Raw genomic sequence first — 72,089 nt, forward strand, 5'->3', positions numbered from 1 at the left:
ATATCCTTTGGTTCTCAACTCTACCCAGCGATGGGAACTGGTCTGCTCTGTGCTCTGTGTGGCCCGCTCTTGATTTGGACATTTCTACCTCATTCCCAGCCAAATGTCTCTCCTCAGAGGTGAACTATGCCAGCCTATGCACAAAATTGAAATCTCTCTGCCCAGGAATATGATAAGCTGCACCTCCTGTCAAGTTTTGGTAGGATTCCTGCGGTGAAGTTCCAGAATTTGTCAGAAAACCTCAGTGGAGATTGAACAAGTGTTTAACCGTTGTTCATTGTGACTTTCTTGTTTTCAGTCTCTGGCTGTTGTGGCTTCACTAGGGCTCAGCACGTTAACAACTACGCGATTGGTTCCTGACAAGGTGGCTACACTTTAGGTGTGGACAATATGGATAAAGCATCCAGTCTGCCTCACTCTCACTCTCTCCAGTTAGCTCAGTTGGCCAGAAAGTTGGTTTGCGTCACAAAGTGAAACCAACAGAATGGTTTTAATTCCCAGACCAGCTGAGGTTACCAAGAAGGACTATCCTGCTCAATCTCTCCTGAAAACTGAAGCACAGTGGCTCTGAGGTGAAACCACCACCAGCCAAGATAGAGCCAGCTATGGCCCAGTCAGACTGAGGTGACTTTAGTTAACACACATTGTTGAACATAACGTATAAAATAAGCCTTCATAAAATGCTCCCCAAATAACAAACATTTTCTCCTGTTGCAGAGTAAAATTCCTGAGGCTGAATAAATTTCAGGAAAATCAGAATGCTTCCTTTTCCTATGCTAACTCCCTTAATCACGTCACTCCCACCCTAAGTTACATGTCTGAACTCAGGAATAGTAGTGTTTTGTCATATTTAAACTGCTCAGTTTTCCTGCAGTTCTGCACAATGTCATTTGCTACCAATGACTGGTTGAAATCACATGTTAGCCCTTGTCTGAATTGATCTCATAGGGAGAATGCCAGTCTACAGTCTGGCCAGATTAAACTGTTCCCAGGGGGTTCTCGGGTGGACTCAATTCAGTTAAACCTGAGTCTTGCCAGTTGCATGTATTCACCAATTGTACTGGTGTCAAAAACAGTCTTTTTTTAATGTTCTGTGCATTTGTCCATATCATGTTAGGACACTAGATTTTAAAGCAATCCAGACAGTTTATTGGGCACAGACAAATTTGTTTCTTTGGAACAAACACACTCTCGAAGTGATTGCTGGCAGTGTTTATTATATCGCTCAACATCAGCAGTACATTCAGGTTATTGTCTCTCCACAAGCTGGAGAATGTAGACACTCAGATGTTACTGTGGTTACATGCATCAAACACAGAATGATATTAACCTTTTATGTGAAGCTATAGAAATGTGCAGAAGCTGATATTATCCCACTTTTCAAATTGCAGCAGGCAGCTAAAGCAATGGCATCGAATGAGTCGACATCAGCAGAAATGGTTGCCTCATTCTTTCAGGTGGGGTTCAATGAAGCTTTGGTTTCACACATGGCTCCTTACACGATGGGATAGAACATATAGCTGGCAATCCCACAGTTATTCCCTTTGTCCTTAGACATTCTGATGTATCCTTTTTCACCCCAGGATGTTCCCCAACTGAAAAATAAGAAGATAAATTGATGTCGGAATCAAACTTCTGTTGTAGAGGCATATGTGGAGAGCCAGCTGCTTTAACACTGGGATCCGATTGAGATGATTTTAGGGGCTGGATTCTTTCCTAGCACCTGGAATTATCTGAGCCAGATAATGAGTTGTGAAGATTACTGTACATTAGCCTGGAAGGATTCAATTTTGCTATTTTGCACAAGTTGCTAATCTGTACAGTGAGTTTAGACTCACTACAAACTTTAACATGGCATGAGGGTAACCTCTGTAAAAAGAATCAGGCCCAGCTGAAGCAGGTGTGTGGGAAATAGGGTCGAGTGAGATCACTGACTGTTGTCTCCTGGAGATTGCCTGCATGCCTTTTGGAGGAGAAGAATTTCTCAGTGATTTTTACCATCATCTTCTGAGATTGCCTGCCACAGGAGACTGTCTGAGTGGAAAATGATTCGATGGTGCAGGTTACCCAGTGTCTCCTGGTACTACAAGCACTAAAAAAAAACCCAGACTCACCAAGCTATTCTACTTCTCACCTATCCCTTCCTCCCACCTCAAGCTGCACCTCCAATTCCTACCTACTAACCTCATCCCACCCCCTTGACCTGTCTGTCTTCCCTGGACTGACCTATCCCCTCCCTACCTCCCCACCTATACTCTCCTCTCCACCTATCTTCTTTTCTCTCCATCCACGGTCCGCCTCCCCCTCTCTCCCTATTTATTCCAGAACCCTCTCCCCAACCCCCTCCGTGATGAAGGGTCTAAGCCCGAAACGTCAGCTTTTGTGCTCCTGAGATGCAGCTGGGCCTGTTGTGTTCATCCAGCTCCACACTTTGTTATCTCTACCACCCATTACATCCTGGCACTATCCACCTTATCAAAGCATAATGTGTTTTGTTTTAAGCTACACATGTGCTATTTCCTCTGGGCCTCTAGGAAATGTAGAAATGTAGAAATGCGTGTGTGTGTGTGTGTGTGTGTGTGTGTGTGTGTGTGTGTGTGTGTGTGTGTGTGTGTGTGTGTGTGTGTGTCTACTCACTGCGCCACAGGACATCTTTCTTCAAGCGTTCTGTATCCAATCTGACTTGAAAATTTTCGCCAGCCCTGTGAATACCTCTTCCAATCCTAATTTTAATGATTGTAATGCTGTCAGCCAGCTGGCCCTCATAGAATATGAGTTCCCTGATTGGGGCTTGTTAACCTGGTCCAATCAGGGAGTCCTGACTGCCATATTAAAAGCGTGAGCCTCAGAGATACTGACACTTTGGTGCCAGACTATGTGCGAGGCAGTACTTCAGTCAAGGACTATGCAGGTGTAAAGAAAGGGTCACTTAGTGGCCGGATGCCAGCTTCTGGAGTTATTTCAGATATCATTTCAGATGGCACTACAATTCACCCTTCACATCCAGGTAAACACAGTGTGCTGTGTTGGTTAAACATATACACAGGCTGCAGCACAGAGACAGGAAATTCACTCTGTGTCAGTGTTCATACTCCACATAACTCCCCTCCCATACACCTTCCTCTAACCCTGTCACCACCTCCTTCTGTTCCTTCACCACCCCCCCCCGCCTTTCACCTCCTCCTTCCTCTTTAATATATCTGTGTCATTCAACTCAACCACTTCTCATGGTAATAGTTTCCCCATTGCCAGACCACTCTGGGTAAGGAAGTTCCTCCTGAGGTTCTGATTGGATTCGTTAATGGCTACTTTAAATGAGCTTTGAGAGTAAACCCAGTGCTCATGTCGCTGCCTCAGATCTGTTCAGTTGTTTGTTGCTTATAGAGTATATACCTGTTTTTAACCAGCCAATAGTTCATTCCATTCTCAGTTCCAAATCCAACCGTCAGCACTGCATGGTTTGCGGGGTGTTTGCAGTCTTGATCATAGTAAACTCCTGTATGGAGACGCACATTGCACATGCTTAATTGTAAAATGTTTAATTAATTTTACTTTACCTTTGATTATTGAACACTGTCACGTTTTCTTCATCAACGATCTTCCAGTTGACAATCCTCACTCCTTGACATTGCTTTCATTCAATTTTATCAATGTTTCCCAATGCCCTCAACTCTGCCACTCACACCTCCTCGTGACATAGCTCTTAGATTCCAAGTTATATAGCACAGAAACAGATCCCTCAGTCCAACTTGTCCATGTCAACCAGATATCTTAAATGAATCTAGTTCCACTTGCCAGCATTTGGCACTTATCCCTCGAAAGCCTTCCTATTCATGTATATATCTAGATGCCTTTTAAATGTTGTAATTGTACCAGCCTCCACCACCTCCTCTGGAAGCTCATTCCATACATGCACCACCCTCTCCATTGAAAAAGTTACTCTTTAGGTCCCTTTTCACCTGCAGTTTTGGGCTCCCCATGGATCAGAAATTGGCTAGCTGGAAGAAGACTGAGAGTGGTGGTTGATGGGAAATTTTGGGGCCACTGCTGTTTGTCATTTTTATAAATGACCTGGATAAGGGCGTAGAAGGATGGGTTAGTAAATTTGCGGATGACACTAAAGTCGGTGGAGTTGTAGATAGTGCGGAAGAATGTTGCAGGTTACAGAGGGGCATAGATAAGCTGCAGAGCTGGGCTGAGAGGTGGTAAATGGAGTTTAACGCAGAAAAGTGTGAGGTGATTCACTTTGGAAGGAGTTGCAGGAATACAGAGTACTGGGCTAATGGTAAGATTCTTGGTAGTGTGGACGAGCAGAGAGATCTCAGTGTCCATGTACATAGATCCCTGAAAGTTGCCACCCAGGTTGATGGGGTTGTTAAGAAGGTGTACAGTGTGTTAGGTTTTATTGGTAGAGAGATTGAGTTTCAGAGCCACAAGGTCACTTTGCAGCTGTACAAAACTCTGGTGCGGCCACACTTGGAGTATTGCATACAGTTCTGGTCATCGCATTATAAGAAGGATGTGGAAGCATTGGAAAGGGTGCAGAGGAGATTTACCAAGATGCTGCCTGGTCTGGAGGGAAGGTCTTATGAGGAAAGGCTGAGGGACTTGAGGCTGTTTTCATTAGAGAGACAAAGGTTAAGAGACGACTTAATAGAGACATTCAAGATGGTCAGAGATTTAGATAGGGTGGACAGTGAAAGCCTTTTTCCTCGGGTGGAGATGGCTAGCGCGAGGAGACATAGCTTTAAATTCAGGGGTAATAGATATAGGACAAATGTCAGTGGGAGATTCTTTACTCAGAGAGTAGTAAGGGCGTGGAATACCCTGCCTGCAACAGTAGTGGACTCGCCAACTTTAAGGGCATTTAAATGGACATTGGATAAACATATGGATGATAATGGAATAGTGTAGGTTAGATGGGCTTCAGATCGGTTTCTCAGGTCGGCGCAACATTGAGGGCTGAAGGGCCTGTACTGCGCTGTAATGCTCTATGTTCTACCCTGGGGAAAAGACCTTGGCTATTCACCCTATCCATGCCCCTCATGATTTTATAAACATCTATCAGGTCACCCCTCAGCCTCCGACGCTCCAGGGAAAACAGCCCCAACCTACTCAGCCTCTCCCTGGAGCTCAAAACATCCAATACCAACAACGTCCTTTTTAAATATTTTCCAAGTTCTTTCATGTTTAACTACATCTTTCCTATAGCAGCGAAGACAGAATTAAACACTGTATTTCAAAAGTGGCCCCACCAATGTCCTGTATGGACACAACATGACCTCCCAACTCCTTTACTCAATGTTATGATCAATGAGGGCAAGCATGCCAAATGCCACCTTCACTGTCTTATCTGCCTGTAAATCCACTTTGAAGGAACTATGCACCTGCGCCCCTCACCTTCTTTGTTTGGCAACACTCTCTAAGGCCCTACCATTAACTGTATGTGTTTCTTTACTTTCTTTACTTTTCTCATTTTCACTCCTTTTGGCATTGCACCACGAACCCTGTTCACATTTCATCTCCTTTGTTCCACCCTATCACAGACCTTCCCTTTTCTCTTTTCCAACTGGAAGTCCTGTCTTGATTACATTCTTCCAATTCCTACAACTTTTGCTGATGTCTTTGTGTCAATGATCGCCATTGCCTGCATTCCCATTTGGTTTTGCTGCCATACATCAGAATATTGCAGCAGCTCTGGGCTCTGATCACTGTGTTTCTGGGGTGTAACTTGCTGAACCTCTCACTTCCACCACATACATTGTACCAATCAACTGAGCGCAGACAGCACTGGGGTGCAATCTACTAAAATCTGTGACAAGCCTTGCACCCAGCTCACACTTCCTGCAAGTGCAAAAGGAAAGGAACACTTGCACTTATATCGCACTTTACCCAGCACCAGATGTCTCGATGTGCTTTGGAGCCAGTGAACTGCTTTGAAATATAAGCACTGCTGTGATATAGGAAATGGAGCAAACAATATGTGCATAGCAAGCCCTGACAGTGAACATGGGGAGAGGGCTGTGGGCCACAGATTTGGTTCCATAGCATCCTCGGTTTTTGGAGCTTGGTTTGGTCTCCGACTGTGTGTAACACCAATTGGATGCTATCTGTGCTAACAGGTTCTCTTAACCACACACACACACACACACACACACACACACACACACACACACACACACACACACACACACACACACACAAACTCTCTCTCTCACTCATTCACACACACACACACACACACTTGCACTCACTCACTCACACGCGCGCGCACACACACACACACACACTCTCACTTATTCACACGCACGCACTTGCACTCATTCACACACATTCACCAAACTCTCACACACAGTCTCACACTCTCACACACACAAACACTCACTCACACACTTTCACTCAGACTCACACTCTCACTCATTCATACATAACTCACTCACACACACACACTCACACACATACTCTCACACACAAACTCACACTCACTCTCACTCACACACACTCTCACTCATTCACACACACACACACACACACACACACACACACACACACACAATTTAACTTATTCACACACACACACAGACTCTCACTCATTCACATACGCACACACTCACACACTCTTACTCATTCACATTCACCCGCACTTACACTCATTCACACACACTCACTCTCACATGCACACACACTCAATCAGACACACACACAGTCTGACTCACTCTCTCTCACACACACACACATGCTCCCTCACAAACACACAGAGTCACACACACTCACGCACACACACACACACACACACATGCACACACACACGCACACACACGCACACACACAGTCACACTCACTCATTCTTACTCTCACGTACTGTCTCTCGTGTGCTGCCACCATCTCTCACTCTCCCGGGATTAGGAAGGACCTCCACATCGCACTATTTAACACAATCATTAAGTATTTTCCAGTTTGTTGCTGGTTAATCTCCTCTGGCTCTGGGTTGTGCTGTGGCAGTGCTGAAGTGAGCAGGCTCCTTGAGCAGGTAACCATCCCCCATTGGCCACGGTTGTTGCAATTCCTGTCGAAGTGCCACATGAGAGGAGATTGAGAGAGGCCGAGAAACCCCTGCTGATGGTGCAGGGTGGGGTAGGAGGGGGTCTCTCAGCAGGAGGTCCAGGGATTTCTGCTTTCCTCCTAACCCAGGAACAATGAGTGTGCCATCTTCACTTTGCAAGGATGCCACTCATATTACTCGAACACCTCTGGTAAACAGCCCTGTAAATTTCATAGCAGGCCACGGATGGCATTGCCAGGGGCTGTGGAGCTGACTGTGGCCCGAATATTATTTTCACCACAGGGTTGTCTTTTAGTCGTGTGGACTGCTTTAAGTGGTGCCAGCCTCACACGTCCTTGTGCCCCAGTGCCAAGGTGTGCGTTCACCCAGCAGCATATCACCACTGAGGTGCACCTCACAGTCAGTTACATTAGTGACAGCACAAAATTTCCGAGCTGCCTTCACTGCAAAAAGGAGCGGGTAAATTTCCCATCGCCATTCCTGAGCTCAGTTTCCAATCTGATTGAAATTTATCCCCGTGGTGCCTGACAGCACTGGGCTGCCTGGAGCACGGGGTGGGGGGAAGGAGGGAAAAGCATGAACAAAGGGGAGAGGTGTGGTCCATTGTAAACATCGAGACATTAATAACAAATTAGTTGTCAGGAAGTGTGTCTGTGGATTAATGATTTTTGGTATCTTTTCTTGAATTGTTAATAACCTGACTGATAAACATCATCCAGAATGCTGGGTCTTACCTTGTTCATAAAACTGGAAGGTCTTTAGGCCTGAATAAATCACAACAGAGATTGGTCCTACGTCTCTCACTGCTTTTGCCAAATTAATTTCGCCTTCTCTTATACGTTTACAGTTAATGATTCTGGCAACAATTTTAGTTCTGTGATGTCTGCAGAATCCAACCTAAATGTTAAAAATAAATGTTCATTCAGATCATGTTTAAGTTGTTTCCACTTCTGTTGACTCTTCTCTGCTTTCAGATTTTGGCTGCCACTTCCTTTCTCCAAAATCGGAAGGGTCCTTGCTAAATGTTGAAGAAAAGTTCAAAGTTAATGTTCACTAATACTTTGCAATACTTGTCTAGGTTTAAAATTGAGTCATAGAGCATGGAAACAGAATCCTCCTCCAACTCGTCCATGCTGACTAGATAACCTAATGTGACCTATTCCCATTTGCCAGCCTTTGGCCCTAAACCTTTCCTATTCACATAGCCATCCAAATGCCTTTTAAATGTTGTAATTGTACCAGCCTCCACCACCTCCTCTGGCAGCTCATTCCATACATGCACCACCCTCAGTGTGAAAATAGTTACCCCTCAGATCGTTTTTAGTATTGTTTTGTATCGATCATAATATTTATCAATCAATGCATTTGACACATTCTACATTGAGGTTAAACGAAGGGATTCAAAATAAATAGAAAAGTGGGGACTTGGAGAACATCATACTCAGCCTCGACAACTCGATTTGCCAATCAAACTTTCCCTCTGGCTAACTCATTCTGAAACTGCTTTGGAAAGTATTGAGCCCGTTTGGAATTTTCAGTCACCTCAAATGAAAAATGTTCTCACACTTCCAAAAATTAAGTCATTCAGATAAATCTTTCTCAAACAGTCCACAGTTTACAAAATTGAAGAATCTTTGGATTACAACTCATTCTTTTTCGGCCTCTTCTCGGGTCCCTTTAAATCCTTCCCCTCTCGTCTCAAACCTATGCCCTCTACTTTTAGACTCCCCTACCCGAGGAAAAAGACCTTGGCTGTTCACCCTATCCGTGCCCTTCACTATTTTATGAACGTTGATAAGGTCACCCCTCAGCCTCTGCTGCTCCAGGGCGATAAAAGCCCCATGCCATTCGACTTCTCCGTATAAATAAAACCCAGTCCCCAGCAACATGCTTGTAAATCTTTGCTGCATCCGCTCAAATTTAACACATCCTCCCTATAGCAGCACAACCAAAACTGTATGAAGTGTTCCAAAAATGGCCTCACCAACGTCCGCTCAAATTTAACACATCCTCCCTATAGCAGCACAACCAAAACTGTATGAAGTGTTCCAAAAATGGCCTCACCAACGTCCTGCTGAGACTAGTCCTATGATGTCCCGAGTCCTACATTCAATGTTCTGAGCAATCATGGCAACTGTGTCCCCAGCACCTTCCTCTCCATCCTATCTCTCTGCAATTCCACTTCCAAGGAACTATGCACCTGCTCCCCTCGGTCTCTTTGTAGCATCTTGCACCTTGGAAATGATGGAGTATTTTGATTTCATTTCCCGTTTCTGTGTTTCAATGAAAACTGGACAATCGTAAATGTGGCAGCTATTGCAGAATGTTCCTCTTGTCTGATGGAGTGAAAATTTTGGTCCGTGACTTCTCACCAATACTGCAGTTTAGTGCAGCTTTAGAAACACAGGGCAGGATTTAATGCCTCTCCTGGGGTGAGGCTGCTGCTGGGAGGATGTACTTACATTGGTGGGGGCACATGGCAGGAGGGAATTCTACCTTCACCCTGATTAAATCCAAGCTGGATTAGAATGTGAATGGCCTTCCTGTCACATTGCTAATTTCATCATGCATCAGTTCACAGCATGTAGCTATGACTGACTGTATCAGCATTTATTGCCGTTTTAGACTTGTTTTGGAGAAGGTGGAGATGAGCTGCCCTCCGGAACCATTGCGGAATATTTGATAGGTGCACTCACCATGCTTTTAGAGAGGGAGTTCAAGGGTTTTGCCCCAGGAGCAGTGAAGGAATGACAATGCATTCCCAAGCCAGAATGGTGCTTGGTGTGAGGGCAATTTGTGGTGGCGGTGTTCCCAAGTATTTGCTGCCCTTGTCCTTCTTGATGGAAGTGGTCATGATTTGGAAGGTACTGCCTCCAGCCCGGAGGTACATTTCTGCAGTGCACCTTGTAGAGAGTACATACTGCTGCCACTTTATGATGGTAGTGGAGAGAGTGAATATTTGTGGGTGCAGTGCTAGTCAGGTAGCCTGGATTGGGTCCGGCTTCTTCAGTGCTGCTGGAGCTGCACCTGTTGAGGTGTGTGAAAGTGTTCCATCACTCCTATGACTTGTGTTTAGTTGATGGAAAGGCTTCGGGGATGTTGATAGTGGGAGGCTCAGTGATGCTGGTATTATTGGATGGCAAGGAATGATGGTTAGGTTCTCTCTTGTTGGAGTTGGTCATTACCTAGCTCTTGTGTTGTGAGAGTGCGTCCCCCCGCACCCCCTAACCCTCCATCAGGACCAATACATGCCCTCGGGTTGGTGTTGTAAGGACAGTCACTGTCTCCCTGTTAAACAGGACCGCTGGCCTCAGGCTGGTAATGGCCGCTCCTTGGGCCTTTCATCTGGGAGGAGCACTGCTGGTGTGCCGGTCAGTGCCTGAGTGACAATAAATCCTTTGGGACCTTCATGAAAAGAGGGGACTCTGGTTCTTGTTGACTCTCCAACCGGTGGGCGGGAGATCAGCATCTCAGTTAAACATGGCCATAGGGTTGGCTCAGAGTAAAGTGATGCCAAGTCACCACATCATTGACCCCTGTCATATGGAGAGAGTGCTACTTTTATCCAGTTGTTTCTTTTGCCAATGAGTGGCCGGCCCTGTGGAGAGCACAGTGCGAGGTCACATAGTGACCTCAGACTCTGCCTCACCTGTGACCTCAGGTTGTCTCAGGGAAAATAGAACAATGTTGAGCCAATTCCAAAAATAATCACAGCTCTGCTGGATAATAACACATGTATGGGTCATCTACAAGGAGCTCCAACATGAGGGTCTGGAGGAGCTGGGTGAAACATTTGAAGGGTGAACTGAAGAATCAGCTGAAGCTGTGTGATACTGAGACAAGCAGCTGGGAAATGCTTGCAAAAGGCAGATCACAATGACACCCAATACAGAGGGACAAATGTGATGTGAAGAAATATCAACAGAATACAACAGTGGCTTCTGGTGAAACAACATCTGCACAAAAAGCAAGCTACAAAAATATTCACCCAAGGGCAGGCTCGAGCCATGTTGTGTCTTCATTCCACCCCAGTATTTACAGACTGGCCATAGACGGAGCCAAATAGTTTGCACATCAAATGAGCCTTCTCACCAAACATTAATAACTGTGCACAGGTCACACTTTAAACTTAATTGCTTCATTTTTATGTAAATTGCAGCTTAGGTTGGAGTCACTGACTGGCTTGATTGGACACATGGGAGAAGCAGACAGAGTAAAATAATTTCCTCTAGTCTTAACACTTTAGTCTTTCTGCAGTAACTGTTGTACTAGATGGTGTGTATTCCCAGATCAAGTACAGAACTTGCTGAATGATCTAGAGATAACACAGCGTGGAGCTGAAGGAACACAACAGGCCAGGCAGCATCAGATGAGCAGGAAAGCTGACGTTTCACGAAGAAGGGTCCAGATCCGAAACATCAGCTTTCCATCTCCTCTGATACTACCTGGCCTCTACCCCCACACTGCGTTATCTCTGCCTCCAGCATTGGCAGTTCTGAATATTTCATGCTGAATGATCTGATGATTCGGCTGACTGCCACATCAACATACTGGCTCACAGAATTGTGAGCAGCAAGACCCAGGAATGGAAATACCCTTAACTCCTCATTCACATTGCCTGAGAGCAGGAGGTGTCGAGTGAGGATTTAGGAGATCATTACAAGATAAGGGAGAAATGAGAGGGAGAGCTGGCCTTGTCCTGAAAGGTGATATTCAGACTGCTTTCACAGTGCCACTGGCAGAAACCTGGGAGCAGATTCTCAAGGACGGATTGATCCAGAGTAGGGTGCCAGCTTCCATTCAATTAGCACTGGGTTACACTGCTAACCATGAATGCTGAAAACAGACTGTACCTGGTGAATTTGAAAGACATTTAAAAGAAATTTACCTGTCCTGTGTAAGGGTAGGCCTCAGCAGAGTTCATGCCTTTTCTTCTAATCATATATCGAAAGGCTCTCGCAAGCAATCCACCACGACATCCACCATTTCCTTTGTCACAATCAATCAGGCTCTGTTCACTCAGAGAAACCAGTCTTCCATACGTCTTTGCCCACTGTCCTTCAACAGCACCAAGTGCACTGAAAGCCCAGGAAGCACGACATTGTTGCTGGTAATGAGAGAAATACAACAATATTAAAACATTCTGATGTAAAAATAATATCCACTTTCCATCTCCTCTCAGGTGGCGTACAGTCTCACACTGATGCTATGAGTCATTCTGTTTGATGAGGTCTTTCAGAATCACACGGGATGAGTGGGTGCCTGTGTACCAGGGTTCAGGGGGCATTGCTCTTTGGAGAAGCAGCATCATTGACAGCAGAATAACTTTGGAAGAGATTAGGGATGGAGTCAGGAATACAGTAATTCACCACTGCCTGTGATCCAGGGTTAAATTCAGTTTGGATAATAGTCTCTCTGGGGGCTGTAAGAATCATTTGCGAATTTTGACAACTTCAACCAACTTCCTGTTAAGCCTCACATCAAGGGGAAAGAAATGGACAAACGTTGACATGAAATTAACAATCTGACTCTGAGACATAAGGATGCTGCAGTGGAAGATGGAAATGTTGGACTGGTGCAGGATTCAATGTTTTTTTGAGAGGGAATTTAAACCACATTGTTGGTGAGGAATAAAGGGGAACACCACAGAGCCAGCTGTGTACAGTCAATGGCGCCCAGCACCACAGGCCATCCCTCTAACCTGGCAAATCCCTATCCTTCTCTGAGCCATGGTGAGTTGCTCTTTCAATGGAGCCATGTAAGAACCAACTTGCTTTTCTGCACTTGTGCATTCTTGGAGTAATTTACCACAAATTGATTAATTAAAACCTGTATTCTCCAAGATTGCAATGCTGACCGAACTAAACAGACAAGTATATTTGGCTTCTGAATAGCATCTCACTCTACATTTTCTGTTTTTGATGAGTGGTGAGATGATTTTCTCTCTTGGCAGTGCTGCGTTGTAAATTAAGAGGGGTTATCGATTGTGAAATGCCTTGTTAAATGTTCAACTTGTCGCCTGATGAAGGGTCTAGGCCCGAAACGTCAGCTTTTGTGCTCCTAAGACGCTGCTTGGCCTGTTGTGTTCATCAAGCCCCATACTTTGTTATCTTGGATTCTCCAGCATCTGCAGTTCCCATTATCTCTCATCATTCAGTTTCCTCTCTTACCAAATGAGTTCGATAGCAAGGAAACATGACATGGCATTCAGAGAGGGGACCTGATGGATGCAGTTCCCAGATTGTTCCAAAGGTCCTCATTGCTCCATCAGATCAAACAGCATCGCAAGGTACTATGTACAGGCTCCAGCTGCAGATGCCCCACACTGATGGACATTGGCGTCTCGTATTTGCGAGCCACTGAATACCATGATGGCACCTCCCTGTTGCACTTGCTGGCAGCTGTGGGAGCACAAATGTGGAGTGAAGGGTGTACTTGCAACTGGCTTAGGAAAGGTGCTGCAGGTCAAGACACCCAGCTCACAGACTGGACCAAGGTACATCGCAGGTACGCCAAGGGCAGCCTCTGATACCAGTCCAGAGGACTGGCCACAGCCAGGGGGTGTCCCTGCCTTTGTGGTCCATAGACTGGGCCACACAGGTCCTGTGGCTCCATCGTGACCAGTCTGTGTGGGAAGCGGGGTGGGGGACTAACACGGTCAGGGAGATGTACAGCTAATCAGCCAGGGGTCAGGGCGTTTCTAGTCTGGGACTGTTCAGTTAGTTTGTGGAAGGGAGTCAGGCACAGGCAATCTGTTACGTCCGTCCAGAGATGAACTGAGGAGGAAATGGGTGCTGCGGTTCAGGGACAAGGGGTCTGCTGCCATGAGAAGAAGACTTTGTAATTCTTCAGGACTGGGGGCTATAGGTTGGGTGTGGGGGATAACAGTTGTGAAGGGAGCGTGGGTGGTAACTATCTGCAATAGTCGATACAATAAATCTTGAATGGGAAGGGAGTCATGTGATGGAGGCTTCGATCATAGGAGCAGACTGGCTTCTTTAAGGCCCTTTAAAGGAGACAACATTTCACATGGAGCCATGATCTGTAGAAGACACGGGTCTGTGCGGTTTGTAATCCCCAGCCATTCAGATTCATTGGCCCCGTGTGTGTTGCACTCCTCCCTGTCCAGAGATCGCTGACCAACTCCGTGGCACCAAAACTGTTGGACACAAAGGCCGGGGAAAGCAATAAGGAAGTTGTAGGATGAGGGACGATGGTTTGGAGCAGCACACACACTGACCTCTGTACACATTGTTCTTCTTGCTTCCCCATTTTGCACAGGCTCTCGACACAGACATTGATCTCGTGTGATCATGAAGTTGGGCTTCATGCTGGTTACAGTTACATTCAGACCTCCCTCCACAGAGTGAGAAACAGCCAAATGTGAGGTCAAAAAGGTGCCATTGATAGAAAAGTACAAAACCAGGTACTGTGCATCGTCACCCTTGCCACCGAGGGTCCTTTATCTTCTCTGTCCCCCAGTCACTCTGACGTAGTGTACTCCTGGTCCCTGAGTGTGCTCATTGGCACAAGCTGTTAGCCCTGGAGGTACACTCACTCAACCTCAGGGCAGTTATGCCTGGGGGGTTTGGACAATGCTGAGCAGAATGGGGCAAACAAGATGGAGGTGGAGGGCGCAACCATCTCTGAGACACCCTCTGTGTGGTCTTTGGGGAGACCTCTATGTGCTTCTTCCTCCAGCTGAGCACTGCCCTTATTTCCTGTGAGGAGGAACGGGCACTTCAACTGCATGCCTGAGGACCAGTGGGCAATGGGCATTTCGACTGTGTGCCTGAGGACCAGTGGGCAATGGGCATTTCCACTGTGTGCCTGAGGACCAGTGGGCAATGGGCATTTTCACTGTGTGCCTGAAGACCAGTGGGCAATGGGCATTTTGACTATGTGCCTCAGGACCAGTGGGCAATGGGCATTTTGACTGTGTGCCTGAGGACCAGTGGGCAATGGGCATTTCCACTGTGTGCATCAGGACCAGCGGGCAATGGTGTGTGCCCCTGTAGAGCCAACAGTGAGTGTGCTGGGCACTGGTTCTCCATGGTGACTACCAACTGGTCCCTGGAGGGTGTGGAGATCACTACCTTGGGCATCTGGGCTCACAGAGAGTATCCGCACTCCTGCAGCCTCTGCCTCTCACATCCCTGCCTGCTGCTCCTGCCCCTCCATGTGGATGATTGCTGACACCACTGGCTCCTCTCCTGTCGCTGCCTGGTCTCAGGGGGCTGAAGGAGCTGTCTCAGTGAGGTGCTCACCAGATTGTGCTCCCACACCCTCTGATGCTTACATCCTCATGAAGCTGGGGGAGAGTGCTGGAGGGGGCCTTGCTGATGTTTTCTCTCAGACCTCTACTTTCCTCCTTAGAAATCAAGGAGGTGTCTCCTTTCCCTATGGAGCTGTGGAGATACTGACGGTATCCACAAATCCTGAGGGAGAAGGTGCTGTGACCAGTGGATAGACATAGTGTGCAGTGAATGAGACTGACAGAGGGTTTAACAGGAGAGCTGGACTGGAGCGAAGAGTGATATTTACTCAGTTGATGGGATCTGGATGTTTCATGATCTCAGTCTCCTCCTGTGATGGGCAGGAGTCACTCCTGGTAGGAGCTGAGGAATCTAATGACAGGTACCTCTACACCAATCCAGGAGCTGCCTGTCCTGGTAGTGGCCTGTTACCTCCTGGAATGAGAGAAAGGGTGAGACTGAGTGAGATGATTATGGGTGGCATGGATGTTGGTACAGGTCAGGAGGTGTTTCTGAGGTGTTGAGGAACTAGTGCAGTTGCCACATTGGTTTGTGAGATGGCAAAGATGTTAGTGGCAGTGCATGAGTCTGGGTGGGAGGTGGGTGCAGTGGCGGGGGTAGAGTGAGTGGGAGGTCGCAGAGATTGTGGCACACCCCATTCTTATGGCACTGTGGCTGTTCCACTGAACCACTGAGATGGTCCTACTGGAGTGGCGATCTTGGACCAGGCTGCCAACATCTGCCAAAATGGCCTCCTCTGGGAACAGGACAGAACTCCTTCTCACTGACCCCTTGACCGGGATATGCTCCCTGTCAGAGAATTCCAAGGCCATCTTCCCTTCTCTGGCACCTTCAGAACATATTCCTGGCTGACCAGGGAAACTTTGGGATTCTAGTCCTAATGTGGCTACATAGCAGCCTCGTCTTGATGGCTCCAGTCCCAGGATTCTGGTCTTTCAGCAGATACCTATTGACTTGCTCCAGGAAAAATGTGTGGGAAGATGGGGCTAGAATTGGACATGAGGAATGTCATAGCTGTGATGATGCAGTTAACACGGTGGCTTTGATAAGATACGGTGAGAAATCTCACTGAGCCTTGTGGTGGTATCCCTCCTGAACATTCGATGTCACTCACACTTTGTGAAAAAAAGTATGATCTGGTCTTATGTAGCTCCCATACGTACACAACACTTCACACTCTAACCAGCAGATTCTGCCCTCCTGTGGACTGTATAGAAAACAGCTTTGTCTGCTTGGAGAGAATGATTGGCACAGGTTCAAGGTGCAGCGCACTGAAGTGTGACTGTGGGTTTACAAGCTGACTTGTAGAGCACATGTTCAAATATTGTCTGCAGGAGACTGGACAGGGTCTCACAGGGAAGCTTGAGAGTGCAGCTTGGAACCTTGTCGTTGTTGAGTTGTGTTAAATGGGATCCGAACTTTTATCATGTTAGAATTGTACTAGTAGACGTGAATTTTAAAAGTTATCCTAACATCCTAATTTGTTTTTGAAATAAAACATTTCTAGTCTCTTCGAGTAAAAGAATGAACATTAACATCACTTACACACACCATGCTCCTATGCCTGACCACAACCAATGCCCAGAAACAACTGCAACAAGGAACAGGGGAATCATTTACAGGCAAATAAGATCTAAAATTCAAACTGAGCCTTTCTTAATTGTTTCTACAAGCACACCATAACTCCCAAAATTTTCAGAAATTAGTGTATACAGTTAATAATCAGGAGGAGGATTTATTCTGATTTTTACCTGTTTTTTTTTACTGGAGTAACTAAACCTTTTTTACGCCAGTCAACAGCTTCACCTTCATTAATTTCATCTCTTTCATTAACTTCCGGTGCAGTCAGGTTATCAGCATCAATTTGGACCATTCCACTCACGAGTTCATTAAACTCTTCATTGGTCTAGAAAGTCAAGCAGATTCATGAAATGGAGGTAGTGTAGGAGGAGGGTCAATAACCTCACAGAGCTACATTCCACACATTCACTGAGTTTAACACAAAGTGAGATGAAAGCAGTGCTGGCACTCCTTCCTCGTGTTTAATGTTTGACTGAATGAAAAAGAAGGGGCCATCTATTTCTTTCCAGTCCTGTATAAACATGGGTGGGGAGCCTGAGGGTGGCTCGAGTATCTCTGATTGGTGGCCCATCGACCAAAACAGCAGCAGTTTTTATATCTTTGTGAAGGTTCATGAGAATAATCCCTGGGAAGAAGGGAGTTATCACCAGAGAAAATGTCAAACAGGCTGGAGCCTTGAATCACTGAAGATGAGGAGAATAAGTGCTGGTCTTACAGAAACATATCAGATCCTGAGGAGATTGACAGGGTGGTGGTGAGAGGATGTTTTCCTTGATGGGGGGAGTTTCAAACCAGGGGCTGGGGTGTACAATGCAGATTGTAACTCAGACACCCAGCCATTGTGATGGGCAGAATCCATGAGGACTCAATAACACGAGTTGTTTGTATTCATAGCGTGAGTGTGTCCCATAAAGACAGCTCACACCAACGAGCACTGTTTAGTGCAATTTAATAATACAGAATCTGAACATGGAGATGAGGAGGAATTGCATTATTCAGAGGATTGTTAGTTTTTGGAATTCTCTTCCCCAGAGAGACATGGAGGCTGGAGTCACTGAATATATTCGAGTTGGAGAGAGATGGATTTTTGATTTACAGTGAAGTTCCGGGTAATGGAAGCATGGAGTGGCGAAGAAGGGATATGGAGCTGTTGAATCCCATGCCTGGATTGTGATCACAATCCAGTCAGTCACTGAGTATACTGAATGGTAGATTCAGCGTGAGGGACTAAGTGGCCAACTCCTGCTTCAGCTTCTTGTTATAACCTTACACCAGTTTCACAATTTCACAATGACTGGCATTGAACAGATCTCAGATGAAACGTCTTGTACACACCAGATCTCCAAACTGGTTCATTCCCACAGTAAATGTGTGTTTCCCCATCGAGTACTCCAGGTTATGTTGTTCGATGTATCTCATATTGTTCTCCCAGACCATTCTCCTGTAGGTCTCTTCATCCTGAATAAAGACATTAAGCCAATCAGGCTCCAGCATCTTTCATTCATAAAATTAAACAGTAGCTTTAAAAATCCCTGTGTGAAACCTGAAATAACATTTTGCAATTGGGTTTCTATCCTCCCAACCAGATCTGAAAAGTATCAGTCAGGTTCGCCCCACACTGCTCCCCACCCGCCAAAAAATAAATGCACACACAGCAAAACTTGTTTAGCTGCCAGTCTGAGAGATTGGTACTGAAAGTGAAGCAGAATAAAAAAAGCTGAACGGGAGGCTGGTTTGATACCCCCTCAGTGACGAGATTGAAAATGGACACACTCTACATCTCGCCACCTGCCCCCGTCCCAAGTGAAAGTAGTGTAGCAGCAGGCATGGGATTCAACAGCTCCATATCCCTGTGAACCTACTGAGGCCATTACATGGGCAATTACTACCCACTCAGGAACCTCGTCACCCTGTCGTGGGAGAGGCTTGCATCAAGCAGCCAGCTCAGTAGGTGAGGTTGGGCAGAGAGAGGGATGTATCTTTGAATGGGCCTCTGGGGCTGATCAGAAAGCTTCCCCTATGCCTCAACCTCCAGGGTGCCTTCCCACGATTAAAACCAAAAGAACTGTGGATGCTGTAAGTCAGGAATAAAAACAAGTTGCTGGAAAAGCTGGAGAAAAAATCAGAGTTAATGTTTCGGGTTTGGTGCTCTGCGGAAGGGTCACTGGACCTGAAACATTAACACTGAGTTTTTCTTCATGAATGCTGCCAGACCTGCTGAGTTTTTCCAGCAAATTCTGCTTTTCTGCCTTTCCACAATTGTCTCTTCAACACCAGGAATGGATTTGAATCTTCTCAAGCCATATCTGTGGTTTCTGTTGTGACTCCAGTGAAATGAGTTACACCAGGTCCTTGCTGTTTCACTATGAGTTTCATCAATCCCCTCCTGGAATTAGAGACTGAGAGAATGCTGGTGGAGTTTCAGGATCTCAATTTCACTTCACATATCCATTCCACCAACAGGTATCTCTTATATACTGCAATTAAGAATTGTCAATATCTGTCATGTGTGTGCAATCCTTTCCTCTTTCTGAGTGAGCTGAGCATTTGGAATACACTTTCTCCCAGAGCACGTTCCCCTTTTACCTCAGTGTACTGTTTCTCATGCTGTGATTTCCAGTTCTTCCAGCCTTCATCCAGTGTTGAGGCCACAGCCAGGATAGACACGAGTCCACAGCCCAGAAACAGAGAGAACTTCATGATGGACAATCTAACAGAGCAAAACCAGTGGGTTTTAGACAGAAACTGGACAATATTCCAATTAGCTGTTTGGCAAAGTTACTCTGAGAGAGGAACAATACAAATAGTATCCTCGTCCATCAAATGCTGAAACTTTTATGCATCCCAATGATACGCTCAATGGTACAATGATACAATGATATACAATGATATGCAATGATAGAGAGAACTGCGATGACCAGTGAAGAAACAATTACTCAGAGAGCAATGAGATTAAAGGCTTATAGTATCCTGGATCTGATTGATTGTATCTGAAGGTTTTAGATGTAGCTACTGCAGAGACAGTGGATACAATGGCTGCGATCTTATTTAGCTTCAGGAATTGTCTCTGTGGATTGAAAACTGTAAACGTAACAATTCCCAAAAAAGAAGGGAAAAGAAATTCGGAAGTTTTCGGCCAGTTAGGGAAGCATGATGTCATTGGGTAAAATCGAACAAAGACAACAAAGAGCAACACAGTGCGGGAATGGGCCCTTCGGCCCTCCAAGTCTGTGCCAACAAATTCTGCCCTTCCATACTAAAACTGTCTTCGTTTACAGGATCCATTTCCCTTTATTCACTTCCTACTCACGGATTTGCCCAGGTGTTTCTTGAATGTTGCTGTTGTGTCTGCTTCCACCAGCTCCACTAGCAGCACGTTCCAGGCACTCACTGCCCTGAGTGTGAAAAGCTTGCCTTGCATGTTTATTTTAAATATTTCCTTCCCCCCCGGCCCCAACAACCCTGCACCTTGAACCTGTGTCCCCTAGTAACTGACTCTTCCGGCCTGGGAAAAGGCCTCGTACTTTCCACTCTTTCAATGTCATTCACAATCTTACAGACTTCTATCAGGTTGCCCCCTCAACCTCCTGTTGGCAGGGTGGCGCTGCTGTAGTTAGCTGCAGGAAAGTTAGATGTGTTGGGTTGGGTGAGTTAGTAAGTTTGCAGATGACCCCAAAAATAGATGATGCGGTGGACAGTGAAGAAGATTATCTCATAGTACAATGGATGTGACAATGGGCCAAGGAATGGCAGATGGAGTTTAATATAGATAAATGTAAGGGGATGCATTTTAGTAAGGCAAACAAGGACAGGACTTGCACAGTAAATGATAGGGCCCTGGGAGTGTTACTTAGCAAAGAGACCCAGGAGTGCAGGTGCATAGTTCTTTGAAAGTGGAGTCACAGGTAAACAGTGAGGTGAAAAGGCATTTGTCTTCATTGATCAGAACATTGAGTATAGAAGTTGGGACATCATGTTGTGTCTCCAAAGGACATTGGTGAGGCGGCCTTTAGAATATTGCTTCCAATTCTGGCCACTCTTCTATCAGAAAGATGTTGTTGAACTTGAACAGATGCAGAAAGGATTTAAGAGAATTTGCCGGGACTGGAAGGTTTGGCTGATAGGGATAGGCTGAATGAACCATTGGAGGATGACTATAAGGGTGACTTTATAGATGTTTATAAAATCATGAGGGACATGGACGGGGTAAATAGCTAAGGTCTTTTTTCCAAGGCAGGGATGTAGAAAACTAAAAGGCATTGGTGTAAGGTAAGAGAGGTGAGTGCGTGGAACAAACTGGCAGAGGAGATGGTTAAGGTCAGTACAATTGCAACATTTAAAAGGCATCTGGATGGGTGCATGACTCGGGGGGTTTCGGAGGATATGGACCAAATGCTGGCAAATGGCACTAGGTCAGGCTGGAATATCTGATCCACAGTGATGAGTTGGTCCAAAGTGTCTGTTTCCATGTTGTATAACTCTATGACTCAATGACAATGGGATTGGGGAGAAGGTGAAGGATGTAGACGGTCAGATCACTTGATTATCAGATGTTGACTGGTAGGTAGTGGGTGCTGGCCGTGTTGTTGGGTCAGGATGGCCAGGAGGTAGATAGGGGATCTTGGAGCTTAGGAGTAGTTGGGTGATGGGTGGTAATAGGGGTTTAGGGTATAATTAAATGGTGCAAAGGTCGTCAGTTCAGTTCATGGGGGTGTTGAAAGGGGTGCCTAACATCTCCTTGGTAACCATCCAGTCCAGTGAGTTAGAAAACTCTGAATTCTCTAACTCCAACTCAGAGCTGAAGGTTTTTTCAGCAATTCTAGATACAAGATGCCCATTGGAAATGTAAGAATTCTGAGCAGTTCTCACATAGAATTTCCATCGCAGCCCCTTAGCGGCTCCAAAAGATCAGGCTGTAACGTCTGGGCCGTGAATGCAAATTGTGAATCGCAATGTTTCCAGCACTGGTTTGTGTGGTTCGCCACTAACCACACACTGCCTGTATGAATAGCTATCGTTACTCTCAGTTTCTGCTTTCAGTCATGAAGCCAGTTAACAATTCATTCTTCCACTTATCCCCAACTTCACATTTTCTAGGCTTGTTTGTAATGATGAAAACTTTCAAAAGCCTTTTGAAATTCTAGATAAATCATACCCTCTCCATTACCATTGTCTACTTTCTCTATTACACAGCCAAAAATTCAACAAGATTGGTTAGGTAAGATTCCCACTTTGACATTCATGCTGAATAATCATTGTTATAGTTGTATTTATTTCTAGATATCGATTCTCTTCCTTAAAAGGATACAATACTTTTCCTGTCACAATTATAAGTCAAGATAACAAAGTGTTTTTGTGCTCCTCAGATGCTGCTTGGCCTGCTGTGTTCATCCAGCTCCACACTTTGTTACCTCGGATTCTCCAGCATCGGCAGTTCCCATTATCTCTGATACAACGATAAGTCAAATGGTTTGTAATTCACGGTCTGCCCCTTTTTAATGGGTTAATGGGTTAACACCAGACCTCAGATGTTATGCTCTTTTGTAACAGATTAGTAACTACTGCTGGACTACTTTTGCAATCTTTTCCATTGTTTTATCATGCAGGAGTGGAATTCATCCAGACCACGGCTGTATATTTAATGCATATTTTTATTTTATGTTAAATTCCCTTATTTCAATACTCATCTTATTACCCGATTTCAAAGACTTCTCTTCCATCTCGCTCATAACTATCAACACAAAATAATGTTTCTGTTATCTCTCCATCATTATCTGTGATATAACACTGTTTATCCTCCAATGACCTCTGTTTCCAATCCAAGCATTCTCTTCCACTGAATCTGTCCGTGAAACATTTATATCATTGTATATTCACTACTCATGGAATTTCATAGTTGCTCTTTGCCTTTTTAATGTTCTATGACATGTCTCCCGATCGGTTCTTATCTATTAATTAATGTATTCTACATTTTATCTTCACCCTCAATTCTTCCCTTACATCTTTATTCATCTGTCGAGTTTCACTGGTGTTCAGCTTGTTCTTTCCTTTCAGTGAATCTATTTTTCCTGCACTCTGCACAAATATAAGAGCAAGGAACAAGGATAGGCCCCTCAGCCCTGCTCTGTCGGTCATGGTTTTGACCTCAATTCTACATTCCTGCATATTCCTGATGACTTTCCATCCCCTTGGTCATCAAGATTGCATCTTCCTCTTAAAAAATATTTGAATACTCTGCATCTTCTTCCTTTTGAGGAAACAAATTTCATGGTGTTTAACCCTGTGTGAGGTGATTCATTTTGAAAGGACAAATTTGAAAGCAGCATACAGGGTTAACAGAAAGATCCCTGGCAGTGTGGAGGAGCAGAGGGATCTTGGCGTTCATGTTCACAGTTCCCTGAGAGCTGCCACCCAGGTGGATGGTGTTGTGAAGAAGGCGTGTGGTGTGTTAGCTTTCATTAATAGAGGGATTGAGTTCGAGAGCTGTGAAGTATTTTTCCACCTCTACAAAACCCTGGTTCGGCCACATCTGGAGTATTGTGTCCAGCTCTGGTCACCTCATTACAGGAAAGATATGGAAGTGTTGGAAAAGGTGCAAAGGAGATCTCAACCTTTCCTCGTAAGACCTTCCGTTCATTCCATGTTGCCTGGAATGAAGGGAAGGTCTTATGAGGAAAGGTTGAGATCGCTAGAGCTTTTCTCTTCAGAACAGCGAAGGATGAGAGGTGACTTGATAGAGGTGTACAAAACGGTCAGAGGTGTAGTTAGAATAGATAGCCAGAGACTTTTTCCGAGGGTGGAGGTAGCTAATACAAGGGGGCATAGTTTTAAATTGAATGGAGATAAGATACAGGGGAGATGTCAGAGGTAGGTTCTTTGCTCAAAGAGTGGTCGGGGAGTGGACAATGCGTTGCCAGAGAGGGTAGTGGAGTTGGCCTCAATTGGGGCATTGAAGCGGCTATGAGACAGGCATATGGATGATAGTATAAGGTAGAGGTGGAGGTTAGATAGACCTTAGGATTAGGGAAAAAGTTCAGCACAACATCGAGGGCCGAAGGGCCTGTGCTGTGCTGTACTGTTCTATGTTCTATGTTTCTAAGGCCTCACAACCCACTGACCAGAAGCTGGACTGGTGCAGCCAGACTAACACTATTGTGAGAGACACAGGGCAGAAGCTGTGCATTCTGAGACAAGTGCCTCATCTCCTGACCCTTCACAGCCTCCCCAAAACTGACAAGCTTCAGGTCAGGAGTACAATGGAATAATCACTGCTCACCTGGAAGGAGCAGCTACAACACTGTCCAGCACAGAGCAATTCACTCGATTGAGGTTCCTGCTACTAGACTCCATTTCTCCTGCAGCACCTACTGCTCTGCAGTTGCAGAATGTACTGCCTACAGAATGAACTGTAACAAATCACTAAGGTTACTCCTTCCCTTACAACCTCTACCACTGAGGGGACCAGGGCAGATGTGTCTTGTGAACAACATCCACCTTCACACTCCCTTCCAGTCCCACAGCATCCTGGCCTGCACACATGTGGCTGCGGTCTTGTCAGTGTCATTGCCTTGGGACCGCTAAGAACATTGTGGGAGCACCTCCACTACCAGGACTGCAGCCATTTCAATAGAAGGTCCTGCACCACCTTCTCAAGGCAGCTAGGGCCATCCTGAGCACAAACTTTAAAACAATGCCCAAAAGTGAGGAAGCTCATTAAGCTGGTGATTGGAAAAATGTTAAATAATTTCCCCAAAATACTGGAACTGAAGAATTTATGTCCCATTAAATCTGGACATACACACAGATGGCCACAGAACCCACCCATTTCATCCAAACAATCAATGAAGACCAGAAGGAATGAGTTACAAACCTCATTTCAGCAAACTCACCGTGGAGTGATCTTCTGAGTGCGGCTTCACCAAACACCGGGTGAACTCTCACATTATATAGGCACAATCTTCAGGGGGAAGGTCCCCTCAGACCTTTGGTAAGATCGCTGATTGGGAAATGATAAACAAGTGAATGACTATTTCATGATGTTGCTGAAGTACTAAATTCCTCTTTTGCAAGAATACACAGAAACAATTCTTTAGAATGCAATATGCTTGTTACCTCCTCGTTTATGATTAATTTGTTGCTTAACTCAATGTCACCACACCTAGGTGACTGTAAAGCTGCATATAGTCACCATTAAACCCATTAGCATCTACTGATCAGGATAACATGTTTACTGACCTCGCTGTAGTCCCAATAGATTATGCAGAGCAAGGCAGATGCCTCTAGCCTGAGATTCTCCAAGTACCGGGAACAGTTTCCCTGTATTGACCCTATCTGTTCCTAAACATCTTCAACAGTTGATAGAGCCCAACATCATCTTGTAAATAAAAACTGAAAGAACTGCAGATGCAGTAAATCAGGAACAAAAACAAAGTTGCTGGAGAAGCTCAGCAGGCCTGGAGGCATCTGTGAATTTTAAAAACAGAACTTGTAAATTTCAGCAGATCAGCTCTAATGAACTAATCTGTCCCGTAAATTAACCCATAAAGTCCACGTTTCGTTCCTGTAAATTATTCTCTGTCCAAGGTGCCTCTGCCCTTTCTGAGATGCAGTGCCTATTCTGCTCCCAGTGGGTGTGATTTTGGAGTGGGGTTTGGAAGAGCAGGGTCATAGTGGCTGGGGAGACTGAGTTAGGTAGGAGCCAAAATGTTGGTTTCTCAGTGGTGGGTAAAGATTCCGAGATGAAGTTGGTGGCGTAGCAGTGGTGGTTTGGATCTCTCTGTTTATAAAGCATTTGTTCATGAATATTCATTACATCCCAGGGAAATGGTGGCTTTCACTGAGGTTTGGAACTCTAGTATGAATCAGGGTTGAGAGGATGGAGGAGAAGGTGCTGTGGAATGGAATAAGGTCAGAGGGTGGAGGTTAGGAGGAGGATGTATGGGAGGACAGTGGCTGGATTTGGTTTGGATTTGGGGGGGAATGAAGGGCTGGAAGAGTGAAGTAGGAACACACAGGCATCCTGAAGGTGACAGAGAAGGTGTTGGAGTTCTCAGTGTGAGGGAGTGAGGAGCCGAATGAGCAGGGCCAGTGCTGCCCAGCACAGTGTGGATCTTGATGTTTGCTGGCAGAGGGTGATGCTCACAGTCGCTGAAGTTGATTTGTTCAGGGGAGGGTGGGAAGGTTCAGTCTGAGATTGGAATAATTTATTGTCAGGTAGGATCAAACAAAATCTCTAAGGTCTGGATGAGAGGGTGTTATTGATAGCGACTGATTTGGCTCAGGAGAGAGAAATAGCATTTTCAAATTGGCAGGTTACCTAATCCAGGTTGGATTATAGACTGTAAGCAATAAAGGTGCCAATCTCTCCAATCCCTCATATATAATATTCACCTTAGAGCCCCTACAGTGTGGAAACAGGCCCTTCAGCCCAACAAGCCCACACCAACCCTCAGAGCATCCCACCTAGAGCCTTCCCCTTAATTTACACATCCATGAACACTACAGGCAATTTAGTAGACATTCCAGCTGGCCTGCACATCTTTGGACTGTGAGAGAAAACCAGAGCACCCGGAGAAAACCCACACAGGCACAGGGAGAATGCCCAAACTCCACACAGAGTTGCCTGAGGCTGGAATTGAACCCAGGTCCCTGTTGCTTGAGTGATAATGGGAACTGCAGATGCTGTAGAATCCAATATAACAAAGTGTGAAGCTGGATGAACACAGCAGGCCAAGCAGCATGTCAGGAGCACAAAAGTTGATGTTTTGGGCCTAGACCCTTCAGATGCTCTGATGAAGGGTCTCGGCCCGAAACGTCAGCTTTTGTGCTCCTGACATGCTGCTTGGCCTGCTGTGTTCATCCAGCTCCACACTTTGTTCTCCCTGCTGCTTGAGACAGCATTGCTAAACACTGAGCCACCCTAGGAAGGTGGGATTGCCTCTGAGCTGGAATTGTGCTTGGAGGCTATTGCTCATTTCCCAAGTGTGCAGGGGTCATCAGTTACACTCATGTGGCCACTGCAGCAAAGGGTATGAGCACAGGCAAAGAAATGTGCTTAAAATTACATCTGTGCTCAGTTCTCAGGAAGTTCTTGTGACATTGACCAAACTTGCAGGTCCCAAAGCTTGTAAAGATCCCAGTTTCCAGCTGGGCTTTGGATGACAAATCCTGCCCCTCCAGATCTGAATGATGACATCAGCGAGACATCCCTGGAGCACAGTGGGGAAGTGCGACAACTCAGCTCTCAAATTCCACCGGCATCAACAAACTATTGGCTCGTTGAAAATGTGCTTCCTTTATGTTGTTCCAACCTGACCACAGAGGGGATCACAAAAGCACTTCAGATATTCTCATGTGCCTCCTGTGGGCTAGATCCAGGTTAGGTATAATGTTAACCTTACTCCAAGCCATTCCAGCCTCACTGTTCCTGAGCACTCGCCCTATCTGTGCCCCTGTATGTTGCTGAACCTCCTGCCTCTGCAGGGGGAAGAAGCCGCTCCAACCCCTGTCTGTGACCCCTCCCTCTCACTGTGGCTCTGTTTGTCCTACATGACAATGTACAGAGTTAGTGACATGATAAGTGACACCTGAACCCCTCCCCCCTTCCCCACTTTACGGAGCACATGCCCACTGGCCCATCAGTTACTCATAGCATACAGGCGCTCTCATCAACCCAACACAGATGCTGCCAGACCTGCTGAGATTTTCCAGGAATTTCTGCTTTTGTTCCTGATTTACGGCATTCGTAATTCTTTCAGTTTTTGTTTAGTATTTAACTCACTGCCACATCTCTTCTAGGAATGCCCACCTTGAAGAAGTTCTGCTGCTCTCTCTGACGGGATTTCTGTCCCAATCTGTGTTTGTCCGCCGACGTTAGTTTCACCGTCACTCCTGGTGTTTGATCAGGTATTTGCAAGAACTTGTTTCCACAGCCATATCACATTCCTCAGCGACTACCTCCGGCTCAGGCTCACCCCACGTGGATTCCAACTGAAGCTTCATCCCTCATGTTTTGAATCCTCCCAGGATCACAGGTATCTCTGTGATGTCCGACGTCCCACAGGCAGCTGTTCTCGCCGCACCCCGAGAGCCACACTCAGTGCCATGTGGCACCGCGTGCGCACTCCCAACCTCTCTCTCCAACAGCATCACAACATACTGCAGTTCCACTTCAGCCTTCGGCTCATTCGTCGTGCTAGCAAGAAACTTTTTCTTTCAGGCATCAAGGCTCACAAGATAACTCAGAGATACCCATGTCCCTCTGGGTCCTTCCTCCCCTCGCCTTACATCTGGCTCCATCGCCTCCCCCAGTGCACTTCCAGTCAGGTATTCACCATCGCATCTAACCTTCCGCTCTTGGATGCTGATCATTCTGTACTCTGCAGAGGTCTCAGCTTTCTTCCCCTGCGTCCCCACTTGACAGAATTCATCTCTTCCTACCTTGACTTAGTCTTCTATCCCCGGTCCAATCCCTGCCCACGTACATCCGTGATTCCTCTGATGCTTTACACCAGTTTCAAAAGTTCCAGTTTGCAGGCACCAGATGCCAGCTCTCTACCGTGCGATCCCGTTACACATCCACCCCCACCAGGAGGATCATAGGGCTCTCCTCTTCTTCTGGGAGCAAGGACCTGAGCTGTCCCCACCCAACACCACCTTCCTCCACTTGGCCGAGCTCAACCTCGCCCTCATCAACTTTTCTGTTGACTCATCTCATTTTCTTCAGGTCAGAGGGGTGGCCATGGGTACCCGCACAGGCCGCAGTTACACTTGTCTCTTTATGGACAAGATGGAATATTCCCTGTTCCAGAACTATTCCGGCTCCCACCCACAACTCATTCTCCGATACAGCAATGACATCATCGGTGCTGCTTCCCTTTCTCGTCTGAAATTGGAAAAGTTAATCAATTTTTTGCTTCCAATTTCCACCCTGCCCTCACTTGCCCCCAGTCAATCTCTGACTCCTCCCTTCCCTTTCTTGACATCTTTGTTTCCATTTCTGGTGATAGACTGACCATTAATATGCACTATAAACCCACCGTTTCCCACAGCTATCTGGACTATACATCTTTGCACCCTGCTTCCTGCAAAAATTCCCTTCCATTCTTTCAGTTCTTCTTTTTCCATCGCATAGGTTTGGATGAGACCAACTTTGACAAGGGAGCTTCCGAAATATCCGCCTTCATCCTCAACTGAGGATTCCCTAGCACTGTTGTCGACAGGGTCCTCAGCTGGGTCCAACCCATCTCCCGCACTTTCACCACCACTCCCTCTCTCCCCTCCAGCAACAGCGATTGGGTTCCCCTTATCCTTACCTACCATTCCATCAGCATCCACATCCAGAAGATCATCAGATGCTATTTCCTCCACCTTCAGCAAAGTGCCACCACCAGGCACATATTCCATCCCCTCACATGTCTACCTTCCACAGGGACCATTCTTTCCAGGACACCCTGGTCCATTCTTCCTTCCTCCCACTGCACCGTCGCCCCTCGTTCCCTCCTTTGCAGCTCCACAGCACTTTCCCCTGCAACTGGCGAAGGTACAACACCTGCCCATTTACCTCCTCCCTCCCCAGTGTCCAAGGGCCCAAACAAGAAGCAGCACTTCACCTGCACTTCCCAGAATCTTGTCCACTGCATTCAATGCTCACAATGTGATCTCTACGCTGCAGAAACAAAGTGTAGACTGCATGCCCGCTTCACAGAGCATCTATATTCTGCTCGCAAACAAGACCGTGAGCTACCCCTTTCAGTGAGTTTAATACACCATTCTGTTCCCCGGCCAACATCTCTGTGTCAGGCTTGCTGCAGTGTTCCAGAGAAGCTCAGTGCAAGCTGGAAGGACAACACCTCATTTTCCACTTGGGGACTGTGCAGACCACTGGGCTCAATTTTGAGTTCAATAATGCTAGGACCTAAACTCTCCCATGTCCCAGCCCCCTGCCCAACACACCAGGCTTTGTTACCACATGGCCTGCCATTACACACCCCCTGTTGTTAGTCACTAACAGTCCCCATTAGCAACTATTCACCCTCCCAGCCTAATCGTTAGCAACCCCTTTGTCTGTCTAATAGCTGTTTTCTCTCTTTGGGCTCTATTCCCACCTATCTCCCTTACTCCCTCCCCGTCTCTGCATATAAATCAACATTTTCTGGGGTACCATCAGTTTTGAGGAAGGATCACCAGACCCGAAACATTAGCTTTGATTTTTCTTCACAGATGCTGCCAGACCTGCTGAGCTTTTCCAGCAACTTCTCACAAGCACACACAGACACACAAACATACACACAGGCACACACACACACACACACGCACACACACACACACACACACACACACACACACACAAACACTCACTCACTCACTCACATACACACAAAAACACACACTCACATATACACACTCTCTCTCTCACACACACACACACACATACACACACTCACACACTCACACACTCACTCACTCACACACACACACAAAAACACACACTCACATGCACACATACACACACACACACACACACACACACACACTCACAAGCACACACACGCACACTCTCTCTCACTCATCACACTATCTCACTCACACAAACACACACTCTCTCTGGCTAGTGATGGGAGATAAGGAAATAGCTGAAGAACTTAATAAGTACTTAATAAGTACTTAATAAGTACTTTGCATCAGTCTTCACAGTGGAAGACATGAGTAGTATGCCAACAATTAGGGAGAGCCGGGGGCAGAGTTGAGTAGGGTAGGCATTTCAAAAGAGAAAGTGCTAGAAAAGCTTAAGGGTCTAAAAATTGATAAATCTCCTGACCCTGATGGGCTACATCCTGGAGTTCTGAGGAAGGTGGCTGAGGAAATAGCAGAGGCTTTGGTCATGATCTTTCAAAGTCACTGGAGTCAGGCAAAGTCCCAGATGATTGGAAAATTGCTGTTGTAACTCCCTCGTTTAAGAAAGGATCAAGGCAGAAGTTGGAAAATTATAGGCCGATTAGCCTAATCTCGGTAGTTGGTAAAATTCTAGAGTCCATTGTCAAGGATGAGATTTCTAAATTCCTGGAAGTGCAGCGTCAGATTAAAACAAGTCAGCATGGTTTTAGTAAGGGGAGGTCATGCCTGACAAACCTGTTAGAATTCTTTGAAGAGGTAACAAGTATGTTAGACCAGGGAAACCCAGTAGATGTTATCTATCTAGACTTCCAAAAGGCCTTTGATACAGTGCCTCACGGGAGGCTGCTGAGCAAGGTGAGGGCCTATGGTGTTCAAGGTGAGCTACTGGCTTGGATTGAGGATTGGCTGTCTGACAGAAGGCAGAGAGTTGGGATAAAAGGCTCTTTCTCGGAATGGCACCTGGTGATGAGTAGTGTCCCGCAGGGTTCAGTGTTGGGGCCACAGCTGTCCACGTTATATATTAATGATCTGGATGAAGGGACTGGGGGCATTCTGGCGATTTTTGCCAATGATACGAAGATAGGTGGACAGGCAGGCAGTGCTGGGGAGGTGGGGATGCTGCAGAAAGATTTAGACAGTTTAGGAGAGTGGTCCAGGAAATGGCTGATGAAATTCAACGTGAGTAAATGAGAGGTTTTGCACTTTGGAAAAAAGAATACAGGCATGGACTATTTTCTAAACGGTGACAAAATTTGCAAATCAGAAGTGCAAAGGGATCTGGGAGTGTTGGTCCAGGATTCTCCAAAGGTTAACTTGCAGGTAGAGTCCGTAATTAAGAAAGTGAATGTAATGTTGTTGTTTTTGTCAAGAGAGTTGGAATATAAAAGCAGCGATGTGCTTCTGAGGCTTTATAAGGCTCTAGTTAGGCCCCATTTAGAATACTGTATCCAATTTTGGGCCCCACACCTCAGGAAGGACATACTAGCCCTGGAGCGTGTCCAGCGGAGATTCACACGGATGATCCTTGGAATGGTAGGTTTAACGTATGATGAACGGCTAAGGATCGTGGGATTGTACTCATTAGAGTTTAGAAGGTTGAGGGGAGATCTAATAGAAACTTTCAAGATAATGTATGGTTTAGAAGGTGTGGACGCTAGGAAGTTGTTTCCGTCAGGCGGGGAGACTAGGACCCGTGGGCACGGCCTTAAAATTAGAGGGGGTAAATTTAAAACGGAAATGAGACGATATTTCTCCAGCCAGAGAGTGGTGGGCTTGTGGAATTCATTGCCGCAGAGTGCAGTGGAGGCCAGGACGTTGGATGCCTTCAAGGCAGAGATGGACAAATTCTTGATCTCAGAAGGAATCAAGGGCTACGGGGAGAGTACAGGGAAGTGGTGTTGAAATACCCATCAGCCATGATTTAAATGGCGGAGTGGACTTGATGGGCCGAATGGCATTACTTCCACTCCTATGTCTTATGGTCTTATGGTCTTATGTACTCCGGATTTTTTTGCTTGACACTGTCATTCTAACTGGGATGGAGTCCGTCAGCACTGAAGCCAGCTTTATAATCAGCCGACCTTGATACCCAATTGCAGCTGTGGCTGAGAAAATAGGAACTGTCGATGCTGGAGAATCTGAGAATCTGCAGCTGCCCCTTTTCTGGGGATGGAGCGACTGATTCAATTTATCATCCTCCTTCACCACCCAGCCCCCGCCTCTTCCCGGAACAAGAATCCACTTTTTGCAGGCAGGTACATCAAGGAAGATGTTAGAATGAAAACCAAAATTGCTGGAAACGTTCAGCAGGTCTGGCAGCATCTGTGAAGGAAACAACAGAGTTCCTGTTTTGAGAAACAGCAGTTCATCAACACACCTTATAAATATAAGAGATAATAAGGTGTGGAGCTGGATGAACACAGCAGGCCAAGCAGCATCTTAGGAGCAGAAAAGCTGACGTTTCGGGCCTCGGCCCTTCATCAGAAATTTCCGAAGAACGGTCGAGGCCCGAAACATCAGCTTTCCTGCTCCTTGGATGCTGTTTGGCCTGCTGTGTTCATCCAGCTCCACACCTTGTTATCTTGAATTCTCCAGCATCTGCAGTTCCTATTATCTCTTATAATTATAAGGTTTACGTTATCAAATTGTGCTGCACATAAAGTTATCATAGACTCATACAGTACAGAAGAGGCCCTTTGGCCCATCATGTTTGTGCTGCCGTAGGTACACTAAACCTATACCAGCCCCACTTTCCTGCACAGGCAAATAGCCTTGAATGTTGTGACATTTCAAGTGCTCATCCAAATACTTTTTAAAGTCTGTGAGGTTTCCTGCACAAACACACCACCCACAGAGTGCGTTCCAGACTCCCACCATCCTCGAAGTGAAAAATGTTTTCCTCAAATCCCCTCTAAGTGCCCTGCCTTCCACCTTAAAATTACAGCTCTTAGTGATGGAATTTGTACGCATGATTGAAATGTTGTTACGTTGATTTTTTGAAAGTGCCAATTGCTGTATGTTGGGTGAAGGAGGAGAAATACACATTTCACATTTGGGTTCCAGTGAGCCTGGAATGAGCAGGATCCAGAATCCAAAATGGATGGTGATTGGCCAGAGAGCAAGAAGGACAAATAAGGCTGAGGGTGAACTGGTGTCAGGAAGCCAGAAATATTTGTGTCACTAGTCAAGGGCTGTAAATTTTGGGTGTAAGTTAAAGTTAATTTGCTGTAGGGGAGCCATAAAATCTCTTCCCTTTGATCAGGACTTTCGCATGTTTGGGGAAAATGATTAGTTCTTTTGATAGACAGATGCATAAATGGGCAGGGAGCAGAGGGATCCAGATCCTTGGAAAATAGGCAACAGGTTTAGATAGAGGATCTGGATCAGCACAGGCTTGGAGGGCTGAAGGGCCTGTTCCTGTGCTGTAATTTTCTTTGTTCTTTGTTCTGATAGGCAAATTGGACTGAAAGTTACAAGGGCTACTTACACAGAGAGGATAAGATAGGACACTTGCTGGGGTCTTTACACAATGCAGGGAAGACCACATTTCAAAAGGACAATTGATAAAGAGGTCTTTTACAGGGGGAGACAGTTGGGATTTTGTAGTGGGCTCATGCCAGGGTATTACCAATTCAGGAGCAGCCATGTCATCTGCAAACTTACCAACCATTCACATCTAAATCATTGATATAAATGATGAAAAACAGTGTGCCCAGCACTGATTCCTGTTGCACACAGCTGTTCACATACCTGCAGTCTGCACAGAAACCCTCTACCAGTTCCCTGTTGACGGTTTGGAGCTTGGTCTCTAAGTGTATGCACTTAGTGTGCCATCTGCATACGGCCGAACATGGGGTGACCCTCTTTCTGGGTTAGAGGTGGCACAAATTACTCAGTTGCCCGCTCAGCCTGGAGAGAAGCTCCACTCCAGTGTGGAACTTTGTGGGTATGGGATGGTATGCTGTGTGATGAAAGATGAACAAGAGCGTTTACGAGATGACACAGACTTACTTGGCCCCATTCTTCACACACATGTATTGAGTCTGTGGTGGATCTGTTGGCGAATATCACAGATTGCATGTTGCCCTGAAGCAGGCAGAGAATGGTCTGAGGGCAGCCATGTTTGAAGAGGATGTTGCTTCATCCGTTCTGGTTGACAAAGTCAAAGGTCTTTGTGAGGTCGGAGAATGCCAAGTATTAAAGGTTTTGATGCTGTCTGCACTTTTTTAGAAATTATCTTGCTCTGAAGATCATGTTCACTGTATATTTAAATGGATAGAATACTCATTGTAAATCCCAGAGGAAATCATTAGTCACTGGGAGGAAACAACTGAGGAAGAATTTGACACCAGACTTCCATGTAGCAGAAACCCCTATGTTGTGACTGCAATTGGTATTAATTCCTTTCCTGAAGATGGTCACACTTGTGGCATCTTGGAGCTGCGCTGCTATGCTCTTCTTCCTAATAAGAAGGATGAGATCATGCATTCTTCTTAAGATTTCAGTATTTCAGCAGAGATTCTGGCCTCTTTGACAGGTTTGTTGAGGCTTGGCTCTAGGATGGACTGTGCAGTGTCCTGCCACAATGGTGTTGTGCTGAGAGGACGGGGTGTTGCTGCGGGGAGCGTGCTGCAGGATGTAGGGAAGGCAGCCATGGTGAGGCCTGAGTCTCAGTTGAGAACATCTCAAATGCAAGGCTTTTCTGGATGGGAAACACTGCCAAAACTCAATGGAATGGAATCAGACAAATGAAGGCTGAGGTCCAACAAGAAAAAAAACTCCATTAACTAAAGGATAGGTGAAAAATGTGCAGGAAAACCAGCAACTCAGCAACTGTCAGGATGTGCTTGGACATTTTAGCCCAGTCAAAGGCATCAATAGGCCAGTTGGTAGCCCTACTGAGAGCTAAGAACAGTGTAATACCCACCAAGGACAGAGAGACAATCCACATTCATTGAAAGGAGTATTTTGAGTTTTGGCAGGGTTTCCAGTTTGAGAAAGCCTTGCATTTGTGATTTTATAACTTGGGGATCTCCTGATAAATGCTTTTTGCTCGAACACATTGGACCTAACACACCCTGTAATTTTCCCCTTTTAAAGGGGATAAAGCAGCAGCAACCTTTCCATGTGATGAGGGACAGGCTCACTCTGACGACACATACAACAGGTCCCCTTGATGCTGGCTGTCCTCCTGCCTGTTCAACGAAGCCAGTTGACTGGAGCTGCCATTTCCAACTCATGATGGAAGTGCTACCTGAAAGAGCTGCCAGCAATATCTGATTGGTGTGCGGTGCCGGAGTCCCAACAGTATTACCCAAAGTGAAGGCCAGGGTTGTAACCACAAGGTGAGCCCCATGTCGTGCTAGGCCATTACTGAGCTCGGATCCATTGAAAACCTGGTGATTTACTAGCGATGCTTAATAGATGAGAAAAGTAGATGATTTGTTGATGGGAAGAAAAAAAGAATGCAGGAAATGCAGGAGACGCGATCAAGGGCGTTCTTGACCATTTCGGGGGGAAAGTCCGCATCTCCCGCATTTCCCGCAACACATTCCTCACACCCCGCCCCCACCACAACCACCCCAAGAAGATCCCCCTCGTTCTGACATACCACCCCACCAACCTCCAGATTCAATTGCATCATCTTCCGACACTTCCACCATCTACAATCCGACCCCACCACCCAAGACATTTTTCCATCCCCACCCTTGTCTGCCTTCTGGAGAGACCACTCTCTCCATGACTCCCTTGTCCGCTCCACACTCCCCTCCAACCCCACCACACCCGGCACCTACCCCTGCAACCGCTGGAAATGCTACACTTGCCCCCACACCTCCTCCCTCACCCCTATCCCAGGCCCCAAGATGACTTTCCATATTAAGCAGAGGTTCACCTGCACATCTGCCAATGTGGTATACTATATCCATTGCACCCGGTTTGGCTTCCTCTACATTGGGGAAACCAAGCGGAGGCTTAGGGACCGCTTTGCAGAACACCTCGGTTCGCAATAAACAACTGCACCTCCCAGTTGCGAACCATTTCCACTCCCCCTCCCATTCCTCAGATGCCATGTCCATCATGGGCCTCCTGCAGTGCCACAATAATGCCACCCAAAGGTTGCAGGAACAGCAACTCATATTCGGCTTGGGAACCCTGCAGCCCAATGGTATCAATGTGGACTTCACAAGCTTCAAAATCTCTTCTTCGCTCACTGCATCCCAAAACCAGCCCAGCTCATCCCCTCCCCCCACTGCATCCCAAAACCAGCCCAGCCTGTCTCCGCTTCCCTAACCTGTTCTTCCTCTCACCCATCCCTTCCTCCCACCTCAAGCTGCACCTCCATTTCCTACCTACTACCTCATCCCGCCTCCTTGACCTGTCCGTCTTCCCTGGACTGACCTATCCCCTCCCTACCTCCCCACCTATACTCACCTCTCCACCTATCTTCTTTTCTCTCCATCTTCGGTCCACCTCCCCCTCTCTCCCTATTTATTCCAGAACCCTCTCCCCATCCCCCTCTCTGATGAAGGGTCTAGGCCCGAAACGTCAGCTTTTGTGGTCCTGAGATGTTGCTTGGCCTGTTGTGTTCATCCAGCCCCAAATTTTGTTATCTTGGATTCTCCAGCATCTGCAGTTCCCATTATCATATGAGAATATGTGCTTTGTTAAGAGAGCGGCTGATTATTATTTCAATGAAGAAAATCTACGGAAAGCTGCAGTACAGAAGGATTCGGGGCTTCTCATGCATTAATCACAAAAGCCAGCATCCGGGTTCACCAGGTAATAAGGAATGAAAATGAAGTGTTGTCCTTTAATTCAAAGTGAATGGAGTTTATCGATCAGGAAGTCTTTCTGAAACTTACACGTCACTATTAGAGCCATAGCTGGAACACTTTTTTTTCGATACATTTGTGGGATGTGGGCATCGCTGGCTGGCTAGCATTTGTTGCCCATCGCCAGTTGTCCTCGAGTGGTGATGAGCTGCCTTCTTGAACTGATGCAGTCCTCCTGCTGTGGGTTGACCCGTAACGCTATTAGGGATAGAATCCCAGGATTTTGACCCAGTGATAGTGAAGGAACGGCAATACATTTCCAACTCAGGGTGGAGAGTGACTTGGAGGGGTCTTGGAGGTGGTGGTGTTCCCATATGTCTGCTGCCCTTGTCCTTCCAGATGGAAGTGGTTTGGGGTTTGGAAGGCCCTGTCTGAGGATCTTTGGTGAATTTCTGCAGGTCATCTTATAGATAGTACACACTGCTGCTACTGAGTGTCGGTGGTGGAGGGAATGAATGCTTATGGGTGTAATGCCAATAAAACCGGCTGCTTTTTCCTGGATGATGTCAAAGTTCTTGAGTGTTGTTGGGGCTGCACTCATCCAAGCAAGTGGGGAATATTCCATCACATTCCTGACTTGTGCCTTGTAGATGGTGGACAGGGTTTGAGGAGTCAGGAGGTGAATTACTCGCAATAACATGATGGGTTTTGATGTTTTCCTGAATCCAGAGCTGTCCAGAGGCAGTCTCCTGCCCCAGTCCAAATAACACTAATGTGTATTCAATACAGTGGGTTCTGAAGCTTCTGGAAGCACGGTCATGTGATCAAACGCAGACACTTTATGAATTCACCAAGACTGCCCACTTTTAAAAGAAATGGAGTTTAAACACAACAATATACGGTCCCTCCACATTGTTTTTTTTTAAGAAGAAAAAAAAATCGGAGTCTCAGTCTCCCCATGCGAGGGACTCACTCTGGCCGATCTGGTCAGAGTCCATGTACTGTGCATGTTTAAATGAGGGATGACTTGGTGACAGGGTACCCGCCTCCATGGAGTTATTTCATCCTGTGTTATGGCTTTAACACCTTACTTTAATGACTCTCTGGTGTCACTCCTGACATGCCTTCATTGAGACAGAGTTGATCTCCTGACTCGATGGTAATGGTATGGGCTATGATATTCCAGAATGAGAAGATGGGCTTTGTCTCAATAATGACAATGTCCTGGTCACTCTGACTGATCAGTCATGGACAGATACATCTGAGGAAGCTAGTTTGTTGAAGATGAAGTCAAGTAAGTCTCTGTTTTCCTATTGGTTGCCTCACTATCTGTGCAGATCCAGTCTTGCAGCAAGAACCTTGCGTTCTCAGCCAGCCATTACACTGCAGAGTCACTCTTGATGATGGACATTGAAGACCCCCACCCTTTCCCCCCCAGAGTACATTCTGTGCCCTTGTCACTTTCAGCCTTTCCACCAAATGTTATTCAATGTAAACATGCATTGATTCATCAGTTGAGCAAGAGTTCGGAATGTTCATCTTCATCAGGTTGCGTTGCCTACCTTGGACCTGATGCCGTGAGTTGTAGATTAGGAGTCTTATGAAGGCAAAACGAGATATAGATGGTAGGTTTGTAATTCCTGAATTGCAGTCGGGAGCCAGGCAGAATTTTATTATAATTAACAATGGCTTAGAACATAGAACATAGAACATAGAAAAGTACAGCACAGTACAGGCCCTTCAGCCCACGATGTTGTGCCGTGGAATAATCCTAATCCAAAAGTAAAATAACCTAACCTACATTTCTCTCAATTTACTGCTGTCCAAGTGCATGCCCAGCAGTCGCTTAAATGTCACTAATGACTCCGCTTCCACGACAACCACTGGTAAACTATTCCATGCGTTCACAACTCTCTGGGTGAAGAACCTCCCTCTGACAGCTCCTCTATACCTTCCTCCTAATACCTTAAAACTATGACCCCTCATGGCAGTCAATCCTGCCCTGGGGAAAAGTTTCTGGCTATCGACTCTATCCATGCCTCTCATTACCTTGTACACCTCGATCAGGTCACCTCTCTTCCTCCTTCTCTCCAGAGAGAAAAGTCCAAGCTCATCCTCATTATTAGACAAACCTTTTTGCCCACCAACTGCAATAGTGGGATTCAAGCTCATGTCCCAATCAATTAGTCCAGTGTTTTCCAACGACTCCATTATGTCCCCTGTCAACTTGACTTTTCCTCAATTCCAATGTCGGCCCTTCAAAACCAGCATTTTTCTCCCAATGTATTCACGAGGTTTTGCTGTTTTTTTATGTGCTCCAGAATTTAAATATATTCACCATTTATTATATTACGGTCATTAATCTCGACGTGTTTCCCCAATTTTATTGCTCTGCTGTATTCTGGCTTTTTCTCTCATCCTACATTCCAAACGGAGAAATTTCCTTTGGGAGCTTTACTTGTTTCTTTTCCTTTGTTCTTTCAGTGTGATGTGGGTGTAAGTACAGAGCAGATTTCCCCACTGGACATCAGCAAACCACCACCACCTTTCGCTGACTTCTGAAGTGAGACCAAGAAAGAATTGGTCTTCAAGTCCCTATTAGTGTAGCATGTAGGGTCTTAATAAAGCGAGCTCAGCTCAGCCCCTCTAAACATCACTCAGCTCATGAAAATGAAGACAGGCTGAAAGCTGGCAGAAGGTGGTGAGGAGGTCTGCCGGCATCTTGCTCCCTGGGCAATCGAACCTGTTAAATTCTGTTCTCAGCTTCCAATCCTGCCATTCACTTAATCTGTCAATACAACTTGAAAACATTCTACTCACATCAACATTGTTCATTGCGTCACAATGTAATACTGGCAGCAAACTTGAATGTAAAACTCTGAATTGTCATTCTGAGTCATTCATAAATATCACACAAAGTTAAGGGACTGAAACAGATTCAGCAGAGAAACCATTCAGCACATTCAAATTCTAACCAACAGTAAATGTCACCGTTCCTTCAGTGTCGCTGGGTAAAAATCCTCAAACTGTCTCCGCTCCCAGGGCATTGTGGGTCAACCCACAGCAGGAGGACTGCATCAGTTCACATTGCCAGCTCATTACCACTTTCTGAAGGGCAACTAGGGGTGGGGCAATAAATGCTGAAGAACCAGCAATGCCCACATTCCACAAAAAAAACACATGCATACTTTCTCTCTCACACACTTACTCTCAGTCTTACAGACAGATTTACTCTCAATCTCACACACACGCACAGAGAGACATACAGAAACACAGATAGGCGTTAATTTCCTCAAACCCTCTCCCACTGCCAAACCGTACCATTGGTGATTCCATTGGGAGAAACTCCAAGGAGTTTTACTCCCAGTGCGGAACTGATGGAAATGACAATTACACAAAGATCAGAACAATATAAACAAATAACTGGCAAAAGAAATGAAGCATGTTTGGAAATTGCGGTTGGTGGTTATAACAAACAAAGTTAACAAATGTTCACAATACTGGGAAGTTGCCTGCATTGTAACACTTCATTTCTCTACTTCACGCAGCACCAGCTCCATGGCAGAATCAGAAATCCCTCAGACAGGGCTGTCTTGATGCAAAGATCTCAGGCTGTAGGAAGCAAACATGCCCTGACATCATCTTCACAATGTTTCCCAAAGAGAGAAAATGGCAGTGGCTAGTATGTGATGGTACGCTCGGGGTTTCTGAAATCATTCACTGACACCAATCCTCCTTAGTCTAGGGGCTTATCTACTTGTCAATGAGGCAGGATAAACCAGGATAAATATTGACATGAGACAATCATGAAAATCCCATCTGATTGATTCATTCATATCCTTTATGGAAGGAAATCTGTTGTCACTAGCTGCTCTGTCTAACATGTAACTCCAGATCCTCAGCAATCTGTTTGGCCAAGAATTGTCTTCAACTTTGCAAACCACTTGATCCAAGGGAAATAGTGATGGGCAACAAATGATGTGCTTTACAGTGATGCTTGCAGTCCATGAAAAAGTACAAAGAAAAGTTTGAGCTGTTGTAACTAAATCAGATATTGTGGGAGTCCATGTGTGTGTCTGTATGCCTTTGCGTGTGTGTGTGTGTGTGTGTGTGTGTGTGTGTGTGTGTGTGTGTGTGTGTGTGAGAGAGAGAGATTGAGAGTGAATGTGACCGTGAGATCGGGAGCCAGTGTGTGAGAGAGAAATTGTGCATGTGTGTTTTTTTAATTTATTCTTTTGTGGAATGTGGGCAATGCTGGCTGGTCAGCAATTATTGCCCACTCCTAGTTGCCCTTGAGATGGTGGTGATGAGCTTGCATTTTGAACAGCTGCAGTCCTCCTGCTGTGGGTTGACCGTAAATCCCTGAGAGTGGAGGGTTTTCCAGGATTATTAGCCAGTGACACTGAAGGAACGGTGATAAATTTTCAAGTAAGGATGCTGAATGGCTTGGAGAGGAACTCGCAGTTGTTGGTGGTGTTGCCACGGATCTCCTGCCCTTGGCAATCCAAATGGAAATGGTCGTGAGTTTGGTAGGTGTTGTCTGAGGATCTTTGGTGAATTTCTGCAGGGCATCTTGTAAAGAGTACACACTTCTGCTACTGCTCGTCAGTGGTGGGGGAGTGAATTTTTGTGGATGTAGTGCCAATCAAGCAGGGGCTGCTTTGTCCTAGATGGTTGTAATCTTCTGGAGTCTTGTTGGAGCAAAACTCATTCATGCAAGGGGGCAGTTTCCATCACATTCCTGACTTGTCCCTTGTGTATGGTGGACAGGCTTTGAGGAGTCAGGAGGTGAATTACTTGCTGCAATATTCCCAGCTTCTGATCTGCTCTTGTAGCCACTGTGTTAATGTGGTGAGTCCAGGTGAGTTTCTGGTCAATGGTAAATCCCGGGATTTTGATAGTGGGGGATTCAGTGATGGTAGCACCATTGAATGTCAAGGGGCGGATGTTAGATTGTATCTTATCTGTGATGGTCGTAGCCTGGCATTTGTGTGGCGCATAATGTCACTTCCCGCTTGTCAGCCCAAGCCTGGATATTGTCCAGATCTTGTTGCATGTGAATACTGTCTGCTTGAGTATCTGAGGAGTCACAAATGGTGCTGAACATTGTACAATCATCAGTGAACATCCCCACTTCTGACCTTATGATGGAGGGAAGGTCTTTGGTGAAGCAGCTGAGGATGGTTGGGCCTAGGGCACTGCCCTGAGGAACTGTGAACATTGTGGTGTCCTAATCACCAGATTTTCTGGCAGTGGAGGCAATCCAGAAAAGTTTCGTTGGGATGAATCTGGATATGAAGGGATGGTTTTAAGAGGGGAGGTTGACGAGATTGATTGGAGTTTTCAATAATGACAGTTGGCCTTTCCGAAACTTACAAGATTCTTCAGGGAACTCAACAATGTAGATGCAGAGAAGTTGATTCCATTTTGTTGGAGTTTAGAATAAGAGGGAATAATCTCCAAGTGAAGGGACATTCCGTTTAAGGCAGAGATGTGGAGGAATTTCTTCTCTCAGAGTCCAGTGAATCTGTGGAGCTCTTTGCTGCAGAGGGCAGTCGAGACCGAGTCTTTATTTGTCTATCACTGGGTTTGGAGGAATATCGAGCTTAGATGTGATGTGTTGGTTGGCGATCGCTTATCCCTGCCTTTTGCTGTTTGAAAGGTAGATAGCCCTCCTTAGTGATGGGAATGAGTTTGGTCAAGTGTATCTCATTGAATGAGTTCCCTGATTGGTGCTGTTAACCAGGGCGTGGCTGACAGATGTAAACAGGATTCTCCTCTCTCAGGAGACTGGCTCTAAGCTAACTGGTCAGAGGATATTTACTGTGCATGTATCAATAAAGGGTGGCTTGGTGACCAGGTACCAGCCTCTGTGTGGCTACTTCACAACACAGCTTTCGCTCCCTCATTAGAAAGTCCATTGCAACGTGATGGGATAACTTGGTTACTTGAGTACTTTCATTAATATGATGAGGTTTGATGTTTTCCTGAATCTAGAGCTGTCCAGAGGCAGTCTCCTGTCCCAGTCTAATTAGCACTAATGTCTATTCAATACAGTGCGTTCTGAAGTTTCTGGAAGCACGGTCATGTGATCAACCTCAGACACTTTATGAATTCACCAAGACTGCCCACTTTTACAAGAAGTTGAGTTGAAACACAACAATATACGGGTCCTCCACATTGGTTTTATTTTGGATTAAAAAGACACAGGAGTCTCAGAGTCTCCCCACGCAACGGACTCACTCTGGCTGAGCTGGTCAGTGTCCATGAATGGTGCAGGTTTAAATAAGGGATGACTTGGTGACAGGGTACCAGCCTCCATGGAGTTATTTCATCCTGTCTTATGGATTTAACACCTTACTTTAATGACTGTCTGCTGTCACTCCTGTCTTGCCCTCATGCCTTCTTCATTCAACCAGAGTTGATCTCCTGACTCGATGCTAATGTTGTGGGCTATGACACTACAGAATGAGAAGCTGGGCTTTGTCCCCATAATGACAATGTAGTGGTCACTCCGACTGATCAGTCATGGACAGATACGTCTGAGGAAGCTAGTTTGTTGCAGATGAAGTCAATAAGTCTCTGTTTTCCTGTTGATTGCTTCACTATCTGTGCAAATCCAGTCTCACAGCAAGAAACTTGAGTTCTCAGCCAGCCATTACACTGCAGAGTCACTCTTGATGATGGACATTGAAGACCCCCACTCTTTACCCCCCAGAGTACATTCTGTTCCCTTGTCACTTTTAGCCTTTCCACCAAATGTTATTCAATGTAAACATGCATTGCTTCATCAGTTGAGCAAGAGTTGGGAATGTTCACCTTCGTGAGGTTGCATTGCCTACCTTGGGCCTGATGCCATGAGTTGTAAATTTGGAGTCTTATGAAGGCAAGATCACGTATAGATGGTAGATTTGTAATCCCTGAACTGCAGTCGGGAGCCAGGCAGGATTTTATTATAATTAACAATGGCTTCATCCTCGTTATTAGACAAACCTTTATGTCCATCAACTTCAATGGTGGGATTCAAGCTCATGTCCCAGTCAATTAGTCCAGTGTTTTACAACGACTCCTTTATACCCCCTGTCAACTTGACTTTTCCCAAATTCCATTATCAGCCCTGCAAAACTAACTTTTTTGTCCCAATGCATTCAGGACGTTTTGCTGATTTAAATGTGCTCCAGATTTAAATGTATTCACCGCTCATTATATTATGGTCATAAATCTCTATGTGTTTCCCCAATTTTATTGCTCTGCTGTTTTCTGGCTTTTTCTCTGATACCACATTCCCAAGGAAGAACACTCCTTTGGGACTTTTACTACTTTCCTTTCCTTTGTTCTTTGAGTGGGATGTGGGTGTAAGTACAGTGCATTGCCGATCCCTAATTGCCCCAGAGCAGGTGAGGTACCTGCTCCTTTCAACTGATGCAGTCCATGAGATGTATCCATGCCCACAGTATGATTCGTATTGGTGTGCCAGTCTCAGAATCTATTGAGTGAAGGAGCAGTGACACAGTTCCAAAATAAAACATTTCTAGAGAATCTCAGCAGGTCTGTCAGTATCTGTGGAGAGAGAGTGAAACAAGGTTAATGCTTTGATTCTGGTGTGAGCCTGCTTCAGAACTAGAAACATGAGTTTGTTTAGAGGAGAATGCGCAAAAGGTGGAGCTTCTGTGTCCACTGTTGCCTTTGACATAGCGCAGGCAGTGAGTTTGGAAGAAGCTGTGGGAAGAAACTTGTTGCAATAGAAAGGAGCTCTACTGCCAATTGTAGGAGGGCCACTTCTTTATCCCCATTACCTTGCTCTCTGTCCAATTAATAGCTGGGTCATTGAAATCCTCCAGAATCATGCGTTAATCTTTTCAAGTTCATTTCCTAATTTTGTGCAGGTTTCCTTCTCCACGATTATCCCAGTCTTAAACCGGCTGATTGAAGTCATTAGGAGTTGGTGGTGTACAGTAGATGTTATTGGGCTTGTGATCCAGGCACCAGGCTCAATGTTTTGAGGACATGAGGTCAATTCCCACCCCAGCAGCTGATGGAATTTGTGTTCAATGAGTCAATAACATTGGGAATGGAATGTTAGTGTTTGGAAGTAATCTCAGATTATTGACTTGTTAGGAAATGCCCATCTTGGGAAGGAAATTTGTCCGCGGCTGAGGGCAGTCTGTGTTGGGCGAGACATTCTGTTCTGTGTGCGTCCCATGCAGAAAGGTGACCAGTACGGGTGCTGTCTCTGTCTAACCCAGGGCCAGAGTAGACGTTCCCACCGGACATTCACAAACCGCCACCACCCTTTCGCTGACTTCAGAAGTGAGACCAAGGAAGAACTGGACTTCAAGTCCCTCTTAGTGTAGCATGTAGGGTCTTAATGGAGCGAGATCAGCTCAACCTCTCTAAACCTCACGCAGCTGATGAAAATACAGATTGGCTGAATGCTGGCAGAAGGTGTTGGGGATGTCTGCTGGCATATCCCACCCTGGGCAATCGAACCTGTTAAATTCTGTTTTCAGCCACCAGTCATGCCACTCACTTAATCAGTCAATATCACTTGAGCTTCATCGGAGGCTCACTGATGATGTTACCTAGAATGGTGACGAAACGTCTGAAAACTAACCTTCCAGCTCAGTGAGCAAACTCACATCCAGAACCTCAACCTGAGCTATAAATCTTCTCAAAACTCGCTCACCACTTGAATATATTCTCCTCTCATCAACATTATTCATTGAGTCACAATGTAATATTGGTAGCAAACCAGGATATATGACTCTCATTTTTCATTCCAAGTCATTTATAAATATCACACAAAGTTAAGGGACTGAAACAGATTCCTCAGAGAAACCATTCAGCACATTCAAATTCTAGCCAATAGTAAATATCACCGTTCCTTCAGTGTTGCTGGGTAATAATCCTCAAACTCCCTCCACAACCAGGGCATTGTGGGTCAGCCCACAGCACGAGGACTGCAGCAGTTCACAATCCCAACTCATCGCCACCTTCTGAAGGGCAATTGGGTGTGGGCAATAAATGCTGACCCACCAGCAATGCCCACATTCCACAAAAGCATAAATATAAAAAACACACATGCGGACATTCTCCCTCACACACTTACTCCCAATTTAACATACACATTCACTCTCAATCTCTCACACATGCACACAGAGACATACAGACACACACATGGACTCCTGGAGTAAACAGACTAAATATTGAGTATTCCCATTGTCCATCTCCTACTCCCCAGCAAATTCCTGACTCAGATCGACTCCCTTAATCCTCTTTGTTCAGATGAAGGATCCAATTTTTTCCGCATAACACAGAGGTATTAATTTCCTCAATCCCTTTCCCACTGCCAAACCATAACCATCGGTGATTCCACTGGGAGAAGCCACAAGGACTTTTGCTCCCAATGGGGAACTGATAAAAATGATAAACATTGTACAAAGATCAGAAAAATATAAACAAAGAACTGACAATAGATTTGGAGCATGTTTGGAAATTGTGGTTGGTGGTTATAACAAACAAAGTTAACAAATGTTCACAATAGTGGGAAGTTGCCTGCATTGTAACACTTCATTTCTCTACTTCACGCTGCACCAGCTCCGTGGCAGAATCAGAAATCCCTCAGACAGGGCTGTCTTGATGCACTGATCTCAGGCCGTAGGAAGCAAACAAGCCCTGACATCATCTTCACAATGTTTCCCAAAGAGAGAAAATGGCGGTCGCTAGTATGTGATAGTACGCTCGGGGTTTCTGAAATCATTCATTGACACCAATCCTCCTTAGTCTATGCTTTGACTCGGGGCTTATCTGCTTATCAATGAGACAGTATAAACCAAAATAAATATTGACATGAGACAATCATGAAAATCCCATCTGACTGATTCATTTCTATCCTTTATGGAAGGAAATCTGCTGTCACTAGCTGCTCTGGCTGGCATGTAACTCCAGATCCTCAGCAATATGTTTGGCCATGGATTGTCCTCAACTTTGCAAATCACTTGATCCAAGGGAAATAGTGATGGGCAACAGATGATGTGATTTCTCGTGATGCTTACAGTTCATGATAAAGTACAAAGCAAAATTAAGTTTGATCTGTTGTAACTAAGTCAGATCTGTGGGAGCCCAGGTCTGTATGCCTCTGTGTGTGTGTGTGCGAGAGATGGAGAGCGAATGTGACTGTGAGATTGGGAGTAAGTGTGTGAGAGAGAAAGTGTGCGTGTGTACGTTTTTATTTATTCTTTTGTGGAATGTGGGCATTGCTGTTGGTCAGCATTTATTGCCCATCCCTAGTTGCCCTTGAGGCGGTGGTGATGAGCTTGCATTTTGAATTGCTGCAGTCCCCCTGCTGTGGGTTGACCCAAAAGCCCTATGAGAGGAGGAAGTTACAGAATGGACCCAATGACACTGAAGGAATGGTGATAAATTTCGAAGTGAGGATATCGAATGGTTTGGAGGGGAACTTGCAGTTGATGCTGGTGCTCCTGTGTATCTCCTGTCCTTGCCCATCCAAATGGATGTGATTGTCGGTTTGGAAGGTGCTGTCTCAGGACCTTTGGTGAATTTCAGCAGTGCATCTTGTAGAGCACACACTGCTGCTACTGAGCGTCGGTGGCAGAGGAAGTGGATGCCTGTGGATGTAGTGCCAATCAAGCGGGGGCTGCTTTGTCCTGGATGGTGTTAACCTTCTGAAGTGTTCTTGTGGCTGCACTCATTCAGGCAAATCAGGAGTATTCCATCCCGTTCCTGACCTTTCCCTTGTGTATGGTAGACAGGCTTTGAGGAGTCAGGAGGTGAATTACTTGCCACAGTATTCGTAGCACTGACCTGCTCTTGAAGCCACTGTATTTATGTGGTGAGCCCAGGTGAGTTTCTGGTGAATGGTAACCCCCAGGATATTGATAGTCGGGGATTCAGTGATGGTAATATCGTTGAACGTCCAGGAGCGGTGGTTAGATTGTCTCTTATAAGTGATGGTCATAGCCTGGCATTTGTGTGGAGCGAATGTTCCTTTCCGCTTGTGAGCCCAAGCCTGGATATCGTCCAGAATGTGTTGCATGTGAACACGGACTGCTTGAGTATTTGAGGAGTCACAAATGGTGCTGAACATTGTGCCATCATCAGAGAACATCCCCACTTCTGACCTTATGATGCAGGGAAGGTCATTGATGAAGCAGCTGAGGATGGGTTGGGCCTAGGACACTGCCCTGAGGAACTGTGAACATTGTGGTGTCCTTGCGTAACGAGAGATTTTCTGGCAGTGGAGGCAATCCAGAAAAGTTTCATTGGGATGAATTTGGATATGAAGGGATAGCTTTAAGAGAGGAGGTTGACTAGATTGGGCCTGTACTCTTTGGAGTTTTCAATAATGACAGGTGGCCTTTCCGATGTTTACACGATTCTTCAGGGGCCTCGACAATGTAGATGCAGAGAAGTTGATTCCATTTTGTTGGAGTTTAGGATAAGAGGGAATAATCTCCGAGTGAAGGCATCTTCCGTTTAAGGCAGAGATGAGGAGGAATTCCTTCTCTCAGAGTCCAGTGGATCTGTGGAGATCTTTGCTGCACAGGGCAGTCGAGACTGAGTCTATAATTGTCCATCACTGCGTATGGATGAATATCGAGCTTAGATGTGATGTGTTGGTTGGCGATCGCTTATCCCTGCCTTTTGCTGTTTGACAGGCAGATAGCCCCATTGGGTGATTGGATTGAGTTTGGCCAGGTGTATCTCATTGAATGAGCTCCCTGATTGGTGCGGTTAACCAGGGCGTGGCTGACAGATGTAAACAGGATTCTCAGGGATACTCCTCTCTCAGGAGACCTGCTCTAAGCTAACTAGTCAGAGGCTATTTACTGTGCAGGTATCAATAAAGGGTGGCTTGGTGACCAGTCACCAGCCTCTGTGTGGCTACTTCACAACACAGTTTTAGCTCTCTCATTAGAGAGTCCATTGCAAGGTGATGGGATAACATTGGTTCCTTGAGTACTTTCATTAATATGATGAGGTTTGATGTTTTCCTGAATCTAGAGCTGTCCAGAGGCAGTCTCCCCCGCCCCAGTCCATTTAGCACTAATTTGTATTCAATACAGTGGGCTCTGATGCTTCTGGAAGCACAGTCATATGATCAACCTCAGACATTTTATGAATTCACCCAGTCTGTCCACTTTTAAAAGAAATAGATTTTAAACACAACAATATACTGTCTTTCAACATTGGTTTTATTTTTGAAGAAAACACAGGAGTCTCAGAGTCTCCTCACTCTTGGGACTGGCTCTGGCCGACCTGGTCAGAGTCCATGTACTGTGCATGTTTAAATAAAGGATGACTTGATGACAGGATGCCAACCTCCATGGAGTTATTTCATCTTGTGTTATGGATTTAACAACGTACTGTAATGTCTGTCTGCTGTCACTCTTGTCTTGCCCTCATGCCGTCTTCATTCAACCAGAGTTGATCTCCTGACTCGATGCTCATGGTACGGGCTGTGACATTCCAGAATGAGAAGATGGGCTTTGTCTCCATAATGACAATGTAGTGGTCACTCCGACTGATCAGTCATGGACAGATACATCTGAGGAATGTAGCCTGTTGAACATGAAGTCAGTCTTTGTTTTCCTGTTGGTTGCCTTACTATCTGTGCAGATCTAGTCTCACAACAAGTGAGTTCTCAGCCAGCCCTTACACTGCAGAGTCACTGTTGATGATGGACATTGAAGGTCCCTAACCTTTCCCGCCCCCCCCCCCCCCCCCCCCCCCCCAGAGTACATTCTGTGCCCTTGTCACTTTTAGCCTTTCCACCAAATGTAATTCAATGTAAACATGCATTGATTCATCAGTTGAGCAAGAGTTGGGAATGTTCATCTTCATGAGGTGGCATTGCCTACCTTGGGCCTGATGCCATGAGTTGTAGATTTGGCGCCGTATGAAGGTCAGATCAGATATAGATGGTAGCCTTGTAATCCATGAATTGCAGTCGGGAGCCAAGCAGCATTTTATCATAATTAACAATGGCTTTGTCCTCGTTATTAGATGAGCATTTATGTCCACCAACTTCAATGGTGAGATTCAAGCTCATGTCCCAGTCAATTAGTCCAGTGTAATACAACAAGTCCGTAATCCCCCTGTCCATTTGACTTTTCACAAATTCTATTGCAAGTCCTTCAAACCCAGCATTTTTCTCCCAATATATCTACATAGTTTTGCTGATTTTTATGTGCTCCAGATTTAAATTTATTCACCGTTTATTATAATATGGTCATTAATTTCTACGTGTTATCCCAATTTTATTGCTCTGCTGTATTCTGCCTTTTTCTCTAATACTACATTCCCAATGGAGAATGTTCCTTTGGGATCTTTACTACTTTCCCTTCCTTTGCTATTTCAGTGCGATGTAGGTGTAAGTACAGTGCATTGCCTGTCCCTCATTCCCCTGGAGCAGGTGAAGCACCTGCTCCTTTCAACTGCTGCAGTCCATGAGAAGTAGGCATGCCCACAGTGTGATTCACACTGAAGCCCAAGACTCAGAAGGTCCGGCAAATTAGTTCCAATAGAAAACATTTCTGGGGAATCTCCGCCGGTCTGGCAGTACCTGTAGAGAGAGAGAAACAGAGTTAATACTTTGTTTTTGGGTGATCCTTCTTCAGAACTTGAAACATGGCTGTGTGTCGAGGAGAACTTGCAAGAGGTGGAGCCTCGGTGTCCACTGTTGGTTTTGACATAGGTCAGGCAGTGAGTTTGGAAGAAGCTGTGGAAAGAAACTTGTTGCAATAGAAAGGAGCTCTATTGACATTATAGGAAGCCGACTACTTTATCCCCATTACCTTGCTCTCTGTCCAATTGATAGCTGGGTCATTGAAATCCTCTATAATCATGCCTTAAACTTTTCTAGCTAATTTCCTAACTCGGTGCAGATTTCCTTCTCCACCATTATCCCAGTCTTAAACAGACTGATTGATGTGATTAGGAGTTGGTGGTGTACTGTAAATGTCATTGGGCTTGTGATCCAGGCACCAGGCTCAATGTTTTGAGGACATGAGGTCAATTCCCACCCCAGCAGCTGATGGAATTTGTGTTCAATGAATCAATAACATTGGGAATGGAATGTTAGTGCTTGGAAGTAATCGCAGACTATTGACTTGTTAGGAAATGACCATCTGGGGAAGGAAATTTGTCCACGGGTGAGGGCAGGCCATTCTGTTCTTGTGTGTGCGTCCCATGCAGAAAGGTGACCAGTACAGGTGCTGTCTCTGTCTAACCCAGGGCCAGAGCAGATTTCCCTACTGGCCATCACCAAACCACCATCACCCTTTTGTTGACTTCAGAAGTGAGGCCAAGAATGAATTGGTCTTCAAGTGCCTATTAGTGTAGCATGTAGGTTCTTAATAAAGTGAGTTCAGCTCACCCTCTTGAAACCTCAACCAGCTCATGAAAATGCAGACTGGCAGAAGGTGGTGTGGAAGTCTGCTGGCGCATCCTACCTGTGCAATCAAACCTGTTGAATTCTGTTTGAGATAATAGGAGCTGCAGATGCTGGAGTGTCCGAGATAACAAGATGTAGAGCTGGATGAACACAGCAGGCCAAGCAGCATCTTTGGAGCAGGAAAGCTGACGTTTTGGGCCTTGACCCTTCTTCAGAAAGGAGGGAAGTGTAGGGTTTTCTGAAATACATAGGGGGAGGTAGATCAAAGTTGGATAGAGGAGAAGATAGGTGGAGAGAAGACAAACAGGTCAAAGAGGTGGGGATGGAGCCAGTAAAAGGTGCGTAAATGTAGGTAGGGAGTTAGGGAGGGGATAGGTCAGTCAGGGAGAATGGACAGGTCCAGGGGGTGGGATGAGTTTAGTAAGTAGACAATGGGGGTGTGCCTTGAGGTGGTAGGAGGGCATAGGTGAGATGAGGTACAGGTTCGGGAGGCGGGGATGAGCGGGGCTGGTTTTGGGATGCTGCAGGGGGGAGGGGGAGATTTTGAAGCTTGTGAAATCCACATTGATACCATTGGGCTGCAGGGTTCCCGAGTGGAATATGAGTTGCTGTTCCTGCAACATTCAGGTGGCATCATTGTGGCACTGCAGGAGGCCCAGGACAGACATGTTGTCTGAAGAATGGGAGGGGGGAGTTGAAATGGTTTGTGACTGGAGGTGCAGTTGCTTATTGCGAACCAAACTTAGGTGTTCTGCAAAGCAGTACACAAGCATCCGCTTGGTTTCCCCGATGCAGAGGAGGCCACAATGGGTACAGCGAGTGCAGCATACCACATTGGCAGATGTGCAGGTGAACCTCTGCTTGATGTGGAAAGTCATCTTGGGGCCTCGGATAGGGGTGAGGGAGGTGCAACACTTCCTGTGGTTGCAAGGGAAAGTTGCCAGGTGTGGTGGGGTTGGAGGGGAGTGTGGTGCAGACAAGGGAGTCACGGAGAGAGTGGTCCCTCTGGAAGGCAGACATGGATGGGGAGAGAAAAATGTCTTTGGAGGTGGGGACGGATTGCAGATGGCGGAAGTGTCTGAGGATGATGCGTTGGACCTGGAGGTTGGGTGGGTGGTAGGTGAGGACGAGGGGGATTCTGTTTTGCTTATTAGTGCCAATGGGGGTGTGAGGGATGAGTTTCAGGAAATGCAGGAGACACAGTCGAGGGCATATTTGATCACTGTGGAAGGGAAGTTGCGGTTTTTGAAAAAAAAAAGGACATCTGGGATGTTTGGTAGTGGAATGCCTCAACTCGAGAGCAGATGCAGCGGAGGCGAAGGAATCGGGAATAGGAGATGGCATTTTTGCAGGAAGGTTGGTGGGAGGTGGTGTATTCCAGGTAGCGGTGGGAGTCGGTGGGCTTGAAATGGACATCGGTTTCTCGGTGGTTGTTTGAGATGGAGACAGAGGTCCAGGAAGGTGAGAGAGGTGTTAAGGATAGTCTAGGTGAACTTAAGGTTGGTGTGGAAGGTGTTGGTGAAGTGGATGAAGTGTTTGAGCTCCTTGTGGGAGATGCGATCATCAGAGGAAGAGGTACCGTTTAGGGCCAGTGTAGGTGCGGAAGATGGACTGTTCCATGTAACCTACAAAGAGGCAGGCATAGCTCGGGTCCACGCGGGTGCCTGTGGCCACGCACTTTGTGTAGGAAGTGGGAGGAATTGAAAGAGAAGTTGTTGAGGGGGTGGACCAGTTCGGCGAAGCGGATGAGGGTGTCAATGGAGGGGGACTGGTTGGGCGTGTGGGACAGGAAGAAGCGGAGAACCTTGAGATCATCTGCATGGGGAATGCAGGTGTATAGGGACTGGATGTCCATGGTAAAGATGAGGTGTTGGGGGACCAGGGAATTGGAAGTTCTGGAGGACGTGAAGGGTGTAGGTGTTGTTATGGACGTAGGTAGGGTGTTCCTGGACAAGGGAGAGAAAATGGAGTCGAGATAGGTAGAGATAAGTTCTGTGGGTCAGGAGCAGGCGGAGACAATGGGTCGACCAGGGCAGGCAGGTTTGTGGATTTAGGGAAGAAGTTATAAGCAGGCGGTGTGGGGTTGGGGAACGATGAGGTTGGAGATCACCTGAGGTGATGAGGTTGTGGTTGGTTTGAGAGATGATGGTTTGGTGCTCGGGGGTGGGGTCATGTTCCAGGGGCGGTTGGAGGTGGTGTCGGAGAGTTGGCGTCTGGCCTCATTCATGTAGAGGTCAGTGCGCCATACTACAACTGCACCACCCTTGCCTGCAGGCTTTATGGTGAGGTTGGGGTTGGAGTGGAGGGAGCAGAGGGCTGCATGTTCTACAGGAGAGAGTTGAGTGGGTGAGGGGTGGAGAGGTTGAGGCGATTGATATCTCGTTTGCATAGTTGTTCGCCAAAGCGGTACCCAAGCCTTCACTTAGTTTCCCCGAGGTAGAGAACGCCACAATGGGTACAGCAGATGCAGTATACCACGTTAACAGATGTGCAGGTGCATGTTTGATCTACCTCCCCCTCTCTCCCAATTTATTTCAGAACCGTGTTGCCCTCCTTCATTTCTCATGAAGAATCTAGGCCCAAAACATCAGCTTTCCTGCTAAGATGCTGCTTGGCCTGCTGTGTTCATCCAGCTGCACACTTCATTAAATTCTGTTCTCGGCTACCAATCCTGCCACTCACTGAATCTATCAATACCACATGAAAACATTCTACTCACATCAACATTATTCAATGAGGCCCAATGTAGTATTGGTAGCAAACTTGAACATATAACTCTCACGTGTCATTCATAAATATCACAAAGTTCCGGGAATAAAACAGATTCCTCAGAGAAACCATTCATCACATTCAAATTTGAACCAACTGGAGTAAATATGGATTCTTCCCATTGTCCTCCTCCTACTCCCCAGAAAATTCCTGATTCACATCAATTCCCTTAACCCTCTTTATTCTGATGAAGGGTCCAAGTTTTTTCTCATAAAGAAGTTGTTTCATCCTTTAACACTAGAGGGATTAATTTCCTCAATCCCTCTCCCACTGCCAAACCATATCATCGGTGATTCCATTGGGAGAAACCCCAAAAAGGAGTTTTACTGCCAGTGGGGAACTGAGAGTGTTGACAACAATTATCCAAAGATCAGAAAATTATAAACAAAGAACTGACAATAGAAATGGAGCATGTTTGGAAATTGTGGTTGGAGGTTATAACAAACAAAGTTAACAAATGTTCAGAATACTGGGAAGTTGCCTGCATTGTAACACTTCATGCAGCACCAGCTCCGTGGCAGAATCAGAAATCCCTCAGACAGTGCTGTCTTGGTGCATTGATCTCAGACCATAGGAAGCAAACAAGCCCTGACATCATCTTCACAATGTTTCCCAAACAGAGAAAATGGCAGTGGCTAGTATGTGTTAGTACGCTCGGGGTTTCTGAAATCATTCACTGACACCAAACCTCCTTAGTCTAGGGGCTTATCTACTTGCCAATGAGTCAGGATAAACATTGACGTGAGACGATCATGAAAATCCCATCCGATTGATTCATTCCTATCCTTTATGGAAGGAAATCTGTTGTCACTAGCTGCTCTGGCTGACATGAAACTCCAGATCCTCAGCAATATGCTTGATCAAGAATTGTCCTCAACTTAGCAAACCACTTGATCCAAGGGAAATAGTGATGGGCAACAAATGATGTTCTTTAGAATGATGCTTACAGTCCATGAAAAAGTACAAAGAAAAGTTAACGTAGAGCCATTGTAACTAAGCCAGATATTGTACGATTCTGTGTGTCTGTATGACTCCGTGTGTGCGAGAGATGGAGAGTGAATGTGACTGTGAGATTGGGAGTAAGTGTGTGAGAGACACAGAGTGCATGTGCATGTTTTTATTTATTCTTTCGTGGAACGTGGGCATTGCTGGCTGGTCAGCTATTATTTCCCACCCCCAGTTGCCCTTCAGATGGTGGTGATGAGCTTGCATTTTGAACTGCTACAGTCTTCCTGCTGTGGTTTGACACAAAAGCCCTGGGAGTGCAGGGAGTTCTCGTATTTTGACCCAGCGACATTGAAGGAACGGTGATAAATTTCCAAGTGAAGATGTCAAATGGTTTGGAGAGGAATTCAGTTGTTGCCATGTATCTGCTGTCCTTGCCCATCTAGAAGTCAGTAGGTGGGTGTCTAGAAGGTGCTGCCTGAGGATCTTTGGTGAATTTCTGCAGTGCATCTTGGAGATTGAACCCACTGGTTCTACTGTGTGTTGGTTGTGGAGGGAATGGATGCTTAATTGTCATTACATTCACAAGCAGGGAATTACTTTGTCCTGGACGGTGCCACGCATCTTGAGTGTTTTTGGGGCTGCACTCATCCAGGCAAGTGGGGAGTATTCCATTACACTCTTGACTTGTGCCATGAAGATGGTGGACGGGCTTTGAGGAATCAGGAGGTAAATTACTTGCCGCAGTATTGCTAGCTTCATACCTGCTCCTGTAGCAACTGTATTAATGTGATGAGCCTCGTTGAGTTTCTGGCCAATTGAACACCCAGGATGACGATAGTGGGGGGATTTATTGATGGTAACACAACTGAATGTCAAGCAGTGGTGGTTAAATTGTCTCTTATTGGTGATGGTCAGTGCCTGGCAATTGTGTGGCACAAATGTCTCTTGCCACTTGTCAACCCAAGCCTGGATATTGTCCAGATCTTGTTGGCTGTGAACATGGGCTGCTTGAGTATCTGAGGAGTCATGAATGGTGCTGATCATTGCACAATCATCCGTGAATATCCCCAGTTTAGACCTTATGATGGAGGGAAGGTCATTGATGAAGGTTCTGAAGATGATCAAGGCTAGGAAACTACCCTGAGGAGCTCTTGCAGAGCTGTCCTGGAGCTGAGATGACTGATGTCCAACAACCATGACCATCTTCCTATGTTACAGAGTGTGGAGCTGGATGAACACAGCATAGGAGCACAAAAGCTGATGCTTGGGGCCCAAGACCCTTCAATCGGAAGAGTGGGATGGGGAGCGGGTTCTGAAATAATGAGAGAGAGAGGGGGGGAGGCAGATCAAAGATGGATAGAGGAGAAAATAGGTCCACCTAGCCATCTTTGATCCACTTCACCCTCTCTCCCTATTTATTTCAGAATCCACCCCCCATCCCCCTCTGATGAAGGGTCTAGGCCCAAAACATCAGCTTTTGTGCTCCGGAGATGCTGCTTGGCCTGCTGTGTTCATCCAGCCTCACATTTTGTTGTCTTGGTTTCTCTAGCACCTGCAGTTCCCATTATCTTTGTCACAGGACAGGGGTTAGGCAGGGATTGCACAGAAACCCTTCCTACTGTAATTCATCATTGTATGACCACAGCATCCCTGAACATCTCATGTCACTGCACAATAAGTTCCTCTGGGAGTCAGCCTCCCTCAATGGAATATCCATCCCAGATCCACAAAAATCTATCTGAACAGAAACAGATTTACAACTATTGGATAATCACTACTGAGCTTAAATATAGACAACCATCAAGGAAAAGAAACATAGCAGGCCACATGGTCATTACTTTGCTCTCCACAATGAACCTTCTGACTGGTTTGCATTAATAATCACCTATAAGTCCCAAGATAAGAAAAGGATGCCAATGTTGTGGCATGCCAATTGAAACTTCCCAGAAGAAAGGTGTGGAGTAGGAATCAATCCATTTTTGTGATCCTGCTGACCTCTGGCAGCCAGTAGAGAGCAGAAATGGCAGGACTTAGAAGTCATTCAGCTCCCACAACAGGGGAAATGACAGAGCAGATAGAGGCAAAAGTCAGGAAAACAAATCTCCACAAATAGGAGGCAGTGAAATAAAAACCCCTCAAAATGCCCCTCCATCAGGGCTAAATACTTCTCTTCAGGTCACAAAACTCAAAGCAATGATCACATATTTAACATGAAACTCATCTCACCTGATCTATCCAACCACCCATCACTGATCTCCAAAAAGGAAAATAATCCCTTGCATCAGTAAGCTCACCTTGAAGTGATCTTGTTCATCCAAGCACAGCTCTCCCTCACAATGTGTGTCTGTATTTGTACTTTATATACTCACAGCTTCCCAAGACCCATCCTGCAATGCTGTGATAGCATCACTGATTGACAAATAGAACAAATTGGTTTATTAACAAGCTTAAATCAGTTAGTTGAAGCCATTTGGAGGGTTGCTTCAGAATTTGAGGCCAATTTCTCAAAGTACAAAAGAACACTATGTTCCAATGTTACCATATGATACATCCTCTTTTTCTTAATTTTGATAAAGTCAACGCTGATGAGAGAGTTTGGGCAGGACTGTGAAGGGAAGATTTCTCTCAGTTGAACCTAAGTGTCAACATCAAACAGGATTGACATGGACGCAAATGTGGAATAAATCTCCTCTTATTCTGCATCACCCTCCAATAACAGCCCCCTGTGGATAAGGGTGATTGATGTTAGCGGGGTCAGGGCAAACTCTCCATGCTACATTTCTGACAACAGAGTGAGTTAGAGCAGATTTATACTGAACCATAAATAACTTTCTGCATTTTTCTTTAATCTATCACATTATTGTTGGCCAGGCCAGTGCCTGTGGCCCTTCCTTACCCACTGCAGTGGAATGGCCTACAGGGTTATTTCAGAGGCAGTTAAGAGAGTTATTGCCCGAGAGGAAGACTCCAGCCTTCTCCTTGGTGTTATTCTCTTGTGTGACAGACAAAAAGCAGGGACTTGATTCAGAATTCAATTAAACAAACCCTTCTTTATTTAACTCTTTATGTAACTGTATAAAACATAGTCCTTCAAAAATTTTGTCTTACTTCATCTAACAAATTCAACTTTAACTCACTTCATTTGACTTCCCTTTAACTTAATTCACATTGAACTCAAAGTCTATTAGCTCGGCTTGAAACATATATTGGCCTGATTGAATGAAACGGCCAACTTTGCTCTCGGTGTAGATCTTTCCTTGTGGCTCTTTGTCTCTCTGAAGATAACTTCAGGGTTTGAACGTTACAAATGAGGGTCTTGAATACTCGCTACGGAAAAATCCTTTGTGCTGTTACTTTTAACCCAAAGTGTGCCTGCTCTTCCTGAAATTTCTCTGACACTCAGCCAATAGATCGATCGAAACGTGATCGCAATGTTTGATCCCAACCAATGGAGTTTACCAAGTTGTAAGCTGTCACATATCATACTCCATATAAGGTAAGAGTGACGCGAGTACACCTGGCAGACCTGTATGACATCTCCCTTATTCGGTTAACACGGGAACCTGAAGGTTACTGCCTATAGTACAGATCACGCCGTGTCCTGGCTGCAGTTTTAAACCAGGTCAGAGTTTAAACTAACTTGGCCAATGTCCCCTGCGTGATCAATTGTAGCTCTTACAGTCTTGTAGCCATTTCCCCTGCTGGCCACCTGACCACAACGTCAAGTACATTGCTGGTTCTGGATTTGGTACATACATTATGAGTCAGAAAGGGTTAATGTTGGAGACTGCATCAAGCTCCACCCAATCTGATGGTATCCTACTGAGTTAGAACATAGAACATAGAACACAGAACATTACAACACAGTACACGGCCCTCGATGTTGTCAGACCTGTCATACCGATCTGAAGCCCATCGAGCCTACACTATTCCATGTACGTCCATATGCTTGTCTAATGATGACTTAAATGTACTTAAACTTGGCGAATCTACGACCATTGCAGGCAAAGCGTTCCATTCCCTTACTACTCTCTGAGTAAAGAAACTACCTCTGACATCTGTCCCATATCTTTCACCCCTCAATTTAAAATTATGCCCCGTTGTGCTTGCCGTCACCATTCTAGGAAAACGGCTCTCCCTATCCACCCTATCTAACACTCTGATTATTTTATATGTCTCAATTAAGTCACCTCTCAGCCTTCGTCTCTCTGACGAAAACAGCCTCAAGTCCATCAGCCTTTCCTCGTAAGACCTTCCCTCCATACCAGGCAACATCCTAGTAAATCTCCTCTGCACCCTTTCCAAATCTTCCACATCCTTCTTATAATGCGGTGACCAGACTTGAGTGGGAATAAGGTAGTATGTCTTCAGAGGAGGCGATGGTCTAGTTGTATTATCGCTGGACTGTTAATCCAGTAATCCAGACAATGTTGTGGGCACCTGAGTTTGAATCCTGCCACAGCAGATGTTCGAATTTGAATTCAACAAATATCTGAAATTAAGAATCTAATGATGACCATAAATCCCTTGTCGTTTGTTGGAGAAAAACCCATCTGGTTCACTCATGTCCTTTCGGCAAGGAAATTGCCGTGCTTATCTGGTCTAGCCTACATGTGACTCCAAACGCCCATCAATATTATTGACTCTTAAATGCCCTCTAGGCAAATAGGGATGGGCAACAAATGCTGCCTGACCAGGAATGCCCTCATCTTGTGAATGAATCAAGAGGAAAAGCAAAATCTTGCAGAGTGCAGACCTATATCCGTAGCTGACCCCATAGACTCAGTAATACCAACAAATGAATTTCATGAAAACCAAACTACATCTTGTCAAGAGTGCAGCATCTTTTTGGTCAGACTTACCAGGAGTTGTTTCCTGCCTCAGCCAAACAAATAGATCTTACCTTTGATCCAGTCCAAGGGAAGAGGTTTGGTGCAACTATCCTGCTACCCTTCAATACCATGAGATCAGCAGTGAGTTTTGATGTTTACTAACACTGAGAATGATGGTGAAAAAAGTCCTCAGGGGCCAGGAGAGGAAATTCCTAAAAGGCCACGTCTGTGCCCACCTCATCAGTCTCCTCTCAATCATCAACAAAGTGGTGGACAGGGTCATTGACAGTCTGACTAAATTACACTCACTCAACAATAACTTGCTCACTGACCTCCAGATGAGATACTGCCAGAACCATTCAGCTCCTGGCCTCATCAACGCTTTTTCCAAACATGTACAAAAGAGCTGATCTCACAGAGAAGTTGAGAGGCACTGCCCTAGACATCAAGACAACATTTGACCAAGTCTGGCATCGTGAAGTCTGAGAGAAACTGGGGTTAATGGGAATCAAATTGAAAATTCTCAACTGGTTGGAGTCACACTTGACATGAAGAAAGATGGCTGTGATTGTTGGAGGTCAGTCATCACACCTTCCAAACCCACAGCGATAGCAATGTGTACGCGCGGCAAGTTAGACTGCGGTAACTCACCAAGGCTTGTTAGGCAACACATTCAAAACTCATAACTTCATATAGAAGTTTATAAAGTTATGAGCTCAATAGGATGAATAGCTAAGGTCTTTTCCCCAGCATAGGGGAGCCTGTAACTAAAGGGCATAGGTTTAAGGTGAGAGGGGAAAGATTTAGAAGGGACCCGAGGGGCAACATTTTCACACACAGGGTGGTGCTTGTCTGGCATGAACTGCCAGAAAAGGTGGTGGAGTCTGGTGCAATTATGATGTTTAAAAGGCATCTGGATTGGCCTATGAATAGGAAAAATTTAGAGGGATATCAGTCAAATGCTGGCAAGTGGGACTAGATTGATTTAGGACATATGGTCAGCATGGATGAATTGGACCAAAGGGTCTTTTTCCATGTTGTAAGTTTCTATGACTCAATAATGAATTAGGGCATCAGACACATGGGAACAGCATCACCTGCAATTCTCCTCCAAGCTATGTACTATCCTGACTCAGAACCATATCACCACTCCTTCATTGTCCCTGGCATGAAAGTCCTGCAGCTGTCTCTCCAGTAGCATCGGGATTGTTGGGGTAGGGGGGCAGTGGGAAGGGCAGTGGTTGCGGGGTGGTGCTGGGAGAGGGTTTGACCTACTACATCAAATGGATGGCAGCAGTTCAAGGGCCTTCTCAAGGACAATTAAAGATGGGCAATGATGCCCACATCCCACAAATAAATGAAAAACACATGGGGTTTCAAGTTTAAAGATGTTATAGCTTTAAGAACAAGTCACAAAGCGAGTAGCTGGGAACACTGAGCAAACAGGCAGTCAGCAGGGCCACATGGAAAGAACAAGAAGGGAGAAACAGTACTCAAGGCTGAAGCTTCAGGCCGAGACCCTCGAAGGGCCTCGGCCCGAAACGTCAGCCTTCCTGCTCCTCTGATGCTGCTTGGCCTGCTGTGATCATCCAGCGCCACACCTTCTTATCTCGGATTCTCCGGCATCTGCAGTTCCTGCTATCTCTCTCAAGGCTGAAGCGTTCACTGTAGAGCTAATATGACACAACAAAAAAGCAGTATGGAATCGAGCTAACGAGGTATGGATCAAGATGAACACAGCAGGCCAAGCACTATCAGCCATGTCCCAGTGACAGATGGTGGCATTACCTGGAGCTAATGGTGCTACACAATAATCCTGATACATGTCAATGATATTGAGTTAGTAATCCACAGGCTCATACTCTGGGGACATGGACTCAAATCCCACCAGTACTGCAGGAGAGATTTCAATGTAATTTAAAGCTCTCCCTAATGATGTAATTAATTATTGTTAAAAACCTATTTTGGTTTGTGGATGCTTCTTTGGAAGGAACTCTGCTATCCTTTTCTGGTTATATTCTAGACCCACAGCAATGTCATTGACTTGAAATTGCCGTCTGCAGGGGCCAAATGAGGCCCATGGTGGTGCAGCAGTCCTAGAAAGTTGTTCTCCTCCACCCTCTCAAGGGTAATGAACAGTAGCAATCAAATGCTGGTCTTGTAAATGATGCCCACAACCCTTAATAGATGACCCACCCACTACGAGATGGTCTGCAGCTTTTCCACTCATATCCTGTTTTTGTCTTTACTAATAGCTCAGCCTCCCCCTGTACAGTCGTAAACATGTAAAGGGTAGAGGGGAGGATGTGGGAGACCACCAGAGAAATTTGGACCATCTCAATGTAGTTTAAATGCATCCTACTCCCCGCACACTGTTTAAACAGCCCCCAGCTAATTTAAACACCGCACCCCCCCCCCCCACCACTGTCTTCATTTTCAAAACCAGTGGAAAGGACCAATTCGTATCTGCCATCTAGTTCCCAACCAATACAAAATAATTTTCTATCAAAGTCACTTGACAACTTTCTTTTTGCAACTTACTTTGCTCAATTTATCGCATAAGTCAACATGCAAATCAAACCTGAATCATTAATTCTTCCTCCGATTCATTTGTGAGTATAATGAAATGCTGAGGCCCTCAATGCTAGCGCCAAGAAGTAATCATATTCTATCGATCCTGCTTCCTTCTGAACAAATCTATTCCCTTGCTAACAGGACAGCAATTACACCTACAACATAAGGACTGCAGCTGTGCAAGAAAGCAGCCCTTCACATATTTTCAAGGCAGTGAGAGATGGGTGACAAATGGTGACTTATCTAGTGATGCCCATGCTGGGAAAAATAATTAATTTTTAAAATTTCGAACTCATATAGATTATTCCCAGAGTCTCCAGCTTTCTCTCAAATTAACTGACTATAAATAAGAGATAACAAGGTGTAGAGCTGGATGAACACAGCATCAGAGGAGCAGAAAAGCTGACGTTTCAGGGTCTCTAATATTTTTCAAACTTGTTTATTCTAATTCTTTTTCCAGAACTGAAGTCTCTCAGCCTTGAACACAAATGGGATTAATTTCTCCAGATGCTGTCACAATCCACCCCCTCCCCCTGCCCCGCAACCATCATAGCAGTGCTGATGCCACTAGGAGAAATGCCACAAAGAATTTTACCCCAACTGGGAAGTGACAGAAATTGTAACAGTTACAGAAAGATCCAAAATTGAGAACTGACCAGAGAAATAGAGCATGTTTGGAAATTGTGGTCACAAGTTGTAACAAAGTAAACAAACTAGAATGTTGAGCAGTAGCCTGAATTGTAACACTTCATTGCTCCACTTCATGCAGCAGCACTTCTATTGCAGAATCAGAAATCCACCAGGTACTGCCGTCTGGAGATAGTGAACCAGTCATGACATCTTCTTTATAGTATTCACCTGAAAAAAGTGACCTGCATGTATTTTACTGTGGTGGGCTCAAAAGTGACACTCCAATATTCGACAAAATATACAAATCTCACAGCAAATCATCTCTCTTTTGAACATTTCTTGTCTCACGTTATTGTTCTCATTACTGCTGGCTCTTCTTCTCTTTATCCTTCTGTTTCTCAATGTAAGACTCACATTAATATCTTGTCTTTCTAGTCCCCGCTGATGTAATTTTCGGGTAAACCACCGCTGTCAGGATGATTTAATTCTCTGTGTTTGTCTGTATGTCACCCCTTGTCGTGTGTGCCACAAAGACTGGCCTCATGTTGCAATAGGACAATGTGCACTACAGCTGAATTACCTCTGTCTCTGTTCACAGGTAGACAGACATACACTCCCTTCTTACAGATCCACAATGTCAAGGAGAATCCTTTGTTCAAAATATAACTCCATTCTCCAGTGAGAAAAACATTTTGAGCCAATGCTTTCACGACTCGCATTGATTCTAGTGGAAGGAGTTTATGTAATGCAGTGTGTAGAGCCTCTGTATCTGAACCCAAAGACCCACTTCTGAGTCTCATTCCAGAACTATAGTGCGAAGGAATGCTGATGATGATGATGGAGCCAATCAGGAGGATTTCAATGGGAATTCTTTCCACTAGTCCAAGAGTGAGAGAGACGCCTAGTCAGTCATGCTTGACGCTGGTTTACCATCCTCAAACTTGGCAGCCTTAACCAGTGGTTGAGAGATGACTGTGGGTCAGGATGCCTGTACTGCTCTTCGTCAGACCATACTGTGGGACTTTTCTCACCCACCTGAGAGAACAGAGAGATTCAGTGAAATTCAACGAATCATTCCAAACAAAGACATCTCCCTGACAAAGCAGCATTTCCTCAATACACTGAAATGTGAGCCAGCACTGGCAACTGGAAACTGTGAACTGAATCTTTCATTTTTGTGAGTCAGTGCAAGTTGAGTTGTATTGGGTTTTTGGACAAGACCAAGTGATTTATCTTGTTGTATCTTAGTGAATGCCCCTCATTAATTACCCACCCCATTTCTGGCGCATCTTTTGTGCCCAACTTCCACCCATACCACACACTGTTCCCAAAATAACTCACCATTCACTGGATATGCTGAACCTCACTGGCATAAATTGTGCCAGTTCCATTTTTAGAATCTCACTGTGAACCTAGACAACTGCTGTAAGTGTGGAGCTACCCTGCACTGTTGGTGACATGTGTCCTAGACGTGGCAGATTGGAGATAACTGGCACCCCGCTTAGTGGGCACGCTTCGAGAGTTTCTACAACATGCGTAGTGCTGACGCAGGACCTCCATCGCCCCCAAGACCAGTTGAGGAGGCCATGACACCAGACTATCTGAGTTTGCCACCAAGGTCAGTACAGTCTCAGCCATCTGGAGGAATGCCCAGTGCTGAAGAAAGATGCGTTCTGCTAGCGTAAGTGCCACCATCTTCACTCCAGCGCCCTCACACTCACTCTTTCTGTCTCTGCCAATGCAGCCACCTCCCACCAAGGGTTGCGCTCTACCATTCTCACTGTCGTCTGCAGTATCTTCCTTCACTGACCCTCATTCACCGTGACACCAATGACACTGCATGAGGAAAGCAATAGGGCAGAAAGAGTCAAGAATGTGTGCTGCCTCCCTTCTGGAGAGAGGACCTTGATTCTGATCTCCCCCAGAAGGGCCCTGACTTATCAGAGGCTGCCCATGGCTGACTGTATTGGAAACCTCTGAATAAAGGGCCTAGAGATGCAGCCTGGTCCAGTCCATGAGCTGTGTGTGCATCCCTGATCTCACAGTGCCCTTGCCAGACTATTACAATGAGATTCATTGGTTCAGGCTGATGTGTAGCACTGAAGTGCAAAAGTGCCCTGTAGGCGACTGGAGATATGCCCTGTGGGTCCTTAGGTGCAGGCACATGTTGGACGACAGTGTCTGGGGAACATGGGGTGGTTGGCCAGTGCCTTAAGATGTTGGTGCATGGAGGTCATTCAGAGTAAACATCGATCTGAATCTGTCAGGTGCCCGTACTGGTTTCTTGGTTGAGTTTTCCCAACATCATGTTTGGTGAGATAACAAGGTGTAGAGCTGGATTAACACAGCAGGCCAAGCAGCATCAGAGGAACAGGAAAGCTGACGTTTCGGGTCTAGACTCTTTCTAAAGAAGGGTTCATCCAGCTCTGCACATTGTTATCTCAGATTCTCCAGCATCTGCAGTTCCTACTATCTCTGAAACAATCATGTTTGGTCAGTTTGGTAAGATGGCTGTCTGAATATTAATGAGGTGAGCTGTGGAGTTAACAAGGCATTTACCAAATGCTAGTCACCACCAATTGACAATTCATCTGCTGCCCAGTGAGAATCGCGCCACATTGAAATCCAGGTAAGGCCTCACCAGATATCTCACCTGATTCTACTCAAATCTCACCACAGCCCTGTATGACTCTGAGCCCTGACAGTTCTACTGTTTAGTTTTGATGTTAATGGAATTAAAATTTACCCACTCACCTCTTGATAAATTCTGCCCCAGTGGCTTCTCATCAGGGACCTCATGTTAGGCTCTTATCCAGGAATTCAGAAATCCAGCCATGAAGATTTTCAGAAAACCCACTCTCCCTTTTTGCAGCAGTCAGTTTACCATGTTGAGAAATTCAAATATCCAGCAGTATAGCTGCTGTGAAAGAGTAAATGTGGCAGGTTAGTGCAAGGTGAAGGAGCCAGATGGTTGAGGTGCCAGGGTGCCAGCAAGGTGTGCTTAATAGCTGGAGTAGGGTTTGAATCTGCAATTTTCTTGAAGAAATTTTAAAAAAGACACTAAACCAAAGTGGTCAAATCAAATTAAATTACAGAGATTTCCATATTGAGAAATCTCTTCCTAATGTGCTGTGTGCGGTGTGTGTCTGATGGTGGATTGGTTATGCTACTGAGTCGGTAATCCGCAGGTTAGACTAATGGTCCACATGCATGCATTCAAATATCACTCACACAGCTTGTGAATTTGTAATCAGCTCATGAGACAATCATTGGCTATCAATGATTTTGACATAACAGGATTGTCATCAAAGCTGAATGCTTTTGAGAGAAGGAAATCTTCTCTCCTCACCTGCTGTGTAACCTGAGCCTCATAGTGATGTTAAACAAGTGTGGAGCTGGATGAACACAGCAGGGCAAGCAGCATCTCAGGAGAAGAAAAGCTGACGTTTCGGGCCTAGACCCTTCATCAGAGAACTCCTGAGATGCTGCTTGGCCTGCTGTATTCATCCAGCTCCACACTTTGTTATCTTGGATTCTCCAGCATCTGCAGTTCCCATTATCACTGATACAATTTTAACCTCATGGTGATGTTGTTGGCTGTGAAATAACTAAACAAGTCTCAGTGTGAAGGAGCCTGGAGAATTTCGCTCAGGGCTTGGAAGCCATCTGTTGCAGCTTGGGGTGTCTCCATTAACACAGTTACAGACCCAGCCATGATGCAGCATCTGGTGGGCAATGTCTCTGATTCTGTTGCAGTGAATGCATCTTCTACAAAACATCTGAGCCTGCAGTGGAAACTCCGACTGAAGACATGAAAGGTCAGCTTGTTTCATTAAGGCTCCAGATTGTGTTGGCGTTGAACTTGGTTAGTCCCCTGGTCTCAGCTGGGCTCTTGGTGCTGCACTCTCATCCTGGAGGTGGGCACTGGGAATTTAGGCATTTCCTGCTTCCTAACAAAGTCTTTTTTGTTGGGAATTCACTGTCCCCACACCACCCCTGCCAATAAGGACAATCCCTAATTTAGAATGTAATCTAACAGGGTTTATATGACCACAGATCTGAATGTTTAATGTTCTGGCAGGTGAGGCACGATTATGGTGTCCAAGAGCAGCACGAGTCAGTCTGTTCATTCCATAGATCCCGGGATAATTGGGATCTCCTTCTCTTGGATCTTGGACCCGATCACTTGATTCACAATGTACCTGAACCCGATCTTTTAAATGACAACGTACTTCGAAGGTTTCAGCCCATCATCCTAAGCCAATGCCTCTCTCTGTCCCTCCCCACCTTGTCCCTCTCTCCAGCTGCTGCTAAAAGCAGCTTCCTGACAAGAACTTTCATTTCACCTTCTCTGAAGGTAGTTCTCTTCTGCGCCAATAATAGATTCTAATCCAGATTCAGTCCTGGTACCTGTTGACGCAGTGAACTGTGAAGAAAATTATCTCACAGTATAACAAGACCTTGATCAGGTGGTCCACTGTGCCAAGGACTGGCAGATGGAGTTTAATTTAGATATATGTGGAAATGTTGCATTTTGGTAAAGCAAACCAGGCAGAACTTATACAGTTAATGGTAGAGTCCTGAGGAGTTTTGCTGATCAGAGAGACCTTATGGCGCAGATGCATAATTCTCTGAAAGTGGAGTCACACTCAAAACAACATCTTCTCATTAGACTACTGAATAGGTTTGCTCTCCCACACCATTGAGTGTGGTAGGCAGATGCTGTGGATTCCTACCAGGAAAGGGGCTGGTGTTAGCAAATGTGCCAAATGATGAGCAGTGACAAGGCTTCACCTTACAACAACCAATGTTCACTTCAAGCTCTCTCTGCTTAGATAGAGCATAATGGCCAGTGTACTCAAGCTGTCCACTCCAACAGCAAGGAGGGCAGCAACTTTAACCTGCTGTGAGAGCTATTCTTTTCTCAACAACAATAGTCATGTTGTCCTTATCATATTTTTGAACCCTGTCCTGCTGGTGGCAATCCAATACTGAGCTCACCATACTTCAGAAATAAGCTTCTTTTGGATTCTTCACAAAAGAGGGATGTCCAGCCACGATATCATCCTAGTTTAAACTCGTCAGTTTACATCGCTATATCTTCACTGGGCACACATGTTTTACATTCTTCCTCACCTCTGATGAAATTTAACAGAGAACTTAAAAGAATGAGATCAATGGGCCCCCTCTCAATCCCAAATTAAAAGTCCTCAAAACCTTCCAATCCAATATATTTTCAAGATGAGAAGAATTGTGGAAAGCTAAATGATATAATCCCACAGCAAAGTCCGATTGTTGCTAGTTATATTCATGTTGTTGCTTTTCCTATACGCAAGGGAATACCAAAATCCCAATACGTTTACCTTGAGAAAGACTGTGTATTTTATCAAACTTTTATACTTTTAACTTGCTGATGGTCCACAGTCCACAGATTGTATTCAGTGCAATATCTTACTTATGCTTGTTACAAGACTCCCAAATGTCCAATCATCACAGCAAGGAGCTGGCAGGAGGGAAGCGAAAACACTGAAGACGTTTTTAATTCCACCCTCAAAAAAATTCAATGACCTCCCCAACTCATGAGAATCTTCTGCCGAAGACTGCCCAAACTGGAGAAGAAACATCCACAAAGGTGCCATTTCAAACATCTCTGACAGGCCCAGATGGAGATCAAGTGCAAAGCAGTGGGAAGAACATGAGAAATCCTGAACATCTGAGACACCTGCCCCTCCAAACCCCAGCTGCCTCACATGTGCTAAGGTGTGTGGATCCAGTATTTGACTGTTTCAATAGGTCGGGAGCCAGGACTCCGAATGAAAAGAAAATCATTCTCAGACATGAGGGGCTGCCTAATAAGAAGGATATTCTGTCATTGCTAAGTAGTGTCGGCAAGGTCCACTGTCTACAACATGCAATGCAAAAGCTCACCTTGACTTCTTGTTCGTGCCCTTACTGATTTTTAATTATTTTTACTTTACTATCTGACCAATTTTACTTTGAGCTATGAACAGAGAACTGTGATGTAGAGGTGACGTTTGGAATCTGGATAACAGCTTGTGTTAAAGGGAAAACAGACCAAACAAACTCTTGTTTATTCATGAGCCCAGGCCTGGAAGCTAATTACAGGTTGGTTCCTGATTAAAAGGTTCTGTAGAAGCTTCGATGATGGGGGAGGTCATTATGTTTAAACAGTTTGCAGAAGTTGGCTATAAATTAGGTCAATTCCTGGGATTGGATCAGCAAGCCTAGAAAAGTCCTTGTGCTCAATCAGATGAAAGATGTTGATTGGTAACTGGGACCTTGTGGAGGAGGCAGTCCATCTGTCAGAGAGTGATCAGAGTTTGGTTTAGGTTTTCGACTAGCATCTGGCTGTTGATACTACAGCAATAAAATTTGAAATCTGCAAGCCCAAACTCCCATAAGTAGCTCTTAGAAACTCAGAGAATAGAAACTAAGTTTATAAGTAAGACTGCCTTTATCAGAGTGAATTGTATAGGTGACCCTGATCGACCTCTTGAGAAAAATCAACCTAGCTTTGAAGAAGTGCATCATGAAAAGCACTTAACTAATCCAGGCCAGTTTTGTTAATTTTCTTTTATTTATCCATTAACCATGTTCGCTTGTCCTTCTGTCTTTTGTGTGAATGAGGCTGAAATCAAAGACTGTTGAATTTAAAGCATGGATCAAATAGATTACTTTGTTGTTTAATTTTACCAACTAAAGTTATTGAATCGTTAATAAATTTCTAAGACTTTTGTCTAAGATATAAGCAGGTGTTGAAAATTGATTAATCTCAAAGTCTTGGAAGGGTTAGTTATTCAAAAAGTCAGCTTAGGAATCATTAGTTTCACTTTTTCAGGATCTTTCAATGTTTTAATTTTCCTGCATTGTAAATACAGAGGTAGAAAGACTGATTCAATTTAGCTGTCTGACTCCATGTGAAAACAATCTTCATCAGCACTTTCCAAACCTGCAAACCTTACCATCTAGAAGAATAGAAACATAGAAACACAGAAGATAGGAGCAGGAAGAGGCCATTCCACCCTTCGAGCCTACTCTGCCCTCGTGCAACTTAATAGCCTATACCTGCTTCCTCCCCATAACCTTTGATCCCATTCACCCCAAGAGCGATATCTAGTTGCCTCTTGCACACATTCAATGCTTTGGCATGAATTACTTCCTGTGGTAATGAATTCCACAGGCTCACCATTCTTTGGGTGAAGAAACGTCTCCTGATAATAAACAGGAAGGCACATGAAAGCCAACTGCAAGTTCCCCTGTAGGCCACACACCATGCTTTCTTGGAAACATAATACCGTTCCCTCTTCATTGCATGGTCAAACCGCTCCCCACCCACCACCGACTCCTCAAACAGCACCAACTCCATGTGGACTGCAGTGCGTCAATAAGGTGGTTCATCATTTTTATCTCACGTACAATTAAGAATTGCATATGAATAGGTACTTCCTTTATATACAGCAACAAATAATATTTCATAGTGAAGAATGGTTTTCTTCTCATGGAAATTCAGTAAAACAGATTACGACCAGTATTTTTCAGATGTTATGCAGTTCTTGGGATAAATGCAAATACATTAATGTAAATGTCAGTGTATTCACTCATTGCTTTACCCTGAGTGATATACGTAATTCTCCACAGAGTTTTTCAGCCTCATCCATGTTCTGTGTGCTGGGATGCTTATGGCCAGTTTGCCTTTCATTTTCCATTTCATTGTTCTGTTACCCAATCACCTGCTCTGAGAGTTGGTCCTGGGGTTGACACTGCTAGTGATGCCCACTTGGACTCTGGTATGTGGATTACAGTTCCTCTTCATTTACCAGGTGGAGGGGTAGAAGCTCAACTTTTCTGAAAGAACCCTCATGGTCTGAAACGTCATTACTCCATCTAGAACCACTGACATTGACATGTTCAAATTTGCCAACATCTTCATGGCTGGAACCCTCAAAATATATCGAGCTGTGAAATAACGCAGGAACAAGGACCTCGATCTGAGTCATTTGTAATGCGCATTTAGATAAGATTAAATCACAGATTGGAAACTGATGAAATGAAATCATCTCAATGACTAAATTACATTGAAAATGTAGACTATTTCAGTGATTAGAAACATGAAACTATCACAGATTGTTGTAAAAATGAACATTTGATTCATTAACACCAAACTGGAAAGGAGACCAGCCATCCTTACCTTAGCTATGATGCCTGTTTCTCCAGGGCAAGTACTGTGGGGGATTTATAACTGCTTTCTAAAATGGCTGAGGACACCATTCAGTGGTAGCAATTAGGGAATGAAAAGAAAGGGTGGCCTTGCCAACAGTGCCCCAAAATTTGGAAGATTATTTTGAAAAGTATGGGAAGTTTTTTAAGGTTCACTATAAATATGTTTTAACCCAGTCTATCCCCAGAAATGCAGCAAGGAGAATTCACACTGACCCTGGTAACATCACTCTCATTCACAGGGAGCTTTCGTTAGAGTGTGAGGCAAGGTTTAAGGAGATTTATTCCACATTTGCGTCCAAGTCAATCCTGTTTGATATGGACACTTGGGTTAAACTTAGAGAAATCGTTCTTTCACAGTCCTGACCATCTTCTCTCATCAGTGTCGACTTGATCAAAATTGAACATTTTAGTAAAAAGAGGATGTATCGTATGATCACACTGGAACACAATGTTCTTTCATACTTTGAGAAATGGGCCTCACATTCTTAAGCAACTCTCCAAATGACTTGCACTAACTGATTTGATTGTCAATAAACCAATTTGTTCTATTTGTCAATCAGCGATGCTATCACAGCATTGCAGGATGGGTCC

General features: G+C 45.3%; 1 protein-coding gene and 1 long non-coding RNA gene across 2 annotated transcripts in view; one reads left to right on the forward strand and one right to left on the reverse strand.

Moving 5' to 3' along the window:
- Positions 1-1,212: 1,212 nt before the first annotated feature.
- LOC132206098 (procathepsin L-like) lies at positions 1,213-24,820 on the reverse strand. Its single transcript, XM_059638562.1, has 8 exons — positions 24,810-24,820; positions 19,507-19,630; positions 18,256-18,378; positions 17,098-17,245; positions 11,952-12,175; positions 7,798-7,960; positions 3,394-3,496; positions 1,213-1,595 (listed from the first exon to the last, which is right to left on the reverse strand). Exons 2-8 carry the CDS (start codon positions 19,618-19,620, stop codon positions 1,496-1,498), a joined length of 975 nt encoding a protein of 324 aa, XP_059494545.1. The 5' UTR covers positions 19,621-19,630; positions 24,810-24,820; the 3' UTR covers positions 1,213-1,495.
- Positions 24,821-71,867: 47,047 nt separating this feature from the next.
- LOC132206074 (uncharacterized) overlaps positions 71,868-72,089 on the forward strand; it is a 21,722-nt gene continuing 21,500 nt past the window's right edge. The window contains exon 1 of the long non-coding RNA XR_009442803.1: positions 71,868-72,089. This exon is cut by the window's right edge and continues 93 nt beyond it. This is a non-coding gene — a long non-coding RNA (uncharacterized LOC132206074).

Source organism: Stegostoma tigrinum, chromosome 30 (genome assembly GCF_030684315.1).
Source record: "Stegostoma tigrinum isolate sSteTig4 chromosome 30, sSteTig4.hap1, whole genome shotgun sequence".
In the NCBI taxonomy this organism is placed as follows: domain Eukaryota; kingdom Metazoa; phylum Chordata; class Chondrichthyes; order Orectolobiformes; family Stegostomatidae; genus Stegostoma; species Stegostoma tigrinum.

Bases quoted from the DNA above. Each gene is read 5' to 3' on its own strand.
- LOC132206098 (XM_059638562.1), bottom strand. From the start codon at position 19,620: ATGAAGTTCTCTCTGTTTCTGGGCTGTGGACTCGTGTCTATCCTGGCT. The intron at 18,379-19,506 runs GTAAAAGGGGAA...GTCTTTATTCAG, and splicing joins ATGAGAAACAGTACACTGAG to GATGAAGAGACCTACAGGAG. The intron at 12,176-17,097 runs AAAACAGGTAAA...ATTTCTCTCATT, and splicing joins TTTAGTTACTCCAGTAAAAA to ACCAGCAACAATGTCGTGCT.